Source organism: Muntiacus reevesi, chromosome 8, assembly GCF_963930625.1.
Source record: "Muntiacus reevesi chromosome 8, mMunRee1.1, whole genome shotgun sequence".
NCBI lineage: Eukaryota > Metazoa > Chordata > Mammalia > Artiodactyla > Cervidae > Muntiacus > Muntiacus reevesi.
In genome coordinates, this window is record NC_089256.1 from 96,617,418 (window position 1) to 96,689,506 (window position 72,089).

At 37.4% G+C, this 72,089-nt stretch overlaps 1 protein-coding gene across 1 annotated transcript; it reads left to right on the forward strand.

The window, feature by feature from the left end:
• Window positions 1-28,942: 28,942 nt before the first annotated feature.
• On the forward strand, window positions 28,943-56,454 carry LOC136173116 (phospholipid scramblase 1-like). The gene is made up of 7 exons (XM_065942439.1): window positions 28,943-29,035; window positions 30,474-30,516; window positions 36,205-36,425; window positions 43,940-44,101; window positions 46,851-47,012; window positions 48,490-48,491; window positions 56,358-56,454. Exons 1-7 carry the CDS (start codon window positions 28,943-28,945, stop codon window positions 56,452-56,454), a joined length of 780 nt encoding a protein of 259 aa, XP_065798511.1.
• Window positions 56,455-72,089: the final 15,635 nt, after the last annotated feature.

Sequence of the window (72,089 nt, forward strand, 5' to 3'; positions counted from 1 at the left end):
TGCTTTGGCCGAGCCACTCCATTCTTCCTGGAGATATTATTTATTGCCTTCAGCTTCCCCAGTACTGTATTGGACACCTTCTGATCTGGGGGGCTCATTTTCATATCTTTTTGCCTTGTCATACTGTCCATAAGATTCTCCAGGCAAGAATACTGGAATGGGTTGCTATTTCCTTCTCCAGTGGATTATGCTTTGTCAGAACTTATCACTATCACCTGTCCATCTTGGGTGGCCCTGCATGACATGACTCATAGCTTCACTGAGTACACAAGCCCTTTTCCATGACAAGGCTGTGATCCACGAAGGAGAAATTACCAGAAGATGAATTCAATTCTTGCAGTTATCAAAAAATGCATAGAATTATGGGATTTCATTGCTATTAAAATTAAATGCTGCAGGTGGAGCTCATATAGCTATAGACTTGCTACAGCTTTTCAAATTTCAGTTATTTTTTCTTGTTTAACAGATATATTACTGTGTTTCATCAGATCCCTTAGCATCCCTGTGCATCAGAATTATCTCTGTTATGCTGTTGAAATTTGTTTCTGCATTTTTGTTTTTATCTAGGATTTCATGTTTTATGAAAACAATGGCTGCATTCAACTTTTGACAGGAGGAATATGGTAGCAGAGTAATGAAAGTATCAAAAACTTTGATGTCTGTATTGATTGGGACTGTATAAAAGAAAAACTCATTTTTTTCTTTTGAAAGTCATTATGCCACATGTGAAATACTCTTGATATCTGTAGTCCCAGAGTGTGACTTCAGTTTGAAACTATGGTCCATTTTCTGTTTACATGCTTATAAATATTTTATACATTTTCTTTGAATGTTCACTATGTATTTGGGAGAAATGCATAGGACTGTTTACCTTTAGACATGTTACTTCTTATGAAAAACTATTTTGAATTATATTCTGATTTATTTTACATTTTATAGAAAAATTAATGACTTATTAAATGAATTATACTGTAAAATTATATTTTTTTCAAATCTAGTTATTTCACACATAATAAGTCATGTTATTTTGCAAACACTATATATTTGAGAACTAATATTAACATAATTTCAGTTTCCTTTACAATTACATTCAAATAATATTCAATATAAATACCAAGGAAAGTAAAATGTGTTTGTTTTATATTCAGGGGTCCATACTATATTAAACTTTTTATAATCTGCTAATGTAAATAAAATCTTCATATTGACAAGGCAATAAATTGCCATTTGTGACAGTTTTCAGCAAACAAAGAAAAACATGATTCTGTCCCAAAAAGGGCACATTTTAAAAACTCATTCTAAAACTGGGGTATTGTTATAATTTTTGAAGTAACCATTTACACATGAAATAGCTCCTATATCCTATTGTTTACAAAACATAGAAACCTTGATATTATTCTGTGTATTAAATATAACATACCTACTCCTTTGCAGGGCTTCCCTGGTGGCTCAGTGGTAAAGAACCTCCTGCCAATGCAGGAGAGGAAAGTTCAGTCCCTGGATTGGGAAGATCCCCTGGAGAAGGAAGTGGCAACCCACTCCAGTATTCTTGCCTGGGAAGTCCCATGGACATAGACTGGCAGGCCACAGTCCATGGGGTAGCGAAGGAGCTGGACGTGACTTAGTGACTGAACAACACCAGCAACCCTTTTGCAAGGTAGAAGCTTCAAAAGAAATCTAATATGAAGTGTACCAATAATCAAATAAGTGAGATTTTAGAACTGTTAACATGTTTTCTTATACATTTGATTTTCTAAACAATCAGTGAACAAACAATTCAGGTGGTATTCTGAACCCTGTACCTCTCGTTATCTTTCAGATCTCCTTAAAAGGAGCAAAAGCATATGACACCATTAGTAAAGCCAATACTAGTGCTAGAAAATAGGATTTCTATATATCAGAAAGTTAGAGTAATTTTTATACTCTGTCTTGTAGAGAAAATTGAATTGTGTGAAATGTCCAAACCACAATTTACTTCATGCAAAGGAAGTGTGTTTAATAAGTAAGAGCTTAGGAGGTTGGTCTCAAGATGGCAGAGGAACAAGATGGGGAGACCACTTTCTCCCCCACAAATTCATCAAAAGATCATTTGAATGCTGAGCGACCTCCACAAAATAACTTCTGAACACTGGTAAAGGACATCTGGCACCCAGAAAGGCAGCCTATTCTCTATAAAGGAGGTAGAACAAATATAAAAGACACAAAGAGAGACAAGAGAGTTAGGGACAGAGACCTGTCCTGGGGAGAGAGACATGAAGGAGGAGAAGTTTCCACACAGTAGGAAGCTTTCACACAGGTGGCTCTGGGTGGGGGCGGTGGGGGGGTGGGGGGGGGCGGGGGAGGTTTGGCATCTCAGAGGGCAACGTAACCGGGAGAGGAAAAAAAAAAAAACCCAGAGAATACGCACCTAACCGCAACTGCCAGCGGAGAAGTAGCCCAGATGCTCATGCCTGCCACCAGCGAGTGGGGCTGGGCAGAGAGGTGCGGGCTGCAGTCAGTGCTTAGGGTAAGGACCAGGGCCGAATGCCCTGAGGACAATCTGAGGGAGCTAACTGAGATAGCAGCCCAAACTGCGGGATCGCCAGCCTGGCCCACTCAGAACAAAGGATTAAGCGAATACCAAAGGAGAGCTAGCTAGCTGCACACAGGCCCCTCTCCCCGCTGCTCCCGGAGGCAGAGAGGCAGGTGTGCGTCAGCCAGAGCTGGAAGGCAAAGAGCTGCTGCAATCTCAGCCCCAGAGACCACATCCTCCTCCAAACTGTGACCAGGCTCCCAGTTGCTAGCCATGTCTTCCTGGGATCCTGGATTGTTGACATCCGCCAGGAGGGCGACAGCCTGAGATCAGCTCCCCAGAGAAGACGCACAGCACACCTGAGACCGTGCTCTCCTGCCGCACGGGGGAAACCGAGAGGCCGGACCAGGGAGGTGCTTAAGATGCGTGACCCACCTGCAAGTGTGCTCACCACGCACCTGGTCCCCTGAGCTGCCTGGACCTGGGAAGGACAAAAAGTGCACACCCAGCTGAGTCTGTGCCCTTGTGGAGTGCCCGAGAACCTGAGCGGCTTAGACCTGGGAGGGGCATGAAACGCAGGGTCTGCTTTGGACAGTGCCTTTGCAGAGCAACCTGGAGCCTGAGCAGTGTAGACGCAGGAAACACATGCTGCCTTGATCTACAGCAAAGCCAGTGTGGCCCATACACTGCAATCACTCCCAACACATGCCAGCAATATTTGTTTGCAGTGTTCCTGCCTCCCCACAACACAACTGAACAAGTGAGCCTAAATAAGTGAACACCTTCGCTCCCTTGTGTCAGGGTGGAAAAATCTGAAGAGACTTGCAAAGAGAGGAAGCCAAAATAAACAAAGAAGGGGGAACCGCTCAGGAAGCGACAGGTGAACAGATTAAATCCCTGTAGTTAACACTGACTAAGCATTGGAGGGGGGCTATAGACCTATAAGCCTTGAGAATAAGTACAAGCTGAAACAGGGAACTATCTGAAACTGAACTGACTCCACACTGCCCACAACAGCTTCAGAGAAATTCCTAGATATATTTTTACTATTATCACTTTTTTTAAAAGTATAAGTTCTTTGTTACTCCTTTAAGTTTCATTTTTATAACCTACTATTACCTTGCAAAAAAAGACCCTATTTTTAAAGCAAATTTTATATATATATAAATTTTTGTGATTAATTTTGTTTCGTATGCTTTATACTGTATCTTTGAGAGTCTAACCTCTATGCTAGATTTTTAATTTTTGCTTTTTGGTATTTGCTATCAATTTTGTACCTTTAAGAATGTAATCTTCAGTATCCATTTTCACTTAGGGATGTGATTACTGGCTTGGTTGCTGTCTCCGCTTTTGACTCCCCCTTTCTCTCCCAGGTCCCCTTTATCTGCTTCCTCCCCCTTCTCTTCTCTACTTTGTGAATCTCTCTGGATTTTCCAGAAAGTGGAGAGCAATTAGGGAATTTATTACTGGCTAGATTACTCTCTCCCCTTTTGAGTCCCCTTCTTCTCCTCTTGGTTACTTCTATCTCCCTCCTCCCTCTTCTCTTCTTCACATAACACTGTGAACCTCTCTTGGTGTCCCTCACTGTGGAGAACTGTTTCACCATTAACCTAGATGTTTTATCATCTGTACTGTATGGATGGAGAAATCTTGAGGCTACTGTAAGAATAACACTGAAAGCCAGAGGCGGGTGGCTTAACTCCAAAATTTGAGAACATCAGAGAACTCCAGATTCCAGGGAACATTAATAAAGAGCTCAGCACCCAAAGCCTTCCATACCTACAGTGAAACCAAGCCCCACCCAAGAGCCAATAACTTCCATTGGAAGACATACCATGCTAATTTTCCAGTAAAACAGGAACACAGCCCTGAGCATTAAAAGACAGGCTACCCAAAGCCATGCCAACCCCATAGACACCCCAAAATTCACTACTGGACACTTCATTGCAATCTAGAAGAAGAGATCCAGCTCCATCCACTGGAACACAGACGTAGGCTCCCTTAACGAGGAAAAATTGAAAAGCCACCCCACCCAAGGGAGCAGGTTACACAATAAAGAGGAATCACAAACTTTCAGCCTACAGAAAGGGCATCATAAACACAGCAGTCTAAACACAAAGGAAAGGCAGAGAAATACTCAGCAGGTAAAAGTCAGTTCATTCGCTCAGTCGTGTCCGACTCTTTGTGACCCCATGAACCGCAGCACACCAGGCCTCCCTGTCCATCACCAACTCCCAGAGTCTACCCAAACCCATGTTCATTGAGTCAGTGATGCCATTCAACCATCTCATCCTCTGTCGTCCCCTTCTCCTCCTTCCCTCAACATTTCCTAGCATCAGGGTCTTCTCAAATGAGTCAGCTCTTCCCATCAGGTGACCAAAGTATTGTAGTTTCACCTTCAATATCAGTCCTTCAATGAACACCCAGGACTAATGTCCCTTAGGTTAGACTGGTTGGATCCCCTTGCAGTCCAAAGGACTCTCAACAGTCTTCTCCAACACCACAGTTCAAAAGCATCAATTCTTCAGCACTCAGCTTTCTTTATAGTCCAACTCTCGCATGCATACATGACCACTGGAAAAACCATAGCCTTGACTAGACGGACCTTTGTTGACAAAGTAACGTCTCTGCTTTTTAATATGCTGTCTAGGTTGGTTATAACTTTCCTTCCAAGGAGTAAGTGTCTTAATTTCATGGCTGCAGTCACCATCAGCAGTGATTATGGAGCCCCAAACAATAAGGTCAGCCACTGTTTCCACTGTTTCCCCTTCTATTTGCCATGAAGTGATGGTACTAGATGCCATGATCTTTTCTGAATGTTGAACTTTAAGCCAACATTTTCACTCTCCTCTTTCACTTTCATCAAGAGGCTCTTTAGTTCATCTTCATGTTCTGCCATAAGGGTGGTGTCAATTGCATATCTGAGGTTATTGATATTTCTCCGGGCAATCTTGATTCCATCTTGTGCTTCCTCCAGTCCAGCATTACTCATAATGTACTCTGCATATAAATTAAATAAGCAGGGTGACAATATACAGCAGGTAAAGGAACATGATAAATGCCCACAAAACCAAACAAAAGAGGAGAAGATAGGGAGTCTACCTGAAAAAGAATTCAGAATAATGATAGTAGAGATGATACAAAGTCTTGAAAACAAAATGGAGTTTTTCTTTCTTTCTTTTTTTTTTTTAATTAATAGACTAGAGACAAGGATTGAGAAAGTGCAAGAAATGTTTAATAAGGACATAGAAGAAATAAGCATCAATCAATAATGAATAATACAATAACTGAGACCAAAAGCACTCTGAAGGGAACCAAGAGTAGAATAACTGAAGAAGAAGAGAGGATAAGTGAGGTGGAAGATAGAACGGTGGAAATAAATGAAGCAGAGAGGAAAAAAGAAAAAAAATAAATTAAAAGAAATGAGGACAACCTCAGAGACCTCTGGGACAATGTTAAATGCCCCAATATTCAATTCATATGTGTCCCAGAAGAAGAAGACAAAAATAAAGGACACGAGAAAATACTTGCAGAGATAATAGTTGAAAATTTCTCTAAAACAGGGAAGGATATAACCCCCAAGTCCAAGAATCCCAGAGCATCCCAAACAGAATAAACCCAAGGCAAAACACCCCAAGACACATATTAATCAAACTAACAAAGATCAAACACAAACAGCAAATATTAAAAGCAGCAAGGGAAAACCAACAAATAACACACAAGGGGATCCCCATAAGGATAATAGCTGATCTTTCTAGGAACCCTTCAGGTCAGAAGGGAATGGCAGGACATACTTAAAGTGATGAAAGAGTAAACCTACAACCCGGATTACTACACCCAGCAAGGATCTCATTCAGATATGAAGGAGAAATCAAAAGCTTTACAGACAAGCATAAGCTGAGAGAATTCAGCACCACTAAACCAGATCTTCAACAAATGTTAAAGGATCTTCTCTAGACAGGAAACACAGAAAAGGTTTATAAAATTAAATGCAAAACAACAAAGTAAATGGCAACAGGATCATACTTATTAATAACTACCTTAAATTTAAATGGGTTGAATGCCCCAACCAAAAGACAGAGACTGGCTGAATGAATACAAAAGTAATACCCCTATATATGCTGTCTACAAGAGACCCACCTTAAAACAAGGGACACATACAGACTGAAAGTAAAGGGCTGGAAAAACATATTTAATGCAAATGGAGACAAAAAGAAAGCATGAATAGCAATACTCATATCAGACTCATATCAAATAAAATAGGCTTTGAAATAAAAACCATGAAGAGAGACAAAGAAGGACACTACATAATGATCAAAGGATCAATCCAAGAAGATATAACAATTATATATGCACCCAACATAGGAGCACGTCAATACATAAGGCAAATGCTAACAAGTACAAAAGGAGAAATTAACAGTAAAACAGTAATAGTGGGAGAATTTAATACCCCACTCACACCTATGGATAGATCAAGCAAATGGAAAATTAGCAAGGAAACACAGCCTTTAAATGATACAATGGACCAGTTAGACCTAATTGATAACTACAGGAAATTTCACCCCAAAACAATGAATTTCACCTTTTTCTCAAGTGCACACAGAACATACTCCAAGATAGATCACAGCCTAGACCATAAATCTAGCCTTGGTAAACTCAAAAAAATTGAAATAATTTCAAGCATCTTTTCTGATCACAATGCAGTAAGATTGGATGTCAACAACAGGAAAAACAAACTATCAAAAATACAAACATATGAAGGCTAAACAACATGCTTCTGAATAACCAACAGATTACAGAAAAAATAAGGAAGGAAATCAAAGTATGCATAGAAAGAAATAAAAATGAAAACACAACAACACAAAACCTATGGGATTCAGTAAATGCAGTGCTAAGAGGAAGGTTCATAGCAATACAAGCTTACCTCAAGAAATGAGAAAAATATCAAATAAATAACCTTACACCTACAGCAACTAGAAAAAGGAGAAATGAAGAACCCCAAAGTTAGTAGAAGGAAAGAAAAAAAAAATCAGAGCAGAAATCAATGAAAAAGAAGCAAAGTAGAGTATAGCAAAAATCAGCAAAACTAAAAGCTGGTTCTTTCAAAGGATAAATAAAATAGATAAACCATTAGCCAGACTCATCAAGAAAAAAAGGGAGAAGAATCAAATCAACAAAATCAGAAATGAAAATGGAGAAATCACAACAGACAACACAGAAATACAAAGGATTAAAAGTGACTACTATCAGCAACTATATGCCAATAACATGGACAACTTGGAAGAAATGGAGGGATTCCTAGAAAAGTATAACCTTCCAAAACCGAACCAGGAAGAAATAGAAAACCTTAACATACACATCACAAGTACAGAAATCAAAACTGTAATCAAAACTCTTCCAACAAACAAAAACCCAGGACCAGATGGCTTCACAGGTGAATTCTACCAAAAATTTAGAGAAGAGCTAACATTTATCCTACTAAAAGTCTTCCAGAAAATTGCAGAGGAAGGTAAACTTTCAAACTCATTCTATGAGGCCATCAACACCCTAATACCAAAATCAGACAAAAAAATGTCACATAAAAGAAAACTGCAGGCCAATACCACTGACGAACATATATGCAAAAATCCTCAACAAAATTCTAGCAAACAGAATCCAACAATACATTAAAAAGATCATACATCATGACCAAGTTGACTTTATCCCAGGGATGCAAGGATTCTTCAATATCTGCAAATCAATCAATGTGATATGTCACATTAACAAATTGAAAGATAAAAGCCATATGATTATCTCAATAGATGCAGAGAAAGAATTTGACATAATTCAACATCCATTTATGATTAAAAACTATCCAGAAAGCATGCATAGAAGGAACATACCTCAACATAATAAAATCCATATATGATAAACCCATAGCAAACATTACCCTCAATATTGAAAACTTGAAAGCATTTCCCCTAAAGTGAGGAACAAGGCAAGGGTGCCCACTCTTACCACTATTATTCAACATAGTTTTGGAAATTATAGCCACAGCAATCAGAGAAGAAAAAGAAATAAAAGAAATCCAATTAGGAAAAGAAGAAGTAAAACTCTTACTGTTTACAAATGACATGATCCTCTACATATAAAACCCTAAAGACACCACCAGAAAATTACTAGGGCTAATGAATATGTTAAAGTTGCAGGATATAAAATTAATAAACAGAAATCCCTTGCATTCCTATACACTAACAATGAGAAAACAGAAAGATAAAATAAGGAAAAAATCTCATTCATCATTGCGATGAAAAGAATGAAATATTTAGGAATAAATTTACCTAAAGAAACAAAAGGACTATATATAGAAAACTATTAAACACTGATGCAAGAAATCAAACAGGACACAAACAGATGGAGAAATATACCATGTTCATGGATCAGAAGAATCAATATAGTGAAAATGAGTATACTATCCAAAGCAAGCTATAGATTCAATTCAATCCCTATCAAGCTACCAATGGTATTTTTCACAGAACTAGAACAAAAAATTCCACAATTTGTATGGAAACACAAAAAACTTCAAACAGCCAAAGCAATCTTGAGAAATAAGAATGGAACTGGAGGAATCAACCTGCCTGACTTCAGACTATACTACAAAGCTACAGTCACCAAGCTAGTATGGTACTGGCACAAAGACAGAAATATAGACCAGTGGAACAAAACAGAAATCCCAAAGGTAAATCCATGCACCTGTGGACACCTTATCTTTGACAAAGAGGCAAAAATATACCGTAGAGAAAAGATAATCTCTTTAACCATTGGTGTTGGGAAAACTGGTCAACCACCTGTAAAAGAATGAAACTAGAACACTTTCTAACACTATACACAAAAATAAACTCAAAATGGATTAAAGATCTAAAATTAAAAACCAGAAACTGTAAAACTCCTAGAGGAAAACACAGGTAGAACACTCTCTGACATAAATCACAGCAAGATCGTCTATGATCCACCTCCCAAAGTAATGGAAATAAAAGCAAAAATAAACAAATGGGACCTAATTAAACTTAAAAGATTTTGCACAATGAAGGAAACTATAAGCAAGATGAAAAGAAAGCCTTTGGGATGGGAGAAGATAATAGCAAACAAAACAACTGACAAAGAATTAATCTCAAATATATACAAGCAGCTCATGCAGCACAGTACCAGAAAAATAAATGACCCAATTAAAAAATGGGCCAAAGAACTAAACAGACATTTCTCTAAAGAAGACATACATTCGGCTAACACACACATGAAAAGATGCTCAATGTCACTCATTATCAGAGAAATGCAAATCAAAACTACAATGAGGTACCATCTCATGCCAATCAGAATTGCTGCTATCAAAAAGTCTGCAAACAGTAAATATTGGAGAGGTTGTTGAGAAAAGGCAACCCTCTTACACTGTTGGTGGGAATGCAAACTAGTACAGCCACTATGGAGAACAGTGTAGAGATTCCTTAAAAAAAAGGGGGGGGGGGGAAGTAGAACTGCCATAAGACCCAGCAACCCCACTGCTGGGCATACACACCGAGGAAACCAGAATTGAAAGAGACACGTGTACCCCAATATTCACTGCAGCACTGTTTATAATAGCCAGGGCATAGAAGCAACTTAGATGCCCATCAGCAGATGAATGGATAAGAAAGCTGTGGTATATATACACAATGGAATATTACTTAGCTAGCAAAAAGAACACATTTGAGTCAGTTCTAATGATGTGGATGAAACTGGAGCCTATTATACAGAATGAAGTAAGTCAGAAAGAGAAACACCAATACAGTATATTAACATATATATATGGAATTTGCAAATATGGTAATGATGACCCTATATGCGAGACATTTGTAATAGCCTCCAATTAAGATTAATTAATTAATTTAAAAATAAACAAATATGAACTTATTGAAGAGACTTCCTTTCATCCACAGCAGAACTGAACACCACGAGGCCCTAATGCTGAGAACATTGGGATGGCAGAGGAGCTGCAGGAAAAGCCATGTCCAGACCGCCTTTCTTTAGCCTAAATAATTCACCAAATGCCAGGTTCCTATGCTGAAGTGTAGCTGAGGCACTCACGTTCAGTTTTTTTAGTACACTGTGCCAGGTGCAATGAGGTACAGCTGGATCCTTGTGGTATTAGTTATGCCAGTTAGAGAAGGAGGGCTTTCCAAGCTATCAGGTACCACAGTCAACCATAAAAAGAGGGCAGAGGTATAGGTGTTATCTCTGTATAGCTACATCTTGCTTTCATTTCCTCCCTCCCCTTCCCCCCATATCCTTCCTTCCTTTCTTTTACATAGGACCCAGGATCTCTGGTTATGTAAAGTAAAACTGCAGTTAATCTGAAAGATTCCTCTGTCTTCAACTGTGCAAGAGAAATTTAAGCAGAAATCCACACACCATCTACAGGACTCATTTAAGTTGAAATACTAGACAAATACCTTCTCATTAAATATTTACAAAGAGAAAAATGACCAAAAATGAAAGATTAAAAATTTAAATCAGAAAATTCTATACCAGGAATTACAATAAATATCTAATTTGTAATCTCTGAATTTTGAGGGAATGCTGCATATATATTTATTTCTAGAACAGGCAATAGAGAAATGAGAACATTCTGATGTAGCAAAAGTATGATGAAGAAAGATACCACAATAAAAAGACGGATTTCAGAGCTTCTCCACCAAGTCTAACAAAGTGTAGACAGAAAAGGTGATGTTTGAGGAATAGATGTATCAACTTTGGGCTTCCCGGGTAGCTCAGCTGACAAAGAATCTGCCTGCACTGCAGGAGACCCCAGTTCAATTCCTGGGTTGGGAAGATGCCCTTGAGAAAGGATAGGCTACCCACTCCTCTATTCTTGGGCTTTCCTGGTGGCTCAGGTGATGCAGAATCCACTTGCAATGCGAGAGACTTGGTTTGATCCCTGGGTTGGGAAGATCCCCTGGAGGACGGCATGGCAACCCACTCCAGGATTCTTGCCTCGAGAATCCCCACGGACAGAAGAGCCTGGAGGGCTGCGGACAGTCCGTGGCGGCACGATGAGCTGGACACAACTGACCAACGAAGCACACTGCAGCACACGCCAGCTCCAGTTCATGTACAGCCGGAATTCTAGAGAGAGAGTTGAGATAGAGCAGAAAGAGTAATTTTTAAAATTATTTTTTATTGAAGGATAATTGCTTCACAAAATTTTGCTGTTTTCTGTCAAACCTCAACATGAATCAGCCATAGGTATACATATATCCCCTCCCTTTCGAATCTCCCTCCCATCTCCCACCCCATCCCACCCCTCTAGAATGGTACAAAGCCCCTAAGAATAGTTTTTATAAGTAAGAAACCTTATTTTCAATCAGGACTGATTGTACTCTTCTAGTCGAATGAATTTATCATATATCAGAAAAATTCATGGAAATGCCTCTTTATGATTATTTATTAACAAAGCTATTACATGTATGCAGGAGGGCAGACACTGTCAGACCTTAGTAGAATGGCTTCTCTGGCTTAAAATTCATGACCTTCCCACAGTCTAGTTATTTTTTTTTTACTTCATCAATAAGGTTCAATCAATTCAGCACTGTTTAATCACAAATATTTAAAAGATCAAGGATAAGAAACAAAGAGAAATCCTAGAAAGGCTTGTGTGCCCGCATTTCCCAAGGCTGCCTTTGAGTAGAGACCTTACCGCTTCAGAGGTTCTGTCCCTCAGGATGCTGTCACAGGAAGATGTGGGGTCCCTGACTCACTCAGAACATTGGCTCCTTCAGAACTGGCTATCCTTCTCACCCTGAAAAGAACAAAAGAAAAGCGTCACATCTCAGGTCATCATGCTGCCCACCCAGTCCTAGCACTTTGCTTCTAAGTATCATTCTCTACTCAAACTGGGCTCTTTGAGAAATGAGCTGAAATGAGAAATGAGATCAATTTCTTAGCGGATCAATGAGACATGAGCTCTTTGATCCTAGAGCTGAAGCAAGGAAAACTAAAAGATGAGCCTCAAGCAAATTACAGAATATCAAGGAAGTGATCAGGGAATGAAGATGGAGTATCAGATGAATAAATCTGAAAGGGCTCCAACCAGCAAAATTAAGGGCAATTTGCATGTCAACACATTTTATTAGATTATTCCATTTAATAAAGTAGGACACCATGTGTCCTTATAGATATAATAAATGTAAAAATGAAAACTTTAATGAGGACACAGATATAGTTTTGAATTACTTTCTCATGAAACCTTTTCAATTTTTAAGGGGAAAATATTAACTTTTCCACCATAGCCTAGCAGCCCCCACTATGATCATGTAATCAAAATGATTGTCGTCAATAAGAACAAAGTAAATTGATAGGATTCAGTAAGATAGAGCATCAGGAGTTGTGATATGTAGTTTAGCATAGCACACAGTGAAGTAATATTTCCAAGTTTTATTGAAATATAATTTATATATAACATTGTATGAGTTTAGATGTGCAATATGATGATTTATGTTCATATTGTAAAATGATTACAACAGCAAATTTAGTTAACATCCATCCCCTCATATTTAATTTTTTTTCCCTTGTGATGAGAATTTTAAGATTTCCTCTCTTAGCAACTTTCAAAATACATGACACAGTATTGTCAACTATAATCACCATGCTGTACATTACATCTCCAAGACTAATTTATCTTATAACTGAAAGTTGGTACCTTTTCACAACCTTCACTCATTTTGCCAACCACTCAACTCCCCTCCACTGACAACTATCTACTGTATTCTGTGTCTATGAATTTTTTTAATAGGTTCCACATATAGGTGAAATCATACAATATTTATCTTTATCTGTTATATGTAATTTAGCATGGTGCCATCAATGTCCATCCAGGTTGTTTCAAATAGCAGGACTTCCCTTTATGACTGAATAATATTCCATTTTATACACATACCACAGTTTTTTATCCATTCTTCTGTGGATGGACACTTAGGCTGTTTTTATATCCTGGCTAATGTAAATAATGCTGCAGTGAACATATGATTGCAGCTATATTTCCAAGACTATGATTTCATTTTCTTTAGTTAAAAACCAAGAGGTGGAATTGCTGAATCATATGATAGTTCTAACTTTTTGAGGACTCCCCATACTGTTTTCCATATTAGCTGCACCAATTTATTTTTCTACCAAAACTACACAGAAGTACTCTTTTCTCTACATTCTTGACAGCATTTGTTATTTCTTGTTTTTCTTAAAACAGTCATTCTAATCAGCATGAAGAAATACCTCATTGTAGTTTTGCTGTGCATTTTGCTATTGAGGAATGATATTGAGCAACTGTTGGCCATTTGTATGTCTTCTTTGGAAAAACATTTATTCATATCCTCTGCCCATATTTTCATCAGATTCTTCTTCTTCTTCTTCTTTTTTTTTTTTTTGCTTTTGAACTATAGGAGTTATTTAATATTTTATATATTAAACACTTAGAAAATATATGATTGGCAAACATTTTCTCTCTCTGAAGGCTTCTTTTTCACTTTTTCATTTTATTGAATTCCTTTTGCTCTGCAAGAGCATTTTAGTTGACAGAGTCCCATTTGTTGGTTTTTGCTTTTGTTGCCTTTGTGCTTTTGGTGCAAAATCTAAAAAATCATTGCCAAGACCAATGTCAAGGATATTACCCCTGTCTTTTCTTCTAGCAGTTTCTTGTTTTCAGGTCTTACATTCAAGTCTGTAATTCATTTTGAATAGATTTTTGTGTACAAGGCAAACCCACATAGAATATTGATTCTATATTATCCTAGGACAGGGAAGATTCTTCTGCATGCCTATCCTTGCACCCACCTACATACTACTTTTAGACTTAAACTGAAACATCTTCTCTTCCCTGAGTCTCCAGTCTGTTGGTCTAACCTGCAGATTTTGGACTTGCTGGTTTCCACAATCATGTGGGCAAACTCTTAAAAATCTCCCTCTCTTCCCCACCCAGAGACCGAAGTTGTGCCTCTTGCATTACAGGCAGATTCTTTACCACTGAGCCACCAGGGAAGCCCTCTGTTTCTCTGGAAAACCCTTAATACTTTCTCTATAACCAATCTTGCAGTTAGTATTTCTGTATGTTTCCTTGTATGCATATGGAAGAGATTCTCTGGTGTATTCCTATTATTGGAATTGCTGTTTCAAAGTGTATGAACATTTTCATAATCATGAGATACTGCTCTCCAAGATGGTTATTCTAGTTTATTGTCCTAAGAGCATTATTCTTGCTTTACATACTCACCACAACTTGATACAGTTTCAGTTTTCATCAACTAGTATTTTTAGTAAGGAATCTTATATTGTTTTAAATTGCATTTCCAAGATTTCTAGTGTAGTTGGGCATAGCTTCATTTGTTTGTTGGATGTCCACATTTCCTCTAAAATAAATCACCCTTTTTACATATTTAAATCTTTTTTTCCTATTGACTTGCTTATCTTTTTCTTATTGATTTGCAGAAGTTTTTTAGGTAACCAATGTTTCAAAACTCGAAATATACTATATTTTCAGTGAGACATAGTATCTCTCTATTTCCTTTAATTACTCATTCATGTCAGTTCTCTGAAACCTGTGATTCAGTTTACTGAAACCAGGAGGGTACAATCCTGCAATGCTCATTTGATCTTTCTGGGTCCAGAAAAAGGAAATATTTTCAATGTTTTAATCTGGCTGAGGGCTCATGAGTTGCTGTTGGCCTGTACCCTTTAGGCTTTCTCATTTTCCCCAGGCAGAAGTTAGGCATCCAAGCAGCACAGTTCCTTTTGGACTAGTGGTGTTTTATACTAAGTGACAACATTTATCATGGTCTTTTCCCAATGTGGTGGTCAGTGGGACTTGTCTGTCTCTCCTGAACAGAGTGTGAGGTGCTAAACTCTGCCCCCACTTTCAGGTACCACCCTCACCATTGACATCACGGATAGGGGCCAGATGGCAGTTCAAGCTCACATCTACATAACAAGCCCCATCCCTTGGCTCACAGTAGTTCACAAACGTGTGTTGTGCTGACCATTGTTAAGGTTAGCCAAAAGGCTCATGCCCAAGAGAAGCTTACCACAGTATCCCTATCACTTTGTCTCAGGTCCTCATACAGCAAAGTCACTCTCTTTTCCGTTTTGATATACCAACGTTGTTACCTTTTCCCTTACCCAAGCCTGACACCAAATGCGATGTCCTAATTCACACTCCGCTTTGTCTTTCTCCCTTGCATATATATTTGAAGGGGAGCTTTTCAAGAACATTCCCCTGCACAGGGTGCAAAAATGGGTAACCAATACAACAGAAGACTACATACATACTCTGACACCATTTTATGATTGTAATGTAATTTTTAAAATTCTATGATTGTTGCACAGTATAGAGTCCTAGGGTCTTTAGCTACCAATAAGCCCATGAGAAAGTGGCCCCAGCTTGGTCAGTTATTCAAATAAAGTGTGGGTGGCACTGGGCACCCCTCTTTGTCCCTAAGCTGCCACTGCAGAACTGCAGGAGAGTCACAGCGTTACATCCTAGTACACAAGTGAGTATTCACAGAACTAATTCACTTCAAAGTTCTGAGTGGAATGTTTATTGTTATGACTGTTTGGATGTCTCATCTCAGACTCTTTCTCACAGCAGCTCTGGCAAACTGTGGGTATGAGCCAGACGAAGGATCAGGTCCCCGCAAACTCCACTCTCAGGTAGCTATTTCACATGGAATGTCTAGGGACTAACGTGTTCTAACTGTTGGCACCATCACTGATGTCTACCCTATCTTTATGTCTATTCATGACCTACCTGTTAAAGATAATAACTCACCTTAGGAAATTGTAGTCTTCAGGCAAAAGAGTCACTAAGTTGGCTGATGTTTCATTGCCGATGTTCTGATATAAGTGAAAATCTTGCTTCCTTTCTGGAGATGATACCCAGTTTCCTGGGTTTTGGACAAGTCTCTGAGATTCCACTCAGGTGTTCAATATCAAAAGTTGGAAGCTGAGATTTATATCTGGAGCACAGGAAAACAAATATCATAGCTCATGAGTAACCAACCTCCAATCTCACCTGATTTGTGAATTCTAATCAGCCATCTGTATAAAATATATCTGCCCCTGCCTGAGCCTCTTCTTCCTGCCCTGATTCATTTACTCCATCCACACCCTCTGCCCCTATTTCAGGAACCAGTTCAATTACTCCTGCTGTTCCTCTTCTTCAGAAGAGGATGCTAGCTCTAGCTTCCCTATTTATAATTCTCAGTGCCAACAAAGCATCTTTGAGGCTCATATTTTTGATCTGTAAAACTGGGATGAGAGGAGAATGGCATTATTGAAGTGGCAAAATCAGTTTTCTACCATATTCTACACAAAGAAGACTGATTTTGACAGTCACCCATGAGTGAGAATACCTTGCGTCCAGCAGTTAAGAAGAGATATTCTAACACACCATTGGAGCAAAAGATATCAGAGATTGGGCACGTTGAAGAGGGTAAGAGGAAGGATTTACTTTATCCACATCACCTGTTCCCAAGGTGGCAAAGCTCAGTACCAAGGGAGCCATTCTTGGCTATGATTTCTCACACCAGGCAAAGTCAGTCATGAGAGTGAGTTCCTAGATTCCCCAGAGGTGCAGGAAGCTGGCAGAGAGAGTAGCCTATTCAGAATACTGGGGCGTGTAGCACATTGAGGGCGCAGCTAGGTGAACTGTGCTAGGGCTCTTGGAGGACAGCACAAGGACATGGATCCTACTAACTTCATCACAGATTCTATCAGAAAGTCCACCCGCTAGCCCCTGGGGACCTCACCTAAATCTCGCACTCATCTGGCCCGCAGGTACCCCCCATACTCCATGTGCCTCACCTACTCACATCGCTACCCCGTGACCAGTTACTGTGCATGCCCCCTTTGCAGGTGGCTAGTGAGTAGGTAGAGAAAGGAAGCCTGACAATGCAAGATTTGAGAAAAGAAATCACACAAACTCTGGATTCAGCACCATCCTAGAGAAAGCAAACAAGAGACTGCTGGTATCTGGTTGGCTTTGCAGGATAAAGAGAAGGCATAAAATCTTAAGAATTACCCCCCGCCCCCTACAGAACAAGAAGTGTGGAGCAGGCATATTTGTAAAAAGGTCTGAGGAAGCCTCAGAATTCCTAATAGGGTTTTCAAAAATATTTCTCTCCAGAAAAAAGATTAGTAAAGACTGAAGGAGTTGACTGATGCTTCAGGTACAAAGAGCAACGTAAAACTTAAAGGACCACGAAAATCAAGGAAACATGAAATCATGAAAAGAATGCAGTAATTTTGTAGCAGCCAAATCCTCCAAAATGGAGGTCTATAATTTACCCAATAAAGATTCAAAACAGCTCATTTAAAGAAGCTCAGTGAAACACACAAAAAACTGAAAGACTAATGATATTAGCAACACAGTACATGAACAAAAGGTGTTTATCAGAGAAAAATCACAAAAAGAACCAAACAAAAAACAGAGCTGAACTTCCAGGTATATATTTGAAGGAAATGAAATTATTATATGAAAGAGATGTGGCCATGCCTGTAGGCTTAGTCGTGTCTGACTACTTGCGACCCTTTGGACTGTAGCCCTCCAGTCTCCTCTGTCCATGGGGTTTCCCAGGCAAGAATACCAGAGTGGGCTGCTATTTCCTTCTCCAGGGATCTTTATGATCCAGGGATTGAAAACTCGCTTCTCCTGTGTATCTTGCATTACAGGCAGATTCTTTACTCACTGAGCCATCAGGGAAGCCCTATCAAAGAGATACCTACACTTAATTTTCTTTCGTTTTTAAAAATTATATACTGAGATATAATTAACATGCAATGTTTTGTATGTTTGAAGTGTATAATGTATTGGTTCGATATGTATATGTTGCAATATGATTACTATAGTAGCATTAGTTAGTACCTCTGCTATATCATGGTTATAATTTCTTTTTTGTTTTGAAAATAATTGATTTACTCTCTGCAATTTTTAATGTTTATATAGTGTTTACTATAATCACTATATATTGTGCATTAGTCTCCAGAACTTATTTATCTACTAGTTGAAAATTTGTATCCATAAACAATATCTCCCCATTTCCCCAACCCTTAAGCCCTTGGTAGGTAACTGCCATCCTACTCTCTGGTTTTTCACGTTTGAGCTTTTTTAGATTTCACATATAAGTGATACCATATAGTTCTCTTCTTTCTCTGTTTGAATTATCCTTCTTATCATAATGGCCTCAAGAAACAACCATGTTTTTAAAGACTTAAATATAGGGCCAGAGACTATAAAGTTCTTAGAGGAAAACAGGAACTACACTCCCTGACATAAATCACAGCAAGATCCTCTAAGACCCACCTCCTAGAATAATGAAAATAAAAGCAAAAATAAACAAATGGGACCTAATTAAACCTAAAAACTTTTGCATAGAAAAGAAACCATAAACAAGGTGAAAAGACAACCCTCAGAATGAGAGAAAATAATAGCAAATGAAATAACTAGAAAAAAGATTAGTCTCCAAAATACATGCGGAGCTTGTGCAGCTCAATGCCAAAAAAACACACAACCTAATCAAAAGTGGACAGAATACCTAAATAGATATTTCTCCAAAGAAGACATAGAGATGGCTAATAAACACATGAAAATGAGCTCAACATCGCTCATTATTAGAGAAATGAAAATCAAAACTACAATGAGGTATCATATCATACCAATCAGAATGGCCATCAAAAAGAAAATCTACAAACAATAAACGCTGGAGACGGTGTGGAGAATATAGAACCCTTCTGCACTGTTGGTGAGAACGTAAATTGATACAGTCACTATGGAGAACAGTGTGAAGATTCCTTAAAAAGTTAGGAATAAAACTACCATATGACCCAGCAACCCCACTACTGGGTATATACCCTGAGCAAAGCATAACTGAAAACAGAAACATGTACCCCAATGTTCACTGTAGCACTGTTTACAATATCTAGGACAGGGAAGCACCTAGAAATACATCAACAGATGAATGGATAAAGAAGTCATGGTACACATATACAATGAAATATTACTCAGCCATAAAAAGAAATGCACTTGAGTCAGTTCTAATGAAGCGGATGAACATAGAGCCAATTATACAAAATTAGAGAAAAACGAATATCATATGTTAACACATATATACAGAAGATGGTAGTGAAGAATCTATGTGCAGGGCAGCAATGGAAACGGAGGCAGACATAGAGAGCAGACTTGTGGATACAGTGGGGGAAGGAAAGAGTGGAAACATACATTACTGTATGTAAAATAGATAGCCAGTGGGAATTTGCTGTGTGATGCACGGAGCTCAAACCCAGTGCACTGTGATTAACCAGAGGGGTGGGATGGGATGGGAGGTGGGAGGGAGGTTCAAGAGTGAGGGGCATATGTTTGACTATGGCTGATTCATGCCGATGTTTGGCAGAAACCAGCAAAATACTGTAAAGCAATTAACCTCCAATGAAAAAAATTAACAACAACAACAACAAAAAGACACATCCATGTTGTTACAAATGGCAGAATTTTATTCTTTCTCGTGGATGAATAATATTCCATTCCATGGGATAAAAATATCTATATAGATATCTCACATCCTTTCTATTCATTTATTCATTGATGGATACTTATGTTGTTCCAATATGTTGGCTATTGTGAATAATGCTGCAGTGAATGTGGGTATGTAGATCTCTTTGAGATACTGATTTCAATTCCTTCAAATATATACCCAGGATTAGAACTACCATTGAATATGGTAGCTCATTTTTAAAAATTTTTTTAAGGAACCTCCAGTTTTTCATAAGACTGTACTAAGTTACATTACCACCAACAGTATAAGTTTTCCTTTTTCTCCATATCCTTGACACAATTTGTTATCTCTTATCTTCTTAATAAAAGCCATTGTAACAGGTGTGAGGTGCTATCTCACTCTGGGCTTAATGTGCATTTCCCTGATGGTCAGAGATAATGAGCACCTTTTCATCTATCTGCTGACCATTTGTATGTGTCTTTTGGTAAAAGGTCTATTCAAGTTATTTTTTCATTTTAAAATTGGATTATTTGCTTTTTTCTGTTGAATTGTATGAGTTTTGTATATATTTTCACATTAGTTCATTGTTGGATACATGGTTTATAAATATTTTCTGCTAATCTGTTAGCTGCCTTTTCAATTATTATTTCCTTTCTTATGAAGAATGCCTTTAGTTTAATTTAGTCCCACTTGTTTATTTTAGTATTTGTTACCTTTTCTTTTGTAACTTACCCAAGAAATCACTGCCCAGATATCTTGATATCTCTACACTTCACTTCAGTCACTGTAGTCACTCAGTCATGTCCAACTCTTTGCAACCCAATGGACTGCAGCACGCTAGGCCTCCTTGTCCATCACCAACTCCCAGAGTTTACCCAAACTCATGTCCATTGAGTCAGTTAGCCATACAACCATCTGATCTTCTGTCGTCCCCTTCTCCACCTGTCCTCTAACTTTCCCAGCATCAGGGTCTTTTCAAATGAGTCAGCTCTTTGCATCAAGTAGCCAAAGTATTGGAGTTTCAGCTTCAATATCAGACCTTCTGATGAACATTCAGTATCAATCTCCTTTAAGATGGACTGGTTGGGTCTCCTTGCAGTCCAAGGGACTCTCAAGAGTCTTCTCCAGTACCACAATTCAAAAACATCAGTTCTTGGTGCTCAGCTTTCTTTACAATCCAACTCTCACATCCATACATGACCACTGGAAAAACCATAGCCTTGACTAGACTGACCTTTGTTGGCAAAGTAATGTCTCTGCTTTTTAATATGCTGTCTAGGTTAGTCATAACTTTTCTTCCAAGGAGTAAGTGTCTTTTAATTTCATGGCTGCAGTCACCATCTGTAGTGATTTTGGAGCCCAGAAAAATAAAGTCAAGCACTGTTTCCCCATCTATTTGCTATGAAGTGATAGGACTGGATTCCATACTCTTAGTTTTCTGAATGTTGAGCTTTAAGCCAACTTTTTCACTCTCCTCTTTCACTTTCATCAAGAAGCTCTTAGTCCTTTACTTTCTGTCATAAGGGTGGTGCCATCTGCATATCTGAGGTTATTGATATTTCTCCGGGAAATCTTGATTCCAGCTTGTGCTTCATCCAGCCCAGCATTTCTCATGATGTACTCTGCATAAAGTTAAATAAGCAGGGTGACAATATACAGTTAGGGTACTCCTTTTTCTATTTGGAACCAGTCTGTTACATGTCCAGTTCTAACTGTTACTTCCTGACCTGTATATAGATTTCTCAAGAGGCAGGTCAGGTGGTCTGGTATTCCCATCTCTTTCAGAGTTTTCCACAGTTCATTGTGGTCTACACAGTCAAAGGCTTTGGCATAGTCAATAAAGCGGAAATAGATGTTTTTCTGGAACTCTCTTGCTTTTTCGATGATCCAGCGGATGTTTGCAATTTGATCTCTGGTTCCTCTGCCTTTTCTAAAACCAGTTTGAACATCTGGAAGTTCACGGTTCATGTATTGCTGAAGCCCGCCTTGGAGAATTTTGAGCATTACTTTGCTAGCAAGTGAGACGAGTGCAATTTTGCGGTAGTTTGAGCATTCTTTGGCATTGCTTTCTTAGGGATTGGAGTCAAAACTGACCTTTCCAGTCCCGTGGCAACTGCTGAGTTTTCCAAGTTTTCTGGAATATTGAGGGTAGCACTTTCACAGCATCATCTTTTAGGATTTGAAATACTTCAACTGGAATTCCATCACCTCCACTAGCTATGTTTGTAGTGATGCTCCTTAAGGCCCACTTGACTTCACATTCCAGGATGTCTGACTCTAGGTGAGTGATCACACCATCATGATTATCTGGGTCATGAAGATCTTTTTTGTATAGTTCTTCTGTGTATTCTTGTCACCTTTTCTTAATATCTTCTGCTTCTGTTAGGTTCATACCATTTCTGTCCTTTATTGAGACCATCTTTGCATGAAATGTTCCCTTGGTATCTCTAATTTTCTTGAAGAGATCTCTAGTCTTTCCCATTCTATTATTTTCTTCCATTTCTTTACATTGATCACTGAGGAAGGCTTGCTTATCTCTCCTTGCTATTTTTTGGAACTCTGCATTCAAATGGGAATATCTTTCCTTTTCTCCTTTGCTTTTCACTTCTCTTCTTTTCACAGCTATTTTCAAGGCCTTCTCAGACAGCCATTTTGCTTTTCTGCAGTTCTTTTGCTGAAGGTGTTTTTCCATCTCCTGTATAATGTCATGAACCTCTATTTATAGTTCATCAGGCACTCTATCAGATCTAGTCCCTTAAATCTATTTCTCACTTCCACTGTAATATCATAAGGCATTTGATTTAGGTCGTAACTGAATGGTTTAGTGGTTATCCCCACTTCAATTTAAGTCTGAATTTGGCAATAAGGAGTTCATAATCTGAGCTGCAGTCAGCTCCCAGTCTTGTTTTTGCTGATTTTATAGAGCTTCTCCATCTTTGCCTACAAAGAATATAATCAATGTGATTTCGGTGCTGGCCATCTGGTGATATCCATGTGTAGAGTCTTCTCTTGTGTTATTGGAAGAGAGGGTGTTTGCTATGACCAGTGCATTCTCTTGGCAAAATCCTTTTAGCCTTTGTCCTGCTTCATTCTGTACTCTGAGACCAAATATGCCTGTTAGTCAGATGTTTCTTGACTTCCTACTTTTGCATTCCAGTCCCCTATAATGAAAAGGACATCTCTTGGGAGTGTTAGTTCTAAAAGGTCTTGTAGGTCTTCATAGAACTGTTCAACTTCAGCTCTTCAGCATTACTGACCAGCGCCTAGACTTGGATTACCATGATATTGAATGGTTTGCCTTGGAAAGGAACAGAGATCATTCTGTCGTTTTTGACATTGCATCCAAGTACTGCATTTCGGACTCTTTGGTTGACCATGATGGCTACTCCATTTCTTCTAAGGGATTCAGAGTAGTAGATGTAATGGTCATCTGAGTTAAATTCACCCGTTCCAGTCCATTTTAGTTCACTGATTCCTAGAATGTCGACGTTCACTCTTGCCATCTCCTGTTTGACCACTTCCCATTTGCCTTGATTCCTGGGCTTGACATTCCAGGTTCCTATGCAATATTGCTGTTTACAGCATTGGACCTTGCTTCTATCACCAGTCACATCCACAAGTGGGCGCTGTTTTTGCGTTGGCTCCATCCCTTCATTCTTTCTGGAGTTACTTCTCCACTGATCACAGTAGCATATTGGGCACCTACCGACTGGTGGAGTTCATCTCTCAGTGTCTTGTCTTTTTGCCTTTTCATACTGGTTATGGGGTCTCAAGGCAAAAATACTGAAGTGGTTTGCCATTCCCTTCTCCAGTGGGCCACATTTTGTCAGAACTCTCCACCATTACCCATCCGTCTTGGGTGGCCCTACATGGCATGGCTTAGTTTCACTGAGTTAGATAAGGTTGTGGTACATGTCTCTAAGTTATCAAGAATATATTCCCCTATTTTTTTTCTTCTAAAAGTTTTATAATTTCAGGCCTTACATTTAAATCTTTGATTCATTTTGAGTTAATTTTTGTGAGTTGTGTATAAGCACTCAGTTTTATTCTTTTGCAGGTGGATATATAGCTTTCCCAACATCGTTTATTGATGAGGCTGTCATTTTACGTTGAGTGATGTTGGCACCCTTCCCTGCTCATATGCCAATACCATGCTTTTTAGATTGTTATGGCTTTTAATATAGATTAATATTGAAAGGTTGTTGCTGAACGATAAGACGTGGGATTCTTGGCCTCCGGAGGAGACGAATTCAGTCCGGGGCCAGAGACAAGGCTGGATTGCTCAGAGCTTTTGTGCAATAAAGTTTCATTAAAGTATAAAGGAGATAGAGAAAGCTTATGACATAGGCATCAGGAGGGGGCAAAAGAGTGCCCCCTTTGCTAGTGTTAGCAATGGAGTTATATACTCTCCAATGAATCCAAAGAATGTCCGGAGGTTGTAAAGACCTCACCAGATCCACTCCCATAATTTACATTTTAAGATAACAGAATCAGCCAGAGGGTTTAATCCAAAGGCTGTCCTCAGGCAGGATACACCCTTGTAAAGACCAGGCCTACTCCCATAGTTTATGCTTTAAGATAACAGAATCAGCCAGAGGGTTTAATCCAAAGGCTGTCCTCAGGCAGGATACACCCTTGTAAAGACCAGGCCTACTCCCATAATTTATGTTTTAAGATAACAGAATCAGCCAGAGGGTTTAATCCAAAGGCTGTCCTCAGGCAGGATACACCCTTGTAAAGACCAGGCCTACTCCCATAGTTTATGCTTTAAGATAACAGAATCAGCCAGAGGGTTTAATCCAAAGGCTGTCCTCAGACAGGATACCCCCTTGTAAAGACCAGACCTACTCCCATAGTTTATGCTTTAAGATAACAGAATCAGCCAGAGGGTTTAATCCAAAGGCTGTCCTCAGGCAGGATACCCCCTTGTAAAGACCAGGCCTACTCCCATAGTTTATGCTTTAAGATAACAGAATCAGCCAGAGGGTTTAATCCAAAGGCTGTCCTCAGACAGGATACCCCCTTGTAAAGACCAGACCTACTCCCATAGTTTATGCTTTAAGATAACAGAATCAGTCAGAGGGTTTAATCCAAAGGCTGTCCTCAGGCAGGATACCCCCTTGTAAAGACCAGGCCTACTCCCATAGTTTATGTTTTAAGATAACAGAATCAGCCAGAGGGTTTAATCCAAAGACTGTCCTCAGGCAGGCTACATTATTGTCATATAATCACTCACAATCTGTTAGTGAAAAGAAAGGAATGTCATAAAACTTAGAATGGCACCAGATAATTCATCCCTGGCCATAAAACGATTGACTTGAATCTTGTAGAAGGGCTGATTACCAACAAATAGTTTCGTTTACATAGATCAAGGGAACAATACCTGAGTAAGTAGGTTGGGCCATTTGAAGGAACCAACTTGAAGATAGAGTCATAGCTTAAGACAACATTTCCATAAGAAAAAGAAATGTATTGGTCAACTCAAGGTTTGAGAGAGTTAGCTTCAGGTGAAACCAGGCGTCATGGCAACACAGCATTTTAAGAGAAACCTCCTTTAAAATTTGTATAGAGAAGAAAAAATATCGCTGGTTTGTTTCCTCCTGCTGCTTAAGAGAGATAAAAATGTCTAGTAATTGCAGCCTCTTTCCTCCATTTGGAGACCCCTGGCCTTCCTGCCTGTTACCCTCTCAATATCAGGAAGCATGATGCCTCCGACTTTGTTGTTTCTTCTCAAGACTGATTTGGCTATTCAGTGTCTTTTGTAGTTCCATGAAAATTTTAGGACTGTTCTTTCAACTTCTCTGAGAAATGCCATAGTAAATTTTATTAAGATTGTATTGAATCTGTAGATTGCTTTGAGTAGTGTGGACTTTTTAACACTATTGATTCTTCCACTTTGTGACATGGATTATTTTTCCATTTATGCGTGTCTTCTTCAACTTGTTTCATCACTTCTATAGTTTTAAGGGTTCAGGCCTTTCATTTACTTTGTCAAATTTATTCCTAAATATTTTATTATTATAAATGGGATTGCTTTTTAATATCTCTTTCAGAGATTTTGCTGTTAGTGTATATAAATGTAACTGCTTTCTGTATATCACCTTTGTTTCCTGCAACTTTACTGCATCCATTTACTATTTATAAATATTTAGAAAAAATATTTAGTCGTTTGTAGGCTTTTCTATGTGTAAGATTATGTTATCTATAAACAGTTTTGCTTCATCATTTCCAATATGGATACTTTTTACTACTTTTCTTTTATTACTTTTATGTAGTTTTCCATAAGTTTGTCTATGCTGTATTTCCATTTTAATATATTTTAAGATATTTTTATTTTTCCTATTACATCTTTGACCCATTGATTGTTCACGAGCATGTTTAACCTTCATATATTTGTGAATTTTTCAGTTCTTTTCCTGATATCAATTTCCACTTTCATACCGTGTGTCTAGAAAAGATCCATGGTATGATTAAAATCTTAAACTTGCTAAGACATGTTTTGTGACCCATCTTGGAAAACATTTTATTGCATTATTTTCACTGTAGTATTATTAACATTTCCAAGAAATTTTTGGAAACAATTTCAGGTTCTATGGAAACAACCTGAGTATTCACTGGAAGATTCCTGGATAAAGAAAATAATGCTATAAATACTGGAAGAGAAGGTGGAGAAAAGTGAACACTCTGACACTATTGGTGGGAATGTAAATTGGTGCAGCCATTGTGGAAAATAGTATGGTGGTTCCTTAAAGACTAAAAATAGAGTTATCATATGATCCAGAAATCTCACTTCTGGGCATAGATTCAGAAAAGACAAAAACTCTAATTAGAAAAGATACATGCACCCCACTGTTTATAGCCTGGGTACTTTAGCAGATAGCTAATAGAAATGTGGTTATTAAGATGTTGATGTTGAGGGCTCAGAAGGAAGTGAGGAGCATAATACTTCTCAGAAGGAAGTGAGGACAACATACTTTAGAGAATACCTAACCTATCACAACCAGACTGTTGGTAAAAATATGTACATTAAAACACTGCTGGTGAGGGGACAGGAATAAATGACAAAAATATGTTATTGGAAGCCTGAGGAATGGGTGTTCTCATTATAGAGTGGCAGAATGCTTAGCTGAATTATGTCCTGGAGTTAGGTGAAAAGAAGAATTTGTAACCGATGAAATTGGATATTTAGCTGAGGAGATTTCCAAGCAAAGTGTTGAGGGTGTACACAAAGAAAGTCCAGGCCCAGATGACTTACTTGGTGAATTCTACCAAACATTTAAAAAAGAATTGATACAAATTTTCCACAAACTCCTCAAAACATACAAGAAGAGATACTCTTTTCAAATTATTATTGAGACCAGTATTACTTTGACGGTAAAATCAGACAAAGACATTATAGGAAAAGAAAGTTACACATTAAATTTATTTTTTATTAATTTAACACAAAAATTTCCAATAAAGTATGAACAAACCAAACCCAGCAAAATAGAAAAAGAATTACATAACAAGAATAAGCAAGATGTATTTCAGAAATGCAAGGTTGATTTGAAATTGAAATCAGTTAATATAACACACCATATAAATAGAATAAAATACAAAAGGAGATAATCATCTCAACAGAAAAGTTGCTCATGAACATTAGTTAAGATAATGTAAATCAAGACCACAACGAGATACAACTTCACACCCATTACAAAGCCTACAATCAAAAAGACAGACAATAAAAGTGCTGACAAGGATGCAGAGAAATGAGAACACTCATATGTTGTTAGTGGGAATGTAAAATGGACTAGCAGCTCTGGAAAATATCCTATAGACACCTCCAAGCTTAAACACATAGCCACTATGTGACCCCATTAAACTTAAAAAAAATTTTTTAAAAAAAGAAAGAAAATAGTTCTTAATTTGCATTTTTCTCTTTTCCTAGGATCCTTTCTCCACTTCTCTTTAGCTCAACTCTCATTTCATAGCCTGATTCTTCACCCTATTATTTAAAACTCACTTTTGTTTTCAGTAATAAATATTTTCCCAAAATACCTCTTTCTCTCATTACGACTGATAGTCATGTCTTGCATTAATGTTGTGATGTCTTGTTTGTTTTTTTTAATGTTTCAATACCTGACAGTAAAACATATATTTGCTCCAAAACAAAGTGAGTAAATTCTTCAATACTTTTAATGTGTTTATCATCACTATTAGAATCATCTTTTTAAACTTTGAGCTGGAAACATGGATTTGTACATTTATTTCATATATTTAATCCTGATGCAAGCTGAAGAAAATACAGAGAATAATGAGAATTTAATAAGTGCCAATTAGAAAAGTTTGACTCCATATATATATGTTCTGTTTGTTAGAATCATGGCACTAGAGATAGCACCCCAAACCTCATTTTAAAATATTTTATCTATCTTTATGCAGGATAAAATGTTTTCATGTCCACCATAGTATATATCTCAACAGTGGAGGGGAAATGTTTATCCAGTCATTGTCAAATGATTCTGAGCCTAAAGATTTAATTATATTTAAATAGATCAAGGCCACATAGGAATATGTAAAACAATTTACACTCAGTTTATTACTCTTGTATTAACTGGGGCCTTATTGTAGTCCTGAAGTTCCTTTTTTTTTTTTTTTTTTTTTGAGAGATAGACTCTGTAAATAAAGCTATAAATATTTCAATTGAGAACACTTTAAAAATAAAATATGGATGATGTTCACCATTTAATTTAATGCTTACCATTAAATGAAGAAAAACTAAACCTGAATTGAGGTTGATTCCTGTCTCTAACCATGTTAATATTTCTGTAATATTAGATTTTGAAGACAAAGGGAGAAATCTCTCCAATCTGTCACAGTCTTAAGCATTTATGTAATCTAGATTATGGCTTTTTGTAATATACAACCCAGGACACATTGGATGCAAACACCAGGGTCAACAGTCAACTGTCCACCTGGATTGGAATATTTGACTCAGGTACGATAATGTGTTTCTTAATTTAGTTGATGGAAAATAATATGAAGTTAGATAGTTTCAAAATATTATTTGTTACTGGAAACATTTTTACTATAGATTGAAATACTACTCTTGTAATTTCCAAAATTTTGCATTTTATTTAATTTTAGTTTCTGATTGAGTTAGTAAACATAATTTAAATGCAGTCATTTCTTTGGAGAAAGAAATGGCAACCCACTCCAGTATTCTTGTCTGGAAAATCCCATGGACAGAGGGTCCTGGCAGGCTACAGTCCATGGGGTTGCAAAGAGTTGGACATGACTGACTGACTGAGCACACCCCTCAGCATCCATGGGGGATTGGTTTCAGGACCAGTCTGGTTTCAGGACCAGCCTGGCAGACACCAAAATCACAGGGTTCTCAAGTCCCAGAGCCCACCCTCTGGATATGTGGTTTGGTGTCCACAGATACAACCAACTGTGGATCATAAACAGGGCATGGTCAAAGGTTAGCTGAATCTGCGAATGTAGAACCAAGAACTGTATGCTGACTACAAAGTTACTCAAAAGAATCTGCTTATAAGCAGACCCTAATAGTTCAGACAATGCCTTTTAAGGCCCAACTATGGTAAAACATTTTTTGTTATAAATTCATTTTCTGGGAAACTTATTTACAAATAAACACCTACTTTTTAAAACAGGAACCTGGATTTTGGGAATGTAAGTAAAAATGATTTAAGGACTCTTCAGTTCATCTAATGCTTAGATAGTGGAAGCCTGGTTTACAAATGTAAAATATGAACACTAATATTAGAAAAATATCTATTCTCCACCAAATTTAATGACACAGAATTACTATCTTTGTGACATCAATTCTGATTTAGTTTCCTGTAGTGCTGTCTCTGAATAATAAACTTTGACATTTCACATTACTAATTACTGGCTACATCTTAATTTTTAACTCTTAAAAAGTGAAAGAGTATGCATGTTCCTTCTTAAAGAGGTTATTTACATTTTCAGTGCTTAATTGTAAATTTGTTGCAAACACTATAAATCTAATGTCATTTTTTAATGTGGGCAAAAACTATAATAAACTTTTTACTTTAAATTACAATACAGATATTTATCTTTGAATTTCAAAAATATATTTAATAAAATTATTAAAAAATTTTGTGAACAAGAATGTTGAGACATTAACAATAGAGCAAAGAGAATAAACTTTATAGATTATCTGATAACATCTTGTCATTTCCTTTTTCTATGGTAAAAAAAATATTAAAACTTCACACTTAGACTTGTATAAAGGTATGATATTTGACAAAAAAAAATGAGAGCTGTTGATAATGAATCAATTACTTTAAACACCCCAAATGTAAGTATTAATAAATATAAGTATTTTTATGTGCTTTAATTTAGTTTGATTACTCCATTCCACATATATTTCTTTTCTCCTTTAATAGATAAATCACTTATTCGTGTGTCAACGTTTTGATCTTCTGGAAGGTATGTACCAAATACACTGATATATTAATTCTTAAATATGTAATTTGTTTTGCTGTAGAAATGCCAATCCCTATAAATTAAACTGCTTCTTTTGTCTGAGGAAGACTAAACCTTGAAATATACGAAGATTGTATAGAAGATCTTGAGATGATGAAAACATGAATATGATCATAGTCTTCTCATGGGAAGGGATGCAGAAAGATATTGGCTTTGGATTATAACTGAAAATTCTAGTCTGCATTAGTCTTACTAAAAGCAGGTCTATTTCCTGAAAACGTTCACCCATCCTGAATTCCTTTAAGATAGGTATTTGAGAGAAGCAATGATTTCAAATTCTTCAGGAGTTCTGAATAGAAACAGGATGCAAGTAAAGTAATGTGGAGTCCAATTTCACTCCTTAGTCTGAGAGATTAAACAGTCCTTTAGAATTCAACTGTTTGCCTTTATCTCAACTTAGTACCAAAATACATTGCTAAGTATAAAAAGCAGTTACAAAGTAGTACATATTGTAGTTTGTGAGTGTGTGTGTGTATGTAAAACACATTTAGTCTTTGTATATGTTTAAGATTTCTCTAGAAGAATGCATATGAAATTGGAGAAAGGAGAAGAAATAGAATAAGTCTAGAAGGAAGAATTATTTTATATGTTATGTTCTTTGCATTTTTAAATTTGTTCCATGCATATGTAATTTCTAATCATAAAAGGAAATGAAATTTAAAAGGAAGTCAGAAGCTTTTTTCATAAATTTTGAGTTATAGTCTGTGAATGTTAAATCAAAATGAATACCTTCCAAATATGTTGGTACAATATGAAGACATAATTATGTTCATTTTTTAATGAATTATGTTTACTTTTTAACAATTAGTGGGGAAATACTATAACAGTTTCAAAGGTTAATATTAAAACAAAATGTTAAAGGTATATTAGAGCAACATATATTCATTATACAATGCTAACTAAAGAACATTTAAAATTAAGAAAAGCAGAAGATAAGCAACTATGCAAAACTACTGATAAAGTTGTTCTGAAGGCTTTTAAAAAATATTCCTTTGAATGAGGCCTTTTGAAATCACTTTGACCCATTGTCCATGAAATAAGTATTTGTATTCACTTAATGTTTTTTGTTATTTTTATCTTGAAACCCAACATTTAAAATATTTCTTAATTTACAATGTTGTGTTAGTTTCAAGTGTATAACAAAGTTATTCAGTTATACATTATATATATATATATGTATATATATATATATCAGATTCTTTTCCATTATAGGTTATTACAAGATATTGAATAGAGTTCCCTGTATTATACAGGAAGATCTTGTTTTCCTGTTTTATGTATAGTAGTATAAATATGTTAATTCCAAACTCTTAGTTTATCTCTTCCGGCATCCCTGCCCTGCTTTCAATTTAGGTAACCATGATTTCATTTTCTATGTCTTTGAATCAATTTCTGTTTTGTTAAATAAGTTCATTTGTATCATTTTTTAGATTTCACATATTCAGATATCATATCAAGTGAAATCATATACTATTTGTGTTTATCTGAGTAACTTCACTTAATATGATTATGTCTATCCATGCTACTGCAAATGGCATTTTATGGCTTTTTATGCCTTTCCATCCTGTTGCATTAATGTATATACCTGTTTTTGTGCCATACTGCTTTGAATACAATAGCTTTGCAGTATAGTTTGAAATAAGGGAGTTTGATTCCTCCAATTCCATTCTTCTTTCTCAAAATTGTTTTAGTTATTTGAGGTAATTTTTATTTTCATACAAATTTTGAGTTTTTTTCTTTTTTTTTGCTCTAGTTTAGTGGGAAAAAAAATGCCATTGGTATTTGATAGGGATTGCACTGAATTTGTAGTAGGGTCATTTTAACAATGTTGATTCTTCCAATACAAAACCACTGTATACATTTCTGTCTGTTTGTGTCATCATCATTCCCTTCATCAGCATCTTAGTTTTCAGAGTACAGGTTTTTTGTCTCCTTAGGTAGGTATATGCCTAGGTATTTTATTCTTTCTGATGCTACAATAAATGGGATAATTTCCTTAAATTATCTTTATGATCTTTTGTTGTTAGTGTACAGAAATGCAAAAGATTTCTGTAATTAAATTTTGTATCCTGCACTTCAACAAATTCATTGTGAACTCTAATAATTTTCTGGTAGCTTTCTTAAAATTTTCCCTATGTTTTCCCATCATGTTTTCAGCAAACAGTGATAGTTTACTTCTTTTCCAGTTTGGATCCCTTTTATTTCTTTTCCTTCTGTGATTGTCGTGGCTAGGACCTCATAAACATGTTGAACGAAAGTGATGAGAGAGTATTCTTGTCTTGTTCCTAGCCTTAGAGGACTTGCTTTCACCTCTTCACCACTGAATTATGGTGGTAGCTGTGGATTTGTCACATACGGCATTTATCCCTGGTGCCTCATATGGTAACGAACCTGCTTGCAATGCAGGATATCCAGGTTAGATTTCTGGATCAGGAAGATTCCTGGAGAAGGGAATAGCTACCCACTCCAGTATTCTTGCCCTGGGAATTCTATGAACAGAGGAGCCTGGCAGGCTATAGTCCATAGGGTCACAAAGAGTTGGACATGATTGAGCAACTAACACTTTCACTTTCATATTCCCTTTATGCCCACTTTCTGAAGATTTTTTTAATAATAAATGGATATTTAATTTTATCAAAAGCATTTTCTGCCTCTATTGAGATGATTGTGTGTGTTTTATTCTTCAATTTATTAATGTAGTATATCACATTTAATGAGCTGCAGATATTGAAAAATCATTGCAAACTTGGGGTAAATCTCCCATGATCATGGTGTATGATCCTCTTGATTTATTGCTGGAGTCAGTTTGCTAGTATCTTGTTAATGATTTTGCATCTATATTCATTGGTGATACCTGTAATTTGTGTATGTGTGCGCGATATCTTTGTCTGGTATCACAGTGATTGTGGCCTTTTAGAGTGGTTTCAAAAGTGTTCGTTTCTCTTCAGTTTTTTTGGATTAATTTCAGAATTAGTTAAATCTTCTCTAAATGTTTGGTAGAATTCACCTGTGAAGTCATCTGGTCCTGAATTTTGTTTGTTGGGAGTTTTTAAATTACTGATTCAATATTTTCTATTCCTTCTTGGTTCAATCTGAGAGATTGTTTCTTTCTAAGAATTTGTCCATTTCTCCTAGAGTATCCATTTTATTGGCATATAGTTGCTCATACTAGTCTTTCCTTTTTTCTTTCCATTTATTTTTATTAGTTGGAGGCTAATTATTTTACAATATTGTAGTGATTTTTGTCATGCATTGACATGAATCAGTTCTAATGAGATGGATGAAACTGGAGCCCATTATACAGAGTGAAGTAAGCCAGAAAGATGAAGACAAATACAGTATACTAATGCATATATATGGGATTTAGAAAGATGGTAACGATAACCTTATATGCAAAACAGAAAAAGAGACACAGATGTATAGAACAGAATTTTGGACTCTGTGGGAGAAGGCGAGGGTGGGATGTTTTGAGAGAACAGCATCGAAACATGTACATTATCTAGGGTGAAACAGATCACCAGCCCAGGCTGGATGCATGAGACAAGTGCTCAGGCCTGGTGCGCTGGTCTTTTCTAATCTAAAAGACTAGTCTTTTCTAATCCTTTGTATTTCAGTGGTTTAGGCTGTAACTTCTTATTCATTTCTGATTTTATTGATTTGGGCCTTTTTTTTTGGATGAGTCTGGTTAAAGGCTTACCAATTTTATCTTTTTTAAGAACCAGCTTTTGGTTTCACTGATTTTTTTTCTGTTACTTTTCAATCTCTTCTATTTCTGCTTTTATATTTATGATTCCTTTCCTTACACTAACTTTGGGTTTTGTTTGTAATTCTTTCTCTAGTTGCTTTAGACATAATGTTAGGTTGTTTATTTGAGCTTTTTCTCATTTCCTTAGGTAAGATTTTAAAGTTATAAACTTGCCTCTCAAAAATACTTTTGTTGCATCCCATAGATTTGGATTGTTGTGTTTTCATTTATCGCTAGGTATTTTTTAAATTTCCTCTTTGATTTCTTCAATAATCCACTGAATGTTTAGTAGCATATCATTTAGCCTCCATGGGTTTGTCTTTTTTGTGTGGTTTTTCTTTTTTTTTTCTTGTAGTTGATTTCTAGCCTCATATTGTTGTGTAAATAAAAGATGCTTCATATGATTTCAATTTTCTTAAATTTATGAAGCCTTTCTTTGTGGCCCATCTTGTGATTTACCCTGGATAATGCTCCATGTGCACTTGAAAAGAATGTGTATTCTGCTGCTTTTGGATGGAATGCTTAGTTAAATCTGTCTGGTCTAGTGTGTCATTTAAGGTCTCTGTTTTTTTACTGATTTTTCTATCTGGATGATCTGTTCATTGATGTAAGTGGGATGCTAAAGTCCCCCAAATTATTATGTTGTAACTGTTCATTTCTCCTTTTATGTCTGTTGATATTTGCCTTATATATTGAGGTACTTCTATGTTGGGTGCATACATATATACAATATTTTCTTCTTGAGTTGATCCCTTGATTATTATGTATCATCCTTCTTTGTCTCTTCTAACAGTGTTTATTTTAAAGTCTGTTCTGTCTGATATAAGTATTGATTGCTATTTCAGTATTCCTTTGATTTCTATTTCTGTGGAATACCTTTTTCCATCCCCTTACTTTCAATCTGTATGTGTCTCTACATCTGAAAGGAGTCATTTTTAGGCAGAAAATATATGAGTCCTCCTGGTTTTGTATCCATTCAGCCAGTCCAGGTCTTTTTTTTTTTTTTTGAGCATTCAGTCCACTTACACCTAAGGGAATCATTGATGAATATGTTCCTAGTGACGTTCTTTTAATTGTCTTGGATTTGTAGATCTTTTTCATTTTCTCTTTTGTTCTCTTGTGATTTGATGGCTATCTTTAGTATTGTGTTTGGAGTTTCTTTTTCTTTTCTGAGTGTATATCTATTAAGGATTATTGTTTTGCAGTTACCATGGTGAAACCCAGCATTTTAAATAGTTACCCAATAATTCTCAAGAAGGGATAATATATATTACCTTTTGTTGTTAAATATTTAATTTGCTTCCATTTTATTTTTTCTAAGTTGTGTAGTAGTGAATATTTGGTACAGAGAGCAATTTTTAAAATTTTAGAAATTTTTATGTGATCATAGGAGTAAGATTATTAGGAAAAAAGATAATATTTCCATTTTCTTGCAAAAAAAAAAAAGGTGAATTCATTATCTTATGTGGACAATATATGAGAGTGTTCACTGTCTCCCCTAATTTAAGTGAAATATTTTTGCTTGGTTTCTACTAGCCAGATTGAAGACTAATAAAGTCATTTTAATGACCTATAGGAAGGAAAACTGGAGAGGAGCAATTTTTTTAAAGTAACTCAAAACCTAATAGTTACAGGTTAACTTCTCTGAACTTCAAAAATGAAATGCTTTGCATGGAATTTTAGCATAAAAGGAACCAGGGAACAGCTACCATCACTTTTGTTTTTCTTACGGGGAAACTAAGAAAGTAGTGAGGAACAGTGCTTAAAGCCAAGGGGTTCCTTACTCAACATTATACAACTTATTTGTATTTGAACATAATTTGGTATGCAGTTTATACAAATCATATCAGTACTATTCATAATCACCATTTTATTTCATTCTTTAGTATTCAGTCCTTTTGAAACTAATAAAACATATGATGTCATGAATAATCAAGGACAGCGACTTTACTTTGCAGAAGAGAAAAGTAATTGTTTCATCAGACACCTCTGTGGACCTTCAAGGCCTTTAACCATGACAATTTATGATAATGTAGGATGTGATGTCATTACTCTGCGTAAAGCTCTAAGATGGAGCAGTTGCTGGAGTAACTGCTGCTTGCAAAAGGTCAGTAATATTATTTCTACAACGGGATTCAAATGTATTTGAGTTCCTTCAAAAAAGCTTCAACACTGGGCAGTATGTTAAAATTAAAACATTGGGACAAAGAACAGTCTGGAATGAACTATGTCAGAGAGAGAATTATATCTCATACTTTCAGAATAAGAGCCATGTATAACACTGTAAATATTTTTCTGGCAATGAAAGTTACAAGAAATTTAGATTTTTAGAAGTTTTCTATTGTAAAATATTGTGACTTTTTTCCAAACTTTAAACATCTTATTTTGTATTGGGGTATAGCTGGTTAACAATGACGTGGTAGTTTAAGGGCTGAAGGGACTCAGCCATGTATATATATGTGTCTATTCTCCCCTAAGCTTCTCTCTCATCCAGGCTGGCATGTAACATTGAGCAGAATTTCATGTACTATACAATAGGCCCTTGTTGGTTACCCATTTAAAGTATAGCAGTGTGTACTGTGTACATGTGGAGAAGGAAATGGCAACCCACTCCAGTGTTCCCGCCTGGAAAATCCCAGGGACAGAGGAGCCTGTGGGCTGCTGTCCACGGGGTCGCACAGAGTCAGACACGACTGAAGCGACTTAGCGGCAGCAGCAGCGGCGTGTACATGATCTTCCCAAAATGCTGACTATTCCTTCCCCCTGGCAACCATATGTTGTTTTCTAGGTCTGTGAGTCTCTTTCTGTTTTGTAAGTTCATTTATATCATTTCTTTTTAGATTCCACATATATGGAGTGTCATAAGATATTTCTCCTTCTCTGTCTGACTTCACTCAATATGACACTCTCTAGGACCATCCATGTTGCTGCAAATGGCATTATTTCATTCTTTTTAATGGCCGAGTAATAGTCCATTGTATATATGCACCACACACACGTGCACCATATGTATATATATATACCATATGTATACATACACACACGTGCATCACATGTATATATGTACCATATGTATATACATACATGTACCATACGTATATATGCACTGCACACATGTGTATCATATGTATATATGCACCATATGTATACATGCACACACGTGTATCACATGTATGTATGTACCACATGTATACACACATATGTGTACCATATGTATATGTGCACCACATCTTCTTTACCCATTGTTTTATGGGCATTTAGGTTGTCTCCATGTCTTGGCTATTGTAAAGAGTGCTGCAGTGAACACTGGGGTGCATGTATCCTTTTGGATAATGTTTATCTCCAGATGTATGCCCAGGAGTAGAACTGCAAGGTCATAGGGTGGCTGTTTTTAGTTTTTTAAGGAACCTCTATACTATTCTCCATATTGTATTTCCCTGTGTGTATTTATTAGCTACTGAATATCTTTATATATTGTTTAAATCTTTTAGCCTTTCTAAAATAAGCCAATTCATCTTACTGAGTTATAAGCATTCTTTAGATAGTCTGAATACAAGTCTTTTCTCAGATATGTGTATTGCCAATATTGTGCCAAGGATTATGGCTTGGCTTTTCATTTCATCACCCTTGAAAAAAAGGAGGATTTCAATTTTGATAAACTCTAATTTATCATGTATATTCTTTTATGGTCCATGCCTTTAAGAACTTACCTAAAAAGTTTTTGCCTATCACAAAATAGCAAAGACTTTCTTATATTTCTTCCAGAAATTATATATTTAGGTCTAGTTCCATTTGAAGTTAATTTTTTGTACCTGTGAGGGAAGAGCTGATTTTTTTTTAAATTTAATGTCTAGTTGTTTGAACACCATGTTTTGAAAAAAGACCACCCTTACCATAGAATTGTCTTTTATATCTTTGAAAACAAATTGTCGATATATGTGTGTACCTACTTCTGGAATCTGCTCCCTTCCACTCTTCCACTGATCTGTTGTTGTTGTTGTTTAGTCACTAAGTTGTGTTCAATTCTTTGTGACCCTGTGGACTGCAGCATGCCAGCTTCCTTGTCCTTCACTATCTCGCAGAGTTTCTACTGATCTATACATATAGCTATATATAGATATGTGCCCTTATGCCAATACTGCATTGTACTGACTACCTAGCTTTAAAGCCTTAATACTAGTCAGTATGAGCATTCTAATTTTGGTTTGCTTTTTTAAAATTGTTTGATTCTGTTAAGTACTTTGCATTTTCATATGTTTCAAAAGAATATTTTATATTACTTGAAAAATCATGCCAAGACAGTGATTTGGATGGCACTGAACCTATTTGTTAATTTTGGGAAATAGTGGTTTCTTTCATTTTGCTCCTCATGTGGGCTCAATGGTAAAGAATGAAGGAGGTACAGGAGGCATGGGTTCAATCCCTGGGTCAGGAAGATCCTCTGGAGTAGGAAATTGCAACCCACTCCAGTATTCTTGCCTGGAAAATTCCATGGACAGAGGAGCCTGGAGGGGTACAGTCTATGGGGTCACAAAGAGTTAGACAAAACTGAGCCAGTGAGCATGATTTCTTTTACCTACTTATTTATTTTTATTTTTGGTTGTGCTAGATCTTGGTTGCTGTGTGTGGGCTTTCTCTAGTTGTGTAGAGCAAGGGCTATTCTTAGTTGTGGTGCACGGGCGTCTCATTGCGGTGGCTTCTCGTTGCATAGCACAGGCTCTAGACTCATGGGTTTCAGTAGTTGCAGCATGAAGGCTCAGTAGTTGTGGCACATGGGTTTAGTTGCTCCACAGCAGGTGGAATCTTCCTGGATGAGAGATTGAACCAGTCTCCCCTACATTGGCAGGCAGATTCTTATCCACTGTGTCAACAGGGAAGTTTTACTAATACAATATCTTTGCTTGATGACTATGATACATTTTTCCTTAGATTTAGGTCTTCTTTAATAACTTCTGGTAGTTATTTTCAGTGCATAGTCATATAAATACCCTATTAGGACTAAATGAAAGTATTTCATGTTTTTAGATACAATTAAGTGAAAGTGAAAGTCACTCAGTCAAGTCCTACTCTTGGCGAGCCCATGGACAATAAAGTCCATGGAATTCTCCAGGACAGAATACAGGGGTGGGTAGCCTTTCCCTTCTCCAGGGGATCTTCCCAACCTGGATATGGAACCCAGGTCTCCCACACTGCAGGCAGATTCTTTACCAGCTGAGCTACAAGGAAGATACAATTAAAAATGTATTCAAATTAAGTATTTAATATGTGTTGCTCATATATAGAAAAACAATTGAGCCTTGATTTTGATCCCTTACCCTTTGACAGCCAAAAATCACTTACGAATTCTATCAGGAATTTATATATTCCTTAAGGTTTTCTCCAACTACATAATAAGAAAATAATGTTTTACTTCTGCTTTTCTTATCTGTATGTTTTTTACTTATATGTGTGTATGTATAAATGTCACATTTATTTGTTGTCAACTTTCTAGTTAAGAATACTATTATAATATTGATCCTAAGTAAGAAAGAGTAGTCTTGCCTTTTGTACTGATTTTTAAAATCTAATCTTTATTATTAAGTATGACAATCTTCTGTAGTTTTTTTACATATTAAAAAACTGTTTCATATACTTTCTTAGGTGGAGGAAGCTCTTATTTATCCCTAGTTTTCTGAGTTTATATCAGAAATAAATTTTGTATTTTGTCAAATATTTTTCCACATCTTCTCATTTGATTATATGACTTTTCCATTTTACTCTGTGACTATGTAAACTGCATCAAATGATTTTTTAAATGTTAAATCAACTTACATTCTTGAGGTAAATTCCACTTGTACACATTTGTTATTCTTTTTATATATTTCTGGATTCACTTTGCTAATAGTTTCTGTTTATGTATATGATATCGGAGAAGGCAATGGCAACCCACTCCAGTACTCTTGCCTGGAAAATCCCATGGGTGGAGGAGCCTGGTAGGCTGCAGCCCACGGGGTCGCTAGGAGTCAGATGACTAAGTGAGTTCCCTTTCACTTTCCTGCCTTGGAGAAGGAAATGGCAACCCACTCCAGTGTTCTTGCCTGGAGAATCCCAGGGACGGGGGAGCCTGGTGGGCTGCCGTCTATGGGATCGCACAGAGTCGGACACGACTGAGGTGGCTTAGCAGCAGCAGCATGTATATGATATATATGCCTGTATTATTCCTTTAAGTTTTTGTGTGGCTTCGGAATCAGGATAATGTTGGTTTCATAAAGAAAGTTGGAAATATTCCTTATTCTTTTCTGAAAGAGCTTGTGTAGGATTTGTTTTGTTATCTTATTTAAATATTTTATTATGTTCTTTCAGTTCAGTTCAGTTGCTCAGTCGTGTCCGACTCTTTGTGACCCCATGAATCGCAGCACGCCAGGCCTCCCTGTACATCACCAACTCCCGGAGTCCACCCAAACCCACGTCCATTGAGTCGATGATGCCATCCAACCATCTCATCCTCTGTCATCCCCTTCTCCTCCTGTTTTCAATCCCTCCCAGCATCAGAGTCTTTTCCAATGAGTCAGCTCTTCGCATCAGGGGGCCAAAGTTTCAGCTTCAGCATCAGTCCTTCCAATGAATAGGACTGATCTCCTTTAGGATGGACTGGTTCAATCTCCTTGCAGTCCAAGGGACTCTCAAGAGTCTTCTCCAACACCACAGTTCAAAAGCATCAATCCTTCAGTGCTCAGCTTTCTTTATAGTGCAACTCTCACATCCATACATGACTACCGAAAAAACCATAGCCTTTACTAGATGGACCTTTGCTGACAAAGTAATGTCTCTGCTTTTTAATATGCTGTCTAGGTTGGTCATAACTTTCCTTCCAAGAAGTAAGCGTCTTTTAATTTCATGGCTGCAATCACCATCTGCAGTGATCTTGGAGCCCAGAAAAATAAAGTCTGACACTGTTTCCACTGGTTCCCCATCTTATTTGCCATGAAGTGATGGGACCGGATGCCATGATCTTAGTTTTCTGAATGTTGAGCTTTAAGACAACTTTTTTCACTCTCCTCTTTCATCTTCATCAAGAAGCTCTTTAGTTCTCCTTCACTTTCTGCCATAAGGGTGGTGTTTTTAGTGAAGCTATTTCAGTCTGTAATAATGGGTGTGTGAAGGATTTTAGACTTATATTCAAAACTTGTTTAATATATATAGAGATAATCAGATTTTCTTTTTCTTCTTAAGTCCATTTTTGTAATTTGTTTTTTTTTTCAAAGGATTTGTTTATCAAAGCTGTTGAATTTTAATTGGCATAAAGTTAATATATTCTTTACTTTCAAGTTTGCAGATTTTGTAGTAATAGCTCCCTTTTCATTTCAAACAGCAGTAATTTGTGTTTTCTTTCATGTTTAGCTTAAGGAACTTTACTTTTGGTTTTGTTTTCTCTTTTTTGGTCCATTTCCTGTTTGATTTTTTTCCTCTAATCTTTTATTATTTCCTTCACAATTTCTCCTACCTCCTTAAAATATGGACTTTTGTTAAAAAGTCTTCACAACCTCGTCCAGCACTTACTGGGGCCAGACCTCAAATAAGAAGCCACAAGAAATCAAGGCCCTCTCAACCAGTGCCATTCCCTTTTTCCAGATGGTGAGTCATGTCCAGTTCTTATCTTCAGAATCATTTAAGAGATTCTAATAGCAGGGTAGAATTCTAGGAATTTCCCTTCTGTTTGTGTAATGTTAGAAATATGATTTCTTGGTTCTTTTTGAGATTTACCTTCTTTTTATACCTCTTCCACCTTTACCTGAACTTCTCTTTTCTTTAACCTAGATCTTCCTGTCTTATGCAGTTTTTATTCTACTCTCCTCTTAATTTCTTGTTAATGTAAAACTTTGTTATGAAAGGGAATCTTGGATGGATGACATTGTAGAAAGTTTTTATGTGTAGACATCAGCCCCAGTGAGTCGTCCCATCATCTTCTTGTACTGCCAATGAAGGCAGTAGGGGCTGTGATGTTGCATTCCATCTTCAGTTATGTTTCTCAGACTGGTCCTTTGAGTATTTTTTTTTTTTTTTTTTTTTTTTTTACCCTATTGATTCTTGCCAAATGAAACACCTGCCATGGCAACAGTTATTCAGACATGTTTATAAAAGTGCTTCTCCCTCTGTTAATACTATTTTCTTTTTTAAAAAAATTATTTACTTTAATTGCAGGCTACTTATCTTCTGAGGGGGATCTGTTTCTCTTTGTGATGAATACTGGTTAGTGGTATCTGGATTCTTTGGATCTCAGGAGTTATCTTGCTGCTGTCACTTGTTTTACTACATATATTTGTATTTTGAGATGTGAGGCTATTATTTTTCCATCTACTTTGATAAAGAATTTCACAGTGGCTTTGTTTGGTTTAGCAATCATACCTACTATGTCCTTTCTATGAGGATTTTGAGAAGATTCAGAAACTACATCACCACTACCACCATCTTCACTTATCGGTCTTCATTTATTTTTTGAAAAAATAATAAATATATATGTATATATAAAAAGAAGGAAGTTAAAGAGGAAAGAAGAAAGAGAGAAGGCAGGAGAAAGAAGGAACGTTAGCAGAAGTATATTCAGGAAAAATAATGTCTGTCAAACTCTTAGTTCCCATGTCTGTTTTATTCTTCTTCAGAAGCAGCTGCTATTATGAGTTAAAGATTATTCTATGAATATTTGTATAATAGATGCATGCATATATATATATAATATATATAACCACATATATAGGTGTCTGTTTGTGGTGTGTTTGTAACACAGTTGGTAGATTTTTTTTTACAATTTTTTAACTTGAAGATTATTTCAGTATGTATAGAACCTCCTCATTCTCATAAATGGTTGCATGATAAGACATTTTATGGATGATATGCCATAATTTATTCAACTAGTCTCTATTGATTTTAATGAACTGGATGTTAAATCGCAATGAGCATAAAGAACTTCAATGAAGTCATATTTGCATTGTCATAAAGGTACAAAAGTTCTTGGCATATTGGATAATAAACAGTTTTGGTGTGATTTGCACTTTTAAGGCATATCTAATGGGCATAAAAATTTAAAAAGTGATCCTCATAAGCACCAACTATTATTATCATCCCTCTTTTGCAAATGGAAAATTAATTTCAGAGAGGTGAGTGATCTGTCCATATTTCATGTGGTTAGTGAGCAGCAGCATCAGATCTCAATTCAAGGATTTCAACATCCAAATTCTTCTTTTTGACTTCCATGCATGCGGGCTAAGTTGCTTCAGTCGAGTCCGACTCCTTGCACCCCTATGGACTATAGCTCATCAGGCTCTTCTGTCCATGGGACTCTCCAGGCAAGAATACTGGAGTGGATTGCCATGCCCTCCTCCAGGGGATCTTCCTGACCCAGGGATCGAACCTGCATCTCTTGCATCTCCTGCATTGGCAGTCGGGTTCTTTACCATACCACCACCTAGAAAACCCTTTCACTTCTGCATCAGTCCCCAAATACAGGGCATGCCTAATACTCAAGAGTTCTGTTCTTATATACAAAAACTTAAGTAAAAGGTGGCATATAAGTAAATACAGTATTATTTACAAATCAAACATCTCTCATTTCATTAATACTATATGTTTTTTAATATTTTGTAGCTAAAAGTTGAGGCTCCTCCTGGAGAAATAATTGGATATGTTTATCAATACTATCACCCATTTTTGCCAATGTTTAAAATAAAAAATGAAAATAAGGAGAATTTAATGAAAATCAAAGGGCCATGTGTGGTTTCTAGCTGTCTCAAAGATCTAAATTTTAATGTGAGTAATTCATTATATTTTAGGATATCATGCTCAAATTAGTTAATAATTTGATACTTTTCTAATGCAGATAGTTAATTAATGTGATTAAAACAAAATTAAAACATGTTATAATTATTACTATACCTATTTGCCTAATTTTTAAATTGAATTTCTAATTCATAATTTCTTTGCTTAATTAAGCCTTACAGTTTGTGAAGCTTACAAGGCACCTTTTAATCTATATTTTAAGTGTTTAACTATCAAACAAGAAGCTCATATTTAATATTTGAAAATATTGAAAGAGAAAACTAACTTTATTTCAATAGATAATGACATAATCCAACATTAATTATAGTTAATATATTAATGCTAATTTTTATAAAATTCTGAAATTGCTATGATACAATTTTGTTAATTTTTATGTATTTACTCATTTACTTCTCAGAAAATGGTCAACATTCAGATAGTAATTTAAGAAGTAAACTACTAAATATAGTTAATAAAACTAAATAACCCACTACAGTTGTTTAAATCTGTAGATTCCTAAGCAACAGAGAATATTGTCTTGGTATGATAAGATATTCTATTTGAAAAAAATACTGAATGTCAGCCTTTTATCAGGGATATTTTGCTTTTTTAATATCTGAAATGTATAATCAGAAATTTGGACACAGTCTAGTTAAAATACTGCTTGAGATTTTCTTCCTCCTCTAGAATTACATCAATTCAGTTTAGTGATGCTAATTCTGATTGGCACTTGCATGCACTGATTAAAGAAGGCATGCTTAAAAATTAAATATAATAATAACACTTTATTTGAAAATTTAATAAAATGAGCATACAGGAGACTTATTTTTCTATTTCAAGTTGAAAACCAGTGCAACAGGGTGTTCTGTGCTTAAAACTCTGGAAGGCAAAGCTACCTTGCCTCATTTTTAATAATATCAGTGTTTTATCTAACATTATGGTTCAGGAAATTCTATTCTACTGTCTTAAGAGCTTTCTCTAAGGTATTTAATAGACTTCCTATTCCTTCTAACTTTGAAACAAAGTCATTTTATAGTTGGCACTTGATGGTAACCTCCAAAAGTAAGGAACATGAAAGGGAAGTAATGATTCTGTAAGAAAGTCACCTTGTGCACAACTGTGGGCAAATCTTTTAATACTTTTGGTGCTGAAAAAGGGGAGATGTAAAGGAGCAGCTGGTTTTAGAGCAGGACTAGGGTGTGGCAAATAAGATGTTCATCTCAGGTAAAAAATTACAAGGGGTACCAAAAAACCTGGTAATTAAGACAAATTATATTTGAATATATTTTTAACATCAAAATTAATGCACAAGTCTATTAGAAACAAATACCGAAACTTTAGATAAGACAGAAACTAACTCTGCATCTATATGGCCTGTCTCCCTGTATTACCATAAACCTGTTCCTGCCTGGGTGGGGGTACTGAGTGGACAGGGAGGGATATTTATGAAAGGCATTTCCTTAGTATGCTTTGATTTTAAAGGAAAGAAGCCAAATTGGAGGAAAAATGTGGAGAAACAACAAGAACTGAATATTTGATGAACTTTGTCTCTTACTTAGTATGGAACCTAAGGCATGTAGGGAGCTGGTCTTGAACAGGCATAGAAATGGCCCATTCATCACACTAGAAAGGAAGCAGGGAGTGTTGGTACAGATAGAATAACTTCGTAGGCTGGTGTCTGCAAGTTTAGTAAGTTCCTGTCCAGTTGCTCCTATTTTCTCTTCAATGGAAACAATAAGCTATTTTGCTGAGGGTAATAGGGAAAGATGTGTTCAGAGTTCTGGAAAAACTGGATGTTTGACATAAACATGTAAAACTCTTCCATATTTCTATCCTCAATTTCCTTAGCATCACTTACAAGGCTATGCAGACCTAGTCCGCCATGCTTCTCTTTTCTTACGCATTTTCTACCACTGTCTCCTTCACTCATTTTCTGCAGCCATGTTCCTTCCTAAATCAGAACCTTTTAACATATAGCTGACTCTCTCTAGGAGCTCTCACTTTCCCTATTCCTCTGTCACTAGTTCCTACTGATCCTCCAAATCTCAGCTCAAATGATGCTTTGCCTAAGAGGCTTTCTCTAAAACCATTCCTCCTGTTCTTCCAGTCTGCTTATTATCTCTCTGTTATACTCCATCATATCACACTTCCTTTCTCTTCTGCCATTCATCACAAAATAAGCAGTGGCATTTATCACAGATGTATTATTTTATATTTACATGAGTATCTCTTATATTGAGAAATAACATTACTTGGTGTGAGAAGTTGTACTCTAGGGAGTCTAAATGAGTAAAGAAAAAAGGACATGAGGAAAATGCAGAGAGATTCAGAAAATTAGGATCTCTTAGGAAAGAGTTAGCTATGTAGAAGAGCTGAAAAGCTAGTGGTTTTCATTTCACAATTAAATGGATTCTCCAATCACATTTAAGCAGATTATATATATTAATATAATTTTATATAATATGCATTCTATATAAAACAATATATGTATGTATACACTCATATACATAAAATCACTTGCATCCAATCAATTTGAAAATTTTCTTTTAGGTAGACATTGTAGATGTTTTTAGAGGCTATCTTCTGTTCCTATTTAATATTCTTTTTATTGCAGGGTACATCATTATTATATTATAACTCACATGGGTCATATGTAATTACTAAAATTGATGTAAGAATACCTGTTGTTTTTATTTCAGGGGTTTTAATCTAAGATTAAAAATATTTTTTTTTATTTTAGTTATTGTCGCTGGATGAAGAAATGATTATTGGTAAGATTTCAAATCAGTGGATTGGATTTATGAGGGAACTTTTCACCAATACCAATAAATTTGGGATCCAGTTTCCATTTGATCTTGATGTTAGAATAAAAGCATTGATGCTTGGAGCAAGTTTCCTCATTGTGAGTCTATTTTCATTCTATTTAGCTGCACATTAATTTTCTGAGATTATCACTATACTTTTGCTATTATTTTCCTCAAATCACCTAGATCAATTGCAATCTGTGCTTTTGGTCTAGTCCAAGGTCCCCAAATTACATCATGGATTGAGTGTTCACACTGCAAAGGAAATAAAAGACAGAATGTCCTGGAAATGTAATCATTAGAGTTGAATTCCTTTGCCCTAATGAGAAATAAGAGTAAGTCACTGAAAATAAGAATACAATGTCTCATTCAATGTAATTCACTGTTATTTTTTCACTGGTAAGAATCCATTTGCCAATGCAGGAGACTCAGGAGACTTGAATTCAATCCCTGGGTCAGCAAGATTCTCTGGAGGAGGAAATGGCAACCCACTCCAATATTCTTGCCTGGGAATCCCATGGACTGAGGAGTCTGATAGTCTATGGTCCATGGGGTTGCAAAGAGTCAGACACAACTGAGCAACTGACCACACACATACACCAAGAATTAAAAATTTTATAATAAGAACTTTTTAAAGCAGTTCATTGAAAAAAGTAATCATTGCTCATTTAGAAACCATAGATATGTAGAAATATTTAAAAAGATTTCATTGAGTCTTAGGAGAAAATGAATATAGCAACTATCTTCATTTTCCAAATATTATGAAATAACAGGAAATGGCAGAAGAAGTGTGCAGGGATGTGTTATACAGTATTAAGTAATTTGGAGAAAGAGAAAAATAAATAGATTAAATAGCAGATCAAATGTAGCTGAGGAAAAAATTAGTGAACTGGGGTGTGTAGTTGAGGAAATTATTCATAATAACCTACAGAGACAAGGAAATATGAAAGTCAAGAGTCTCAAGTTAGGATAGGGAATAATAACTGCCAAAAAAAATTTCCAGAAGAAATACAAATTCAGTGAAGCAAAAAGAACAATATATCTTAAGTAATATAATTAAAAATTAACACCTATATAAATCACAATGAGGTAGAAAAACAGTAAAGAAAAATAAGTAACCAGAAAGAAGAGAAAAATCTACTACAAACAATAGACTGTCAATTGCCTTCTTAACAGAAAGAGTGGAAGCCAGAGAGAATAGAATAATAGCTTCAAAGTATTGATTTAAAAAACAATTTTAACTCTCAATTTCAATTTTCTTCAAGAATATCTCAAGGAGAAGAACAAAATAAATAAGTTTTTGTTGTTTTTTTTTTTTTAAAGCACATTTTTTACATAGATCATTTCTAAAGGAGATAATTCAGGAAGAAAGGACATAATCTGAGAATGATCATCTGAGGTTCAATAATACTCATGAACAAATAAAATGCTAGCTATATTTGTGAATGTGAATGTGTTTTTACAAATAAATAGCAGAAGAGGTTCAAGACGGCAGCATAAGAACCACCTGAATTCACCTCCTCCCATGGACACATCAAATCAACTCCTACATATGGAATAACTGTGGCTTCCCAGTGGCTCAGCGGTAAAGAATCTGCCTGCAATGAAGCGGATGAAGGAATCATACATGACTGAAGCGGCTGAGCACACACGCATGTACATGGGACATTTCCCTCTGAAAAGAAGCCTGAGAACTATCTAAACAACTCTTCAATGATGAAGGATAAAAAGATCAATATAGGATGGGGAAACAGAGATGTGTTCTCACCAAAAAATGCATACCTGGTGTGGGGACACACAATTGGGGGGCCTCACAAATACAGAGCTTATCCCTAGAGCAAAGGGTTGGTGCCCCGCTTCAGGCACTCCAAGTCTTGGGACCTGCGCTGGAGAAATGAGCCCCCAAACATCTGGCCTTGGAAACCAATAGGGCCAAGGTTCGGGAGATTCAAAGCACTGCAGGGAACAGAGATTCCTCTGTTAAAGGGCTTACATGCAGACTCACCCCAAGGCAGCACATAAAGATGCAGCTTGAAAAGCATCTAAATGACATTAACTAGTGAAGGGGATTCACTAGCTAATCTTAAAGTGTGTTCCAGAGGGAAAAGGGCCTGTTGAGACTTTCCAGATAAAGCTGCTAGCATTTTATGCTTTTATGTTCTCATTCTACATGGTAAGGGCCAGCACTAGTAGGTGCCAGTTTTGCTACTGTGCTAGTGCTGGCGGTCATACTCTGCCAGCAGCCTTGTTAAAGCCAGCAGGCATCCCTTGGCTCCAGGCTCACCTGCAGTCCTGCTAAAGTCAACAGATATATACAGTCAGCATAAGGGGATAACCCTTGATCACCTGACTCTGGTGGCCAGGGGTGCTTGGGCTTCTGGGCCCCAAGTGACTGAAACAGTCTGAGAGATAGTTCTTAGCAGGCTACCATGTGCCAGACCATGACATAGATGGGAGGCTAAAACGGAGCCCTAGTCTTCCTGTGAAAAAGGCTTCTTTACTTGGCTTGAGGGGCAAGTTTATCATACATCTAGAGGCTATGAAGTTGTTCTCAGGGAACATAGGCTGGGGGGTTCTGTTTTTTCACTCTTTTGGTCTTGCTTCAGCTCATGGTACTTTTACTAGGAAGGAGGTTACACATTTATCTAGAGTCCCAGTGTCTGTAAATGTCACCAAGGGATACATTCAAATTACTTGGTTTGGAGTCCAGTAGGGATTATGACTATAATCCCAAAGAACTGTATATATTTACATATCCTAAAAATTGCTGCTTGAGGATATGGCATCCAGTGAGCCTGAAACTAGGTCCTGACAGATTCCTCCTTTGAACACTGAAAAGTCTTGATTTCAACCACTGGGACCTATCAACAACAAATCTGGGTGCTTAGATAATGACAAAAGTTTGAGAGATAAATAAGAGCAAGGGTTAGGTAAATGATAAGGTTCATCTCCTATACAAGGGCATTCCTTCAAGATTGGGAGAGGTAGCTGCTTTGCCTAACATAACACAGAGTCAAGCAAATTGAAGAAACAGAGAAATAACTCCAAATGAAAGAACAAGATAAAACATCAGAAAATAAAATTTAATGAAATGGAGATAAATAATTTACCTAATAAAGAGCTCAAAATAATGGTCCATAGCATTCAGAACACTGAATGAACACAGTACATTTTTATACTCTGCAAAAAAACCCCATTAGAACTAATACATAAATTCAGTAAAGTTGCAGGTACAAAATCAATATACAAAAACCTGTTGTGTTTTTATGTGCTAGAAATGAATTATCAGAAAGAGAACATAAGAAAACAATCTTATTTACAATGAAATCAAGAAGAATAAAATAACTGGGAATAAATTTACCAAAAAGTGAAAGACCTGTACACTGAAAACTATAAGACATTGATGAACAACTGAAGAAGACAAATAAATGGAAAGATATTACATGTTTGTGGGTTGGAAGAATTAGTTCAGTTCAGTCACTCAGTCATGTCCAACTCTTTGTGACCCCATGGACTGCATAACGCCAGTCTTCCCTGAACATCACCAGCTTCCGGAGTCTGCTCAAATTAATGTGCATCAAGTCAGTTATGCCATCCAACCATCTCGTCCTCTGTCATCCCCTTCTCCTCCTGCCTTCAATCTTTCCCAGCATCAGAGTCTTTTCATATGAGTCAGCTCTTCGTATCAGGTGGCCAAAGTATTGGAGTTCCAGCTTCGGCATCAGTCCTACCAAGGAATATTCAGGGCTCATTTCCTTTAGGATTTACTGGTTGGATCTCCTCCTTGCAGTCCAAGGGACTCTCAAGAGTCTTCTCCAACACCACAGTTCAAAGGCATCAATTCTTTGGCACTCAGCTTTCTTTATTTCAACTCTCACTTCCATACATGACCACTGGAAAATCCATAGCTTTCACTATATGGACTTCTGTTGTCAAAGTAATGTCTCTGCTTTTTAATATGCTGTCTAGGTTGGTCATAGCTTTCCTTCCAAGCAGCAAGCGTCTTTTAGTTTCATGGCTGCAGTCACCATCTGCAGGGATTCTGGAGCCAGAAATAGTCCTTCAGTGTTTCCATTGTCTCCCCATCTATTTACCATGAAGTGATGGGACCAGATGCCATGATCTTAGTTTTCTGAATGATGAGTTTTAAGCCAACTTTTTCACTCTCCTCTTTCACTTTCACTGGTCCATATTTCCTAAAGTAAATAGAACAAATAATCCTAAAATATATATGGAACCACAAAAGATACTGAAAGTCAAAGCAATCTTGAGAATGAAGTACAACTCTGTGGGCATCATGCTCCCTGATTTCAAAGGTTATTAAAAAGTCATAGTAATCAAACAAGTTTGGTATTTGTATAAAAACAGATACATAGATAATGAAAAGGCATAGTAACCTCAGAAATAATGCATGCATATATGATTGATTTATGACAAAGGAGCCAAGAATATACAATGGGGAAAGTATTGGCTCTTCAATAAATGTTAATAAAACTGAATAGTCATGTGCAAAAAAATAAAATTAGACTGCTGTCTTATGCCATTCACCAAAATCAACTTAAAATGTTTTAAAGAGTTAAATATAAGACCAGAGACCATAAAAATCCTACAAGAAAACACAGGTGATGAACTCCTTGATATTGGTCTAAATAAGGGATTTTTGGATCTGACTCCAAAAGCAAGAGCAACAAGAGCAAAATAAATGTGTGGCTTTATTTCTTGCTTTTTAAGGAATCTCCATACTGTTTTGCATAGTGGCTTTATCAATTTACATTTCTACCAACAGTGCAAGAGTTTTCCCTTTTCTCCACATCCTCTCCAGCATTTATTATTTGTAGATTTTTTTATGATGGCCATTTTGACTGGTGTGAGATGATACCTCATGATAGTTTTGATTTGCATTTCTCTAATAATAAGCAGTGTTGACCCAGAAGTCCCACTACTGGGTATTTAGCCTGAGAAAGCCATAATTCAAAAAGACACCTGTACCCCAATGTTCATAGCACCACTATTTACAATAGCTATGACAAGGAAGCAACCTGGATGTCCATTGATAGATGCATGGATAAAGAAGCTGTACACACACACACATGTACACACACACACATATATATAATGGAATATTACTCAGCCACCAAAAGAAATGAATTTGAGTCAGCTGAAGTGAAGTAGGTGAACCACAGCCTGCTCAGTGGAGTGACATAAGTCAGAAAGAGAAAAGCAAGGATTGTTAATATATACAGCATATATTTGAGGGACGCGCAAGAGGAAGGCAGGGATGTGCGCACACAGCAGACACCAGCACAACACTGTGAAGCACTTGTCACCCAATTAAAAATAAATTAAAAAAACAACACATGGGACTGGACCAGACTGAGAGCTTCTGGACAGCAAGGACCCCGTCATCAAAATGAAAAGGCAACCTGCTGAACGAGAGATGTCTGCAAATTTACGTCGAATAAACGTTAATATCCAAAGTATAATTAGAACTCATACAACTCAGGAGTTAAGAATAAATGAACAGTATACTTTTTAAATGGACAGAGAATCTGAATGGACATTTTCTCAAAGGAGACATGCACATGGCCAAGAGACACATGAAAAGACGCTCAACACCACTAATCATCAGGGAAATGTAAATTAAAACTTCAACGAGATGTCACCTCACATCTGTTTGAATCACTGCTATCTAAAAGGCAAGAATAGCAAGTGTTGGCAAGCACTTGGATAAAAGGAAGCCGTGCACACTACTGGTGAGAAGGTCAACTGCTGCAACTACTACGGTAAGCACTATGCAGGCACCTCAAAGAAACAAAAATATGCCTTCCATATGACTCAGCAATTCTACTTCTGGATATTTACCCTAACAAAATAAAAATTTTACCTTGGAAAGACATTTGCACCCTCATGTTCACTGCAGCATTATTTAAAGTAGCCAAGTTATGGAAAACAATGTAAGTATCCATCAATAGATGAATGGACAAAGAAGACGTGGCGCACCAATGAGAGACTACTATTTAGCCATAGAAAACACGGAAATAAGTCAGAACAAGAAAGACAAATGTCACATGACTTCACTTGTATGTGGAATTTAAAAGACAAAACAAACAAAACTGAACCACATTAAACTAATAGAAGACACTGGAGAACAGGCAAAACAGGGGGAAAGAATCAAGATGTAAAAACTTTCTACTTATAAAATAAATAAGTGGATATGACAGACAGCATGATGACTCTAATAATATTGTATTGCATATTTGAAAACTGCTAATATAATATATTTTTAAAACTTCTGTTTACAAGAAAAAATGTAACTTTATATGGTGGTAGATCATAACTGAACTTAATGTGGTGATCATTTTACAGTGTATACAAATATCAAATCATTATGTTGTATATCTGAAACTAATACAATATTTTATGTCAATTATGTCTCATAAAAAACAATAGTAGCAAATGTCTAATTTGTGAGATCAAAAATAGCAACACTAAAATAATAGGCAACAAAAGTAAATAAGCTGTGAGAAAATCGCCAGAATAAAAATGTCATAAGGTCTTTGTATTGTTCAGGAGGTGAGTTAAATATGCATGTTAATTTCACGGACAACCACTGAAAAAATGAAAGGACTTAATAAATTGCAAACTAGTAGAGAGGAGAAATGGGAATAAAATACAGGCAAGCAAACAAATGAGTGAAAGAATCTATTTAGGGGGAAAACCAAGACGAAAAAAGCATAGGCAAAGTGAGACAAATAGAAAAAGGAAATTAAAATGGTAGAAAATAGCTATCCCTTCAGGTATATCAATATGTCAATTAAATATATTCTATACAATATCTTGGGCTTCCCTTGTAGCTCAGTGGGTAAAGAATCTGCCTGCAATGCAGGAGACCCGGGTTCAGTTCTTGGGTTGGGAAGATCCCCTGCAGAAGGGAATGGCAACCCACTCCAGTATTTCTTGCCTGGAGAGTCCCATGGACGGAGGAGTCTGGCAGGCTCCATGCAGTCCATGGGGCTGCAAGAACTGGACACAAGTTAGCAACTAAACCAACACCCCTGCACAGTGTCTTGTAGCACCTGCAATGAGTGTAAATGGCCGAATGTTGCAACTAAAAGAATAGATGTGGTTCCATCTGAGTTTTAAAATATTCAGAGGCTCTGCATAGGAGACAGACCTAAAATAAAGACAAAAAATTGAAAGAAAGAAAATATGGGATAAATTAACAGAAAAATGCTAACCATAAGTAAGCTAATAAAGCAAGGTCACTATCAGGAAAAAAAAAATAGATGTTAGGACAGAAAAACACTATTGGGGCAGACAGAGGGTAAGTACATAATGATAAAAGTTTTACTCAGAAGATACAATAAGTCTAGGCTTTTGTGTGCCTAATATAAACCTCAAAATATAGAGAAACATGTTATATAGTTAGTGAGAAACTCATCATCATAGTGGAAAATTCATACAGCTTTTAATTTTTACTCATTGTAGAAGACAGAACCTTAGTAAACATTTAAATTTGAACAAAAAAATTAAGAAGCTTGATTTAAAGAATGTATGTAGAACTCTGTATCAAGCAAGTAGATAATATAGTTTCAACAAACATTTTTTTATAAAAATTTTTCTCATAGTAGGTCAAGAAGGAAGCCTCAACATATTTCAGTGAATGGGTGTAATTTGGACCTTAGTGTCTAAGCAAGTAATAGTAAATTAGATGTTGATGAAAATACACATTTTAAAATATTTTGTACAGGAAAAAATGTAAATAAGTCAGGGATAAAAAGTAACACAATACAAATTTTAAAATACATTAAATTAAATAATATTACATTTTAAAACTTTTAGAATGCAACTAAAAATGTTAAAAAGAATAATATAGCTATAAATACTTTTGAAGAAGAGAAAAAAGTGAAAAAATAATGAACCTAGTATCTATATAAAAGCTTAGTAAAAGAACAGAACAAACCCAAGGGAAGCATAAGGAAAGAAGTATTGAATTACTGATCAAAGATATATGAACAAATAGCATTTACACCTGGTTTCTAGATAGAAAAGAACTTTCAAAGCAATTAAGTCACAGAGTAAAAGACTGCTAAATTAGAATATCTTAACTTCTGTGCGTGTGTGCTCAATAGCTCAGTCATGTCCAACTCTTTGTAACTCCATAGACTGCAGCCCACTAGGCTCCTTGCCCATGGAATTTTCCAGGCAAGAATAGTGGAGTAGGTTGCCATTTCCTACTCCAGATCTTAAACTTCTGCACCTCAAGACAAATCATAATATTAAACTTTCAAAAGCAAAAATAAAGTAACTAAAATATATGATTCATATATGACCAAGAAATAATATCATTATATTAATAAAAAATGTACTTAAGTGACAAAAAAATCAAATCCCAAATGAAATGGATATAGAATATTAAAAACTAATTAATACAGCCATTAATAAGGCAATACAGATAACCAGTAACTATATGAAAACCTTTTCAAAAACATATGAAGTAAAGGAATAAACAACAATGAATTATCTCTTTTAATTTTTTCTCCCAATCAGGTTGCAGGAATCAGAAACTCAAGAGCTATACATACAACTTTGGGGGGACAAACTGAAAATATCCATCAAAAATTATAATGTTGATATTTTTTCATATGTATTGCTTTCTTCCAAAAAATTAAGAGATGTGGACAATTATGTAGGGCTCCCCCTGGTGGTACAATGGTAAAGAATCCACCTACAACGCAGAAGCTGCATGAGATGCAAGTTCAATCCCTGGGTTAGGACTATCCCCTGGAGAAGAAAATGGTAACCCACTCCATTATTCTTGCAGAAATTCCATGGACAGAGGAGCCTAGCAGGCTATAGTCCATGGGTCACAAAAGAGCTGGGCACAACTTAGTAACTAAACAACAACAAATAATTCTGTGTACTCTAGTAAACAGAAATGTATACTCTATGTTGCAAAATTCATTCAAATAAATAAAAAATGTTAAAATCTAAAATGTAAGGTATGAGATTTATTAGTCACATTATAAACTATCTATGAAGTAGAATGTTAACAACTCAAATGCTAAATGATATGAATATTCAGGTTATATTATCTAATGAAAAAAGTAGGATATAAGTATATTATAATGCTAATTATGTACCTGGAAGGAATTTAAACCAAAATATTAATGGTGGATCTTCGAGAATTGAAATTATACATTTTTCCCTTTTGTATTTCTATACTTTTCTGTATTGAGTATAAATGAATGAAAAAATACAAAGGAAAATAAAGTAAGGTGAAATTAGTTGCTGTTCTCTAAGGGAAACAAATTCATATTATATTCAAATTTATTATTTTGGTGTATTAAGAGTAGTCAAATAACCATACTTAATCCCTTAGAAGTTGCCTGTTACTGGTATTAAACCAGCCTAATCATATTTGTGTTTCATTTTCATCCTAGGACTACATGTATTTTGAACTCTGGTCATAAAAGTCAGCCTGAAAAATCATGCCAGATATTACTGGCATTAAGTTTTGCCAGTCCTCATCAAAATTAAACAACTTTTACTTAGAATATATAATAAAGTTTTATTTCACTAAAATTATTTGTATGATTTTTTTCTACATAATAGGACATAGAGCATTTAATTTTCTACATAATGAACCACACCAAAAATTTAGGAACTTAAAAATTGTCATTGAAAATGAAAATAAACAAATGGAACCTAATCAAACTTATAAGCTTTTGTACAGTAAAGGAAACCCATCAACAAAATGAAAGACAACCTACAGACTGGAAGAAATATTTGCAAATGATACAATCAATAAGGACTTAATTTCCAAAATATACAAATAGTTCATACAACTCAATAACAAAAAAGCAAACAACCCAGTCAAAAAATGGGTAGAAGACTTAAGGGGCATTTCTCTAAAGGAGACATAGAGATGGCCAATAGACACATGAAAAAATGCTTAGTATCATTAAATAATAGAGAAATGCAAATCAAAATTACAATGATGTATCATCTCACATGAGTCAGAATGGCCATAATCAAATGACAAATAGGGTGTGGAGAAAAGGGAACCCTCTTACATTGTTAGTGGGAATATAAATTAGTGCAGCCACTATTACAAACAGTATGGAGGCTCCTTAAAAACTAAAAAGAACATTGCCATATGATCCTGGAAAGCCACTGCTGGGCACATATTTAGAGAATACTCTGAATTCATAAAGATCCATGCACCCCAATGTTAAATAAGCACTGTTTACAATAGCCAATGGAGACAACCTGAACGTCCAATTACAGATGAATGGATAAACAAGATGCACTACATATACACAATAGAGTACTATTCAGCCATAAAAACAATGGAATAATGCCATTTGCAGCAATATACATGAACATAGAGAAACATACTAAGTAAGCTAGATAGAGGAATGACAAATGGCATATGATATCACAAGTGTAAACTAAATAGAAAATGATACAAATGAAGTTATTTACAAAATAGAAATAGAACCATAGACACAGAAGAAAAACTTATGGTTCCCAAAGGGGAAAGGGACATAGGGATAAATTAGGAGTTTGGGATTAGCATGTACACATATACCATTTTATATAAAATAGGCAACCAACAAGGATTTGCTCTACAGCACAGGGATTTATATATGTATAACAGAATCAATCTGTTCTATACCTGATGGTAACACAACATTATGAATCAACTATTCAGATAGGACTTAGGGACTAGACAACAAAAATATACTTCAATGAAAAAAAAAGATCATTGTATTTAGCTGAGGATTCTGCTGTATAATTCTCCTTATCAAGACCTGGATCATTCATGCATGTGCATTCACTTAACAGATTGACTGGGGACTGTCCCATCCCAGATGGTCTCATTCATATGTCTGGCTGTTGCCTAAGTTAGTAGGGGCATCAGGCCACATAGTTTTCATCATCTAGAAGGCTAGCCAAAACTTTTACACATGATGACTCTATTGGAAAAGCAGCAGGAAAGCAAGCTCAAATGTTCACACTCATCCCAAACCTCTGTTTCTATTATACCTACTAATGTCCCTTAGCCAAAGCAAGTCAAATAGCCAAGTCCAGATTCAAGAAGTGGAAATATAGACTCTACTTCTTTATGGGAAATGCTGAAAAATACTGTGGCTTTTTTATTCTCCCCTTCTACCATTTTTTATTCTCCCCTTCTACACTGTCCACCCTCCGGTTATAATTATTTCATTCTCCCCACATGCAAAGTATTCTCAACCTTCCCAGAACTTCTAAAATTCTCTTTCACTTAATAGCATCAGGTTCAAGTCCAGTATCATGTGATTTGCATCATTTGTGAATGCAAGCAGGGGTACCTGGATGTAGTTCCTCTTGATTCAGAGACGTCAAAACTAAAAAGACACACCAAACAATAATGCTGTGTTATGGGCTGTGCTCAGTCATGTCCGACTCCATGGACTTTGTGAGCCAAGGTGGAAATAGCTACAGTAAACAAACGGAAGGGATCAGCAGCAATTTTAGAACTCAGATGGACATGTGCTGCCAGCTCCCCTTACTCTAGGAACAGAGAGTGTTCTGCCCTCGAGCTGCGCTCTCTCGTCCACTGTTCTCTGTAGCTATGCCCTCAGGGATTTGGGCTCTGCCTTCTGAGACATTTTCCTTTTCTAAGTGAAATGGCTGTGTTTTTAACTGAATAGTTTTGTCGCCCTTTTCCTACTTATAGAAAGTTGGAGATAGAAGTCTTTTAATTTTAAACTGTCTCAGTCTCTTTTAAGTCTATGTCAATATAACTGTCTTAAAAACTGTGTGGCTTTCCATGTATCAGATTTAGCTCACTATATTAGAAAAAGCTACATTCAATCTTCTTTTCAGGATGGGTTTCTATCTCTGAATTTACTAATAGCTAGTCTAGTTTCTTTATATGTAGCTGGGTTCTAAAAGCAACCAGAGGACACAACCTTATGCATAAGCACTTTTCAAGCCTCTGCTTACATCATTTGCAAATGTCCCATTGGCTAACTCAGGTCACATGTCTAATCCACATTCAGTGGACTTTTAAAGAGATCCCATTCCTTGATTTGAGGCACTGTAAAATATTGTGAATGTGTTTTTCACAATCCACCACATTATTTAATGGGTGATTTTTCTTGATTTGAGTGTGCCATAGATTGAATATTTCTGTCCCTCCCAACCGATATTTTGAAACTTAATCTTCAGTGTGGTAATATTTGGAGGTGGGACCTGTAGAAGGTGATTCATTCATGAGAATGGAGCCTGCATGAATGGGATTGGGGCCCATATGAAAGGGCCCCCTCAGGGAGCTCCCTTGCCCTTTCACCATGTGAAGGTATTGGAAAAGAGTGTAGTTCAGGAAGGGGATCCTCATCAGACACTGAATCTGCCAGCATCTTGATCTTGACCTTTCCAGATTTCAGAACTGTGAGAAATAAATTTCTGTTGTTTATAAGCCACTCAGTCTATGGCATTCTGTTATAGCAGCCTAAACCGACTAGGTCAGTGTTACCTAAAAAATAGTCTTTTTTTTTCTTTTTCTTTTCCCACTTTTGGATATTTATTGAAGAAAACAAAAACACTAACTTGTAGGAGACAGGAAGAATAGAAGAAAAGCAGGCCCCGGCATGTGCCACAGAAGAAATTTATAATTATTGATAAACTGGATGCTTCAAGGTGTGAGACTCATGGAATAAGTTCAGAGGGAACAGTTCATAATCTGGAAAACAAGATATGATCCTGGGGTTGGAAAACTGACCCCAGACTGTTTCCCAACTGGTATCTCAGAGTCACATGTTTTACATATCCGAAGGAAAATCTATAGATAAGAATATTAGTCTTAGTTACTAACCTGTTATTGATTACTGTTTCTTGATTACTTGACGGTTAATGATCACTTTGTTCTCTGGCCCTGAAGGCCACATGAGTTATAGCTTAACCCCCTGCACATTCTCTCCTTCACGGCTGAGAGTATGATAAAGCTGGCCTGGATTCAGGTTCGGCACCCTCACCTTGGAGCGGTGTTGGTCCCCTGATCCTCGCCTTTCACTGAACTCATGTGCCTCATTCATTCTCCCGCCGCACCACACTTTCAGAAACCTGCTTGTTGAACCGGACTTGACACTAACTGGAAAACATACATGCACCCCGACGCTCACTGTGGTGTTGTTCAGTCGCTCAGTCGTGCCCAGCTCTTTGTGGCCCCGTGGGCTGCAGCACTCCAGGCTTCCCTGTCCTTCACCATCTCCCAGAGCTTGCTCAAACTCATGTCCATTCAATCAGTGATCCCATTCCAACCATCTTGCCCTCGGTCATCCCCTTCTCCCCCTGCCTTCAATCTTTCCCAGCATCAGGATCTCTCCTAATGAGTCAACTCTTCACATCAGGTGGCCAAAGTATTGGAGCTTCAGCTTCAGCATCAGTATGTTCATTGAGGTGAATATGATTTCTGGTGTCCCTTTATCAGAAGTTAGTCAAGGTTTTTTTCTCGTACTCCTGTGTTTCAGGGGTACATCTTGAAGAAGTCAATGGGTAAACTGCTGCATATATGTAAGACTTAAACTCATAAATTTCTTTGGGTGCACAGGCTAATTTTCCCCAGGTAGTGTTAATGGAAAGTCAGGTCTGGCTGCTCAACACTTGAAAGCCAATAGTCCAGAGGCAAGGTTGGTCAAAAGTTTGCTTTACTTTGCATACCAGCAACTGTTGGAGAGGGTCCACATGTCCAAAGGCCCACTCCCTGCTGACAATTGAGGACAAGAATTTTTAAATGGGCAGTTTCTGGGGTGTATAGGAAAAAGGAAGGGACTCCAGACAGAAACAGCAGTCAGCTCTGACAGTCATCTTGAAATTGGTCATGTGATTCTCTGAGCAACATCATCCTGATTGTTTTAAGTACAGTTAATATTCAGGTCCAGGATCACTTTTTTTCCAGTTTCTCTGAGGCCAGGTCTTGGAATTGTGCCACCTACGCCAAGGACAGTCTGGTCCTCCTGCAGTTAACTTCTTCTGTCAGGTGGGGTTTTTAGTTTCTACAAAACAGCTCAAAGCATATGACTCAGAACATTATTTACAGTCTTTGTAGAGGAACTAAAGGTCCTCAACTTTGCTTAATGACTAAATATAATTATTTTATCCAGTTTGATTTCTTTTCCTTTGTTTATGGATTTTCTCACTTCTTAGATTAAACTTATTCCTTAACTAAAGTTTTTCTACAGACAAAAGGCAGGCTGAGGATGCTGGGGGCAGAAGGAGGAAGAACTGCAAGGTCCTGCTCTGTCTCAGCAGTAAGTGAAAGAGTCAAGTACCTCTGAGAGTCAGGACAGTGGAAGCAGACAAGAGAAAAAGTAGAAAGATTCTCTAAGAATAATGCAAATTTATCTGATGTTTGTGCACATCTGAGAAAAAGGTTTTGATGAAAACTCTTCAGGTGAACATGCATATTATCTGTAAATACATCGATGAGGCCCATGGCACACAAAAGAGAAACTCTTACAGGAAACTCTTTGCCGGAACGAGTCAGTGCTGCTGTCCATGTGCCAACCTGTTAGCCCAAATCTCAGTCCAGCAGCCATCACTGGACTGAAGAACAGGCTCAACCACCTTCAAGATGACTTTAGTCAAATGGTGCACCACACACCCAGGTCCTTTAATAATGGTTTTGTACTGGCAACCTTGACCTCTTTACCAATCTTCAATTTAGGCATTTACAGTCATATTTCCACCATGATAATATGGAGAAATCTACCTGAAAGTTGGTGAAATGATAATGGGATTCAAGCCTATTAAACATTTTTTTTTTTTTTTTGTATAAATGAGAGAAAGCTCTAAAAAAAGGGCTCCTTGAGACCTAGAATAATTCTTAGGTGTAAGGTCAATTGCTCCATGAGTCATGTGCATGCTGGTTCACTTTGGTCATGTCCAACTCTTTGTGAGCCCACGGACTGTAAACCACTAGTCTCCTCTATCCATGGGATTCTCATGAAAGAATACTGGAGTGGGTTGCTCTCCTCCAGGGTATCTTCCAGACCCAGAGGTTGAACCTGTGCTTCCTGCAGCTCCTGCATTGCAGGCAGAATTTTTTTTTAAATTAATTTATTTTTTTAATTGAAGGATAATTGTTTTACAGAATTTTGCTGTTTTCTGCCATACATCAACACGAATCAGCCATAGGTATACATATGTTGCCTCCCTCTTTAACCTGCCTGTCATCTCCCTCCCCACCCCACCCTTGTAGGTTGATGCAGAGCCCCTGTCTGAGATCCCTGAATCACATAGCAGATTACCATTGGCTACCGATTTTACAAGACCCAGAAAAAAGGAGCAATGACCCCACAAGAGACTGAACCAGACTTGCCTGTGAGTGTCCAGGAGTCTCCTGGGGAGATGTGGGTTGGTGCTAGCCTACTGCAGGGTAGGGAGCGCTGAGTGTACCAGTACATGCATGGGGTCTTTAGAAGGAGCTCACCATAATCTTCATTACCTCCACCATAGATCAGTCTAGCTCAGCAACTCAGTCATGTCTGACTCTGTGACCCCATGAATCGCAGCAAGCCAGGCCTCCCTGTCCATCACCAACTCCCGGGGTTTACTCAAACTCATGTCCATCGAGTCAGTGATGCCATCCAGCCATCTCATCCTCTGTTGTCCCCTTCTCCTCCTGACCCCAATCCCACCAGGCAGGACGGTTTTTTCCAATGAGTCAACTCATCACATCAGGTGGCCAGAGTATTGGACTTTCAGCTGCAGCATCAGTCCTTCCAATGAACACGCAGGACTGATCTCCTTTAGGATGGACTGGTTGGATATCCACGCAGCTCAAGGGACTCTCAAGAGTCTTCTCCAACACCACAGTTCAAAAGCATCAATTCTTTGGCGCTCAGCTTTCTTCACAGTCCAACTCACAACCATACATGACCACTGGAAAAACCATAGCCTTGACTAGATGGACCTTTGATGGCAAAGTAATGTCTCTGCTTTTTAATATGCTCTCTAGCTTGCTCATAAATTTCCCTCCAAGGAGTAAGTGTCTTTTAATTTAATGGCTGCAGTCACCATCGGCAGTGATTTTGGAGCCGCTCCCCCTCCCCCCCCCAAGAAAAGTCTGATACTGTTTCCACTGTTTCCCCATCTATTTCTCATGAAGTGATGGGACCGGATGCCATGATCTTAGTTTTCTGAATGTTGAGCTTTAAGCCAACTTTTTCACTCTCCTCTTTCACTTTCATCAAGAGGCTTTTTAGTTCCTCTACACGTTCTGCCATAAGGGTGGTGTCATCTGCATATCTGAGGTTATTGATATTTCTCCCAGCAATCTTGATTCCAGCTTGTGCTTCTTGCAGCCCAGCGTTTCTCATGATGTACTCTGCATGTAAGTTAAATAAGCAGGGTGACAATATACAGCTTTGACATACTCCTTTTCCTACTTGGAACCAGTCTGTTGACTCCATGTCCAGTTCTAACTATTGCTTCTTGACCTGCATACAGGTTTCTCAAGAGGCAGGTCAGGTGGTCTGGTATCCTCATCTCTTTCAGAATTTTCCACAGTTTGTTGTGATCCATACAGTCAAAGGCTTTGGCATACTCAATAAAGCAAAAATAGATGTTTTTCTGGAACTCTTGCTTTTTTGATGATCCAGCGGATGTTTGCAATTTGATCTCTGGTTCCTCTGCCTTTTCTAAAGCCAGCTTGAACATCTGGTACTTCATGATTCACATACTGCTGAAGCCTGACTTGGAGAATTTTGAGCATTACTTTGCTAGTGTGTGACATGAGTGCAATTGTGTAGTAGTTTGAGCATTCTTTGGCATTGCCTTTCTTTGGGATTGGAATGAAAACTGACCTTTTCCAGTCCTGTGGCCACTGCTGAGTTTTCCAGATTTGCTGGCATATTGAGTGCAGCACTTTCACAGCATCAGCTTTCAGGATTTGAAATAGCTCAACTGGAATTCCATCACATCCACTAGCTTTGTTCCTGGTGATGCTTTCTAAGGTCCACTTGACTTCACATTCCAGGATATATGGCTCTAGGTGAGTAATCACACCATCGTGATTATCTGGGTCATGAAGATCTTTTTTGTACAGTTCTTCTGTGTATTCTTGTCACCTCTTCTTAATATCTTCTGCTTCTGTTAGGTCCATACAATTTCTGTCCTTTATCGAGCCCATCTTGCATGAAATGTTCCCTTGGTGTCTCTAATTTTCTTGAAGAGATCTCTAGTCTTTCCCATTCTTTTGTTTTCCTCTTTTTCTTTGCATTGATCTCTGAAGAAGGCTTCTTATCTCTCCTGGCTATTCTTTGGAACTCTGCATTCAAATGGGAATATCTTTCCTTTTCTCCTTTGCTTTTTGCTTCTCTTCTTTTCACAACTATTTATAAGGCCTCCTGAGACAGCCATTCTGCCTTTTTGAATTTCTTTTATATGGGTATGGTCTTGATCCCTGTCTCCTGTACAATGTCATGAACCTCTGCCCATAGTTCATCAGGTACTCTGTCTAACAGATCTAGTCCCTTAAATCTATTTCTCACTTCCACTGTATAATCATAAGGGATTTGATTTAGGTCATACCTGAATGGTTTAGTGGTTTCCCCCACTTTCTTCAATTTAAGTCTGAATTTGGCAATTAAGAGTTCATGATCTGAGCCACAGTCAGCTCCCAGTCTTGTTTTTGCCGACTGTATAGAGCTTCTCCATCTTTGGCTGCAAAGAATATAATCAATCTGATTTCAGTGTTGATCATCTGATGATGTCCATGTGTAGAGTCTTCTCTTGTGTTGTTGGAAAAGGGTGTTTGCTATGACCAGTGCATTCTCTTGGCAAAACTCTATTATCCTTTTCCCTGCTTCATTCCATTCTCCATGGCCAAATTTGCCTGTTACTCCAGGTGTTTCTTGACTTCCTACTTTTGCATTCCAGTCCCCTATAATGAAAAGGACATCTTTTTTGGATGTTTGTTCAAAAGGTCTTGTAGGTCTTCATAGTACCGTTAAACTTCAGCTTCTTCAGCATTACTGGTTGGGGCACAGGCTTGGATTACCATGATATTGAATGGTTTGCCTTGGAAACTAACAGAGATCATTCTGTCATTTTTGAGATTGCATCCAAGTACTGCATTTCGGACTCTTGTTGACCATGATGGCTACTCCATTTCTTCTAAGGGATTCCTGTCCACAGTAGTAGATATAATGGTTATCTGGGTTAAATTCACCCATTCCAGTCCATTTTAGTTCGCTGATTCCTAGAATGTCAATGTTCACACTTGCCGTCTCCTCTTTGACCACTTCCAATTTGCCTTGATTCATGGACCTAACATTCCAGGTTCCTATGCAATATTGCTCTTTACAGCATCAGACGTTGCTTCTATCACCAGTTACATCCATAACTAGGTACTGTTTTTGCTCTGGCTCCATCCCTTCATTCTTTCTGGAGTTATTTCTCCACTGATCTCCAGTAGCATATTGGGCACCTTCCAACCTGGGGACTTCCTCTTTCAGTACCCTATCATTTTGCCTTTTCATACTGTTCATGGGGTTCTCAAGGCAAGAATACTGAAGTGGTTTGCCATTCCCTTCTCCAGTGGACCACATTCTGTCAGACCTCTCTACCATGACCCATCTGTCTTGGGTGGTCCCACGGCATGACTTAGTTTCATTGAGTCAGACAAGGCTGTGGTCCTGTGATCAGATTGGGTAGTTTTCTGTGATTATGGTTTTAGTGGGTCTGGCCTCTGATGCCCTCTCGCAACACCTACCAACTTACTTAGGTTTCTCTTACCTTGGACATGGGGTATCTCTTCATGGCTGCTCCAGCAAAGTGCAGTTGCTGATCCTTACCTTGGATGAGGGATATCTCATCACAGCCGCCCCTCCGACCTTGAATGTGGAGTAGCTCCTCTCGGCCCTCCTGCACCCGCTCATCCGCTGCTCCTTTGGCCCCAGGTAAAAAACAGGGAGGAAACACAGCTGTACCCATCAACAGAAAATTGGATTAAAGATTTACTGAGCATGGTCCCATCCATCAGAACAAGAACTAGTTTCCCCCTCAGTCAGTCTCTCCCAACAGGAAGCTTCCATAAGCCTATTATCCTTCTCCATCAGAGAGCAGACAGGGTGTGGAGAAAAGGGAACCCTCTTACATTGTTAGTGGGAATGCAAACTAGTACAGCCACTATGTAGAACACTGTGGAGATTCCTTAAAAAACTGGAAATAGAACTGCCATATGACCCAGCAATCCCAGTGCTGAGCAAACACACCAAGGAAACCAGAATTGAAAGAGACACATGTACCCCAATGTTCATCGAAGCACTGTTTATAATAGCCAGGACATGGAAGCAACCTAGATGTCCATCAGCAGACGAATGGATAAGAAAGCTGTGGTACATACACACCATGGAATATTACCCAGGCAATGAAGTGGATGAAACTGGAGCCTATTATACAGAGTGAAATAAGCCAGAAAGAAAAACACCAATACAGTATATTAACGCATATATATGGAATTTAGAAAGATGGTAATGATAACCCTATATGCAAGACAGCAATACAGACACAGATGTATAGAACAGTCCTTTGGATTCTGTGGAAGAAGGCGAGGGTGGGATGATTTGAGAGAATAGCATTGAAACATGTATATTATCATATGTGAAACAGATCGCCAGTCCAGATTTGAGCATGAGACAGGGTGCTCAGAGCTGGTGCACTGGGATGACCCAGAAAGATGTGATGGGGAGGGAGGTGGGAGGGGGGATCAGGATGGGGAACACATGTACACCCCTGGCTGATTCATGTCAATGTATGGCAAAACCACTACAATATTATAAAGTAATTAGCCTCCAATTAAAATAATTAATCATTTATTTATTAAAATTTTTTATAAAATAAAATAATTTAAAAAATACATATATGTGGAGTCTAGAAAAATGGTACAGATGAATCTGTTTGCAAAGCAGAAATAGAGACAGATGTAGAGAACAAATGTGTGGAGACCAAGGTGCTAAAGGAGGGAGGGAAAATCAGAAGACTGGGATTGACACATGCACACTGTTATGTATAAAACAGACAACTAATGAGAACCCAGGGATGTCTACTCAGCGCCCTGTGGTGAGCTAAATGGGGAGAAATCCAGAAGGAGGGCTGTGTGTACACGCGAGGCCGACTCACTCAGCTGTGCAGCAGAAACTGACAACGTGGTGAAGTGACTACGTTCCAGGAAGCATTGCTAAAAGGACCTACGATGAGTGAGACTGGCCTGTCTGCAAAGGTTTCCTAAGTGGTTACACTAGTTCATTTCAGCAGAATCTGAATTTTTAAGAAAGGAGATGAAAACAGATGTTAAGGAATGTGCTTAACATCACACAGCAAAATAGGAAGGGGGAAAAAAAAAAAAAAAAAGATTTGTTGAGATATTTTCCGAAAGCAGGACCTGTTACATAATCTGCATAAAAATGAAGTGCCACTTATTCAAATGCCACTGAACTTTCAAGATGGCAATAGCAGCACATTAATCCAAGCACAGCTCCCAGGTCCATGAAGCCAGCCATGACCAGAGGAGAGTATCACCATATACATTGAAGCAAGTTAAATCTTTCTTATTTGATCTAGACTGTAAATCATTATCTTTTAACTATAGCAAATACAGGTCTGAGTCCTACCTCCATCACATAATACCAACTGAATGTTGGAAAAGTTATTAAATTTTCCACTTCCTGACTGAAATGTGGCCATGTTAATTAAAATTTCCATTGCAAGTTCTATACATACATGTTCTATACATACAATACTATACATAAATTTGCACATGTGAATTTTCTCCTGGTGAAATTTACAAATAATTAAACATATATCACTTGTGGCTCATCTGGTAAAGAATATGCCTGCAATGTGGGATACCTGGGTTTGATCCCTGGGTTGGGAAGATCCCCTTGAGGAAGAAAAGGCTACCCACTCCAGTATTCTGGCTTAGAGAATTCCAAGGACTGAATAGTCCATGGGGTCGCAAAGAGTCAGACATGACTGGGTGACTTTCACTTTCAGATATATTATAAAAATTGTGCAAAGTAGTGGCTTTATAACATTGCTATGTTAGTTTTATAAACATAATTATGTTAAGCTGACACAGTCCTTTAATTACTTTTTAAAAAATTTCCTTCTCCATTAATGATATCCCTCATCTCAGTTGTGAGGTATCAATCACATAAATTCACCATAAAGATCATTTTAAGATAAGACTTTTAGACATTTAAATAAAAGTTATATATTGAGGTTTAAGAACATAATATCATGTGCATTATATAATCTGTATATTATATTCTCCATTGTAATATTTCAACACTACTTTGGGGTATTCACAGATAAATTCACTTAATTTACATTGAGTTTAACAATTAAAAATATCATTTACTAAAGCAGTTAGTATCTTGGCATAAAAATACACAGATGAACAGAACAGAACAGAGAGACTGGAAATAAGTCTAAATAGATAAGGTCAATAATTTACAAAGAACACAAGGAAAGAACGACTGTTCTTTCAGTAACTGCTTTTGGGAAAACTGGAAAGCCACATGCAACAGAATGAAACCGGATTACTATCTGAAACCACACACAAAAATTAACTCAAGATGGACTGGAATGTAAAGCCTGAAACTATAAAACTCCTATTAGAAAACATAAGCAGTAAGCTCTCTGTCATCAGTCCATGTGATGATTTTTGTATTTGACACCAAAAAGCAAAGGCAACAAAACCAAAGGTCAACAAGTGTGACTACATCAAACTAAAAGGCTTCTGTGCTGTACTATGCTAAGTCACTTCAGTCGTGTCTGACTCTTTGCGACCCTATGGACTGTAGCCTTCCAGTCTCCTCTGTCCCAGGGATTCTCTGGGCAAGAGAGCTCGGGCTGCCATACTCTCCTCCAGGGGATATTCCTGACCCAGGGATTGAACCCACGTCTCCTACAGCTCCTGTGTTGTGGGCAGATTCTTCACCTCTGAGCCACCAGGGAGCAGCAAAGCAAATTAAAAAAAAAAAAAATTAAAATGCAACGTAATGAATGGGAGAAAATATTTGCAATTCATATATCCAATAAAGAGTTAATATCCAAAACATATAAAGAACTCATACAACTCAATAGTAAAAAACAAGCAATCCATTTTAAAAATTGACAAAGGATCTGAATAGACATCTTTCCAAAGGCATGAAGATAATCAATACGCACATGAAAAGATGCCTAACATCACTATCATCAAGGAAATATAAATCAAAACCACAATGAGATATCACCTCACACCTGTTAAAATGATTATTATGAACAAAACACAAGAAATGACAGGTACTTGTGAGAGGGTAACAGGCAGGAAGGCCAGGGGTCTCCAAATGGAGGAAATAGGCTGCAAGTGCCAGACATTTTTATCTCTCTTAAGCAGTAGGAGGAAACAAACTAGCAATATTTTTTTTTCTTCTCTATACACATTTAAAAGGAGGTTTCTCTTAAAATGCTGTGTTGCCATGACACCTGGTTTCACCTGAAGCTAACTGTTCTCAAACCTTGAGCTAACCAATACAGTTTTCTTACGGAAATGTTTGTCTTAAGCTATGTCAATGTACCCCAAACCCTGTCTTCAAGTTCTGACAAATGATTCAGGACCTACTTAACAAACCAGTATGTTATACTCAGATATTGTTCCCCTAATCTATGTAAACGAAACTATTTGTGTGGTAATCTGCCCTTTTACAGGATTCAAGTCAATCGTTTTATGGCCTGGGATGAATTATCTGGTGCCATTCTGAGTTTAAAGACATTCCTTTCTTTACATTAGCAGACTGCTAGTGCCTATATAACATCCAACTGAAGACTAGCAGGCGGGTGCTCTTTCTGCCTCCTTCTGATGCCTATGTCAGAAGCTTCCTCTATCTCCTTTATACTTTAATAAAACTTTTGCTTTTTTGTAGTAAAGTTTTATTAAAGTATAAAGGAGGTAGAGGAAGCTTCTGACATAGGCATCAGAAGGAGGCAGAAAGAGCACCCGCCTGCTAATCGGGTGGAGAGGGAGGTGGGAGGGGGGATCGGGATGGGGAATACGTGTAACTCTATGGCTGATTCATGTCAATGTATGACAAAACCCACTGCAATGTTGTGAAGTAATTAGCCTCCAACTAAAAAAAAAAAAAAAAAAATTGCTCTAAGCGACTCAGCCTTGTCTCTGGCCCCGAATTGAATTCGTCTCCTCCGGAGGCCAAGAATCCGGGCGTCTAACCGTTCAGCAACAACCGTTCACTTGCAAGGATATGGAGAAAAAGGAACTCTTGTACACTGTTGGTCAGAATGCAAATTGATGCAGTCACTATGGAAAACAGTATGAAAGTTCCTAAAAACTTAAAAATAGAACTACCATATGACCTAGCAATTCCACTTCTGGGCATTTATAAAAAGAACAGAAAAACACTAATTTAAAAAGATACAGGTACACTTATTTTCTCTGCAATGTTATTTACCCTAGCCAAGATATGGAAATGTTAGGTAGTTAGAATAGGGAAAAGCAGTCCAGAATGGCGGTGGCTGAAAGACATGGAAGGGAAAAGCCCGAAAAAATAGAACAAAGGAAGGTCCGAGGACCAGAGTGAAAACCTCAGGTAAAACAAACAGCACTCCTGGCTGGTCCAATTTACATAGGACAGGGAGAGAGAAACATAAAAAGAGGATTCAAAGCTCTCTTCTTTTTCTCTCTCCCGCGCGATGGAGTGCTCTTCTCTTCACGTCTTTGGATCCACATGCCCTCACGCCTCGAAGATGGATTTTCCTGCTATTATCTAAATAAATAGAGCTGTAACACTGAGCTGTAACACTGATTTATTTAAGAGCTGTAACACGGTCTGTCCTCCGAGAGCTGTGACCTGCCAAGGGGCTTTAATGTCCGTCACTCCGAATCTTTGTTGTGACAAGACAAAAACCGAGGTGCTTACACTCGCCTGACATCTATGGTGCCGTGACTTGAATTTAACCTGGCTGAAACAACCTCCGCACGGAAGAGGCCAAGCGCAGCAGGAACCCAACTCAGCAAAGCTCCCACAGTAGAAGCAGAACGCGAAGAAAACCCAGCGCAGGGGAAGGCCCATCGTGCTGGAAACCGGGACAGTGAAAAACGAACTCAGCACAAAGCCCACGCAGCTCAGTCTAGGAGTCCAGAAGACCTCCGGTTAAGGTAGGAGGTCCTCGCTCCTATGGCTGGAGGGACATGCCTAACAAAATCTTAACTCCTTTACAATCTCTCGTTTTTTGTTTCCTCAAACCCCCCGTGAACAGGCGGGCGGCAGTGGGTGCAGTGAGGGACTCTGGAGAGGCTATTCTTCAGTACGTCCCAAAGGCACTCTCTGCTGGGCCCCAGTAGCTATTACCCAAGCCGGTGGGGGTTCTTCTGCCCTTACTCTTCTCTGTGCCAAAAAATCAGACCAATGAAAACTGTGAGCACCGGTCAGATATTTACCAAATTTTCCAGCATGCTATGAAGGGGATTCCTTGGCACGTTTTTCCCACTGCTTTTTCCTCCTGTCTTTCAGCTCTCTCTCCTGGGACTTGAGCCCGACCAGAACCCAGGATGCCCACCTCAGGCTCTGAGGTCTTATTGCAAAAATTCAGTGAGAGACAAAGGGATAAGTGGGGGGTGGATTTGCTAGGATTCAGAGAGAAGCGCCCATTCTTCAGGGCGTGGGCCATGGAATGTGGCCTGGCTAGATTTTGCCAGAGGGGTGAATTCATATGCTAATGAGTGGGAGGATCATCCCAGCCATTGGGGAACCACCCACTCCTCTGTCTTTTGACAGTGCCTTGGAACTGTTCTGCCACCTCTGGGTGTGTCTTTTGACTTGTAGATTGGGGGTTAAGGTTTACCTGAATTTGACTTGTCATCTTGGGCCCAATTGATCTTAATCAGTATACGTTATGCCCTTGTGCTCTGTCATTCTTTCAAAGGTTGTGCTCTGCCCCTCTTTCCCTCCTGTTTCATGCTCCTTTCCTCAGCCCCATCCGGGCCCACAATGTTGCCTCTACAATCTTCTAGAGGGATAACCAGAAAATAGCTGGCCTTAGGAGGGAAGTATTGTATGATATATGATATTCAACCCCTTAATCCTACCTAGCACTGATCACACTGGAGGCCTTGGGGATGC

Excerpts from the sequence above, each read along its gene's own strand:
- LOC136173116 (XM_065942439.1), top strand. The coding sequence starts at position 28,943 with ATGGCTTTTTGTAATATACAACCCAGGACACATTGGATGCAAACACCA. Across the intron at positions 29,036-30,473 it reads GATTGGAATATTTGACTCAG|ATAAATCACTTATTCGTGTG; the intron begins GTACGATAATGT and ends CTCCTTTAATAG. Across the intron at positions 30,517-36,204 it reads ACGTTTTGATCTTCTGGAAG|TATTCAGTCCTTTTGAAACT; the intron begins GTATGTACCAAA and ends TTCATTCTTTAG.